This window comes from Haliotis cracherodii, unplaced genomic scaffold, assembly GCF_022045235.1.
Source record: "Haliotis cracherodii isolate W230 unplaced genomic scaffold, xgHalCrac1.p SCAF_22, whole genome shotgun sequence".
Classification (NCBI taxonomy): Eukaryota; Metazoa; Mollusca; class Gastropoda; order Lepetellida; family Haliotidae; genus Haliotis; species Haliotis cracherodii.
The window spans coordinates 743,155-815,243 of NW_027266278.1; the positions used below are offsets into that span (position 1 = coordinate 743,155).

General features: G+C 38.9%; 5 protein-coding genes across 5 annotated transcripts; 3 read left to right on the forward strand and 2 right to left on the reverse strand.

The window, feature by feature from the left end:
- The first annotated feature begins 12,089 nt into the window (after positions 1–12,089).
- LOC139471407 (uncharacterized) lies at positions 12,090–18,155 on the forward strand. Its single transcript, XM_071253774.1, has 3 exons — positions 12,090–12,266; positions 16,559–16,833; positions 17,007–18,155. Exons 1-3 carry the CDS (start codon positions 12,090–12,092, stop codon positions 17,440–17,442), a joined length of 888 nt encoding a protein of 295 aa, XP_071109875.1. The 3' UTR covers positions 17,443–18,155.
- LOC139471197 (uncharacterized) lies at positions 17,874–22,324 on the reverse strand. Its single transcript, XM_071253482.1, has 6 exons — positions 22,098–22,324; positions 21,744–21,818; positions 21,141–21,206; positions 20,588–20,623; positions 20,088–20,277; positions 17,874–19,170 (listed from the first exon to the last, which is right to left on the reverse strand). Exons 1-6 carry the CDS (start codon positions 22,306–22,308, stop codon positions 18,759–18,761), a joined length of 990 nt encoding a protein of 329 aa, XP_071109583.1. The 5' UTR covers positions 22,309–22,324; the 3' UTR covers positions 17,874–18,758.
- Positions 22,325–27,646: 5,322 nt separating this feature from the next.
- LOC139471408 (uncharacterized) lies at positions 27,647–29,660 on the forward strand. Its single transcript, XM_071253775.1, has 2 exons — positions 27,647–28,642; positions 29,121–29,660. Exons 1-2 carry the CDS (start codon positions 27,647–27,649, stop codon positions 29,658–29,660), a joined length of 1,536 nt encoding a protein of 511 aa, XP_071109876.1.
- Positions 29,661–31,570: 1,910 nt separating this feature from the next.
- On the forward strand, positions 31,571–35,869 carry LOC139471245 (bifunctional 3'-5' exonuclease/ATP-dependent helicase WRN-like). The gene is made up of 5 exons (XM_071253542.1): positions 31,571–32,029; positions 32,602–32,816; positions 33,257–33,551; positions 33,947–34,088; positions 34,325–35,869. Exons 1-5 carry the CDS (start codon positions 31,922–31,924, stop codon positions 34,888–34,890), a joined length of 1,326 nt encoding a protein of 441 aa, XP_071109643.1. The 5' UTR covers positions 31,571–31,921; the 3' UTR covers positions 34,891–35,869.
- A 1,054-nt stretch (positions 35,870–36,923) lies between these two features.
- LOC139471409 (uncharacterized) lies at positions 36,924–40,959 on the reverse strand. Its single transcript, XM_071253776.1, has 3 exons — positions 40,834–40,959; positions 40,366–40,513; positions 36,924–39,775 (listed from the first exon to the last, which is right to left on the reverse strand). Exons 1-3 carry the CDS (start codon positions 40,939–40,941, stop codon positions 36,924–36,926), a joined length of 3,108 nt encoding a protein of 1,035 aa, XP_071109877.1. The 5' UTR covers positions 40,942–40,959.
- Positions 40,960–72,089: the final 31,130 nt, after the last annotated feature.

The following is a 72,089-nucleotide window of genomic DNA, read 5'->3' on the forward strand; positions in this document are numbered from 1 at the left end:
TTGAACTTGTATCGATTCTTCAAACAGGACAAAGCACTATCTTCCACAGACAGTTTGGACTAAAGGTTGGACACTGGAGGTGAAGGCAGCCCAGCAAATGTATATGTCTGAAGTTTGATGGGGCGAAGCTAAAATGAGAGCATGGTACGGGACATTTCCGATTCCATTCTCTTCTATTTTTCTCTTCCATTCCGCTGACAACTGCGTACATCATAGAAATTTTCTACGGTGACGAGAAGCAGCCAGGTACAGGCCAAGGGCAAAGGGAGAGAACTTCCTGGTCATCCAATCCAATCGACATCAGCGAGGGAATCGTAAACAACCAATCAGGTTGGTCGGGAAGCTGATTATTTGCCAAAACATCCCAACAAAGGCCTAGGAAAGCCCTTCCACCCCTGGGTCGTTCAAACGGGACCCTGGTGACATCTGACGCGTGTATCTCCCTAACCAAGCTGCAGTAGCCAAGTTGAATAGAAACATGTTCTTCAGTGTGAATGTCACGAAGTCCTAATGGCTCATAATCACTGGAAGTCAAATGTTGCAGGATAACATTGAGGTCTCCGGTATCCGGAAACGTGAGGATTAGTCTGCCAATCTGTAGGAGCCGATGAGTGATTGGAGTTCAGCAACAGTGCATTCATTTTTAGCTAAATGGTAATTACACAATTGTCTTAGACCTTGATTTTTCCTCTACAATTCTAAAATTGATCTGCGACAGTTGATGCATTCTTTGCACATTACTCTCACCATGTCGTGTAGTTTCATATGATATATTTAGGCATAAAAAAGACCGCCATGTCCCGCCATGTGCTGTTAGTTCACCGCCATTTTGAATTGTGTTACAATTATTTGCCTGTCAGAGTAGTCAATTTGTTTACAATTCTCAGCTACGTATGTACAACATATTTATGTGTACTACTAGCTTTGGTGTTACATTGAGTTGTGTATATACAAATTATTGAATACACTTTCCACTCGCTACAACATTTTTGCCGATAGATTAATTAAATTCTATGGCACTCTTGCAGTTCAGCTTCATCAAAAAATCTTTATTTGGGTAACTTGCGCGTTGTACTAATTGTCGTGGAAAAAAATCTGCCAAGCATCCTCATCCATGTTGTCTGGAATGGATGTAAATTTGTGCACCAAACTCTACATGTGTCTTTTGCGTAAATCTCTCTCCAGCAAGTTTTACAACTTATAGGCAGGTCACTCACAAACATATTTTGCAGCAATCCCGTCATGAGACTAGGAAGATGCCACATTCTCTGAATAGCGGGGGACATGGTTCGGTCATTACGACGCCACCATTATCTTCGGCGGGTAATATGTCGGCTGTTACTGTCACTTCTGAAGTGCACGTTTGATGAGATCACAGTACAAATTGGCCTCATATTCAGAGGAGAAGGGCTGGTCATACCTCACAACCTGAGAACTACAATGAAAACCAGGATCCATACTTCTCACCTAGGGATCGAAGGTTGTTTACGGTGTGCAAGAGAGAGTTTGTATTGGCCTCACATCTGATGACATTAAACAGTACATCAGTACTTGGGAGTTGTGCTGCAAATACCAGGCAGACCAGCAGAAGGAGACACTACAGACCACTGAAGTACCAGAACGACCATGGCAAAAAGTGGCATCAGATTTGTTCACACTTAACGATAAGGACTATTTGATAACCGTGGATTACTACAGTAACTTCTGGGAAGTGGACTACCTGTCAGACACCAAGTCTACTACAGTTATCAAGAAGCTAAAGGCACACTTTGCCAGATATGGGATTCCGGACCAGCTGGTCAGTGAGATCGGACCTCAGTTCTACTCTTGGGAGTTTCACAAATTTGTCATTGATTGGGACATAGAGCACTTAACCTCAAGTCCTCACAACAGTCAAGCCAATGGAAAGGCAGAGTCTGCGGTTAAGACGGCAAAGAGACTACTACGGATAGCAAAAGACAGTGGAAACGACCAGTATATGGCAATATTGGACTACAGAAATACACCAACTCAGGGACTCGGCTCTAGTCCTGTGCAACGACTTATGAACAGATGATCAAAGACTCTCCTTCCAACAAGTGAAACAGACGATCAAAGACTCTCCTTCCACCAAGTGAAGCTCTGCTGAAGCCGAGAACAGTGAACGATGAAAGGGAAAGACTTTGTCTGAAACAGCAGAAACAGAAGTCAGCCTATGACAAATCGGCAAAAGATTTAACGCCACTAGAAGAAGGTGATACTGTTAGGATGAAGCCATTCACTATGAATGACAAAGTATGGAAAAGGGGAACAGTGCTAAAGAGACTTGACGAGAGAAGCTATGAGGCAGACACACCTACAGGAATACTCCGACGTAACCGTGTACATTTGAGGAAAACAGCTGAACAACATACTTCGAATCAATCACATGTCAAAGTTGAAAGTGAACAGAGATTCAGAAAACCGTTAATGTCAAGAGAAAAGCTTATGCCATCTAACAGTCCTACCAGCAGCAGGAGTAATGAGAAGACTTCTCCTGTGACTCCACCTGTGACACTGATGAAGACTGACAGACCGACGACTATCATGAAGCAAGCACAGACTACCTCACCTACTACCACCAGAAGTGGCCGTTCAGTGAAGTTGCCCAAACATCTCAGAGACTTTACTGTGTAGAGTATAGTTTGTGCTCGAGTTCAACAATGACATGTTGAAGCCCTCATTAAACAGTCATTCTATTCTGTTAATGTGAGTGAATGTTTACAGACCAGTAAGGTCATGGACACTTACAGTTATAAGGCCTTCATAATTTAATAGCTTTATTATTATGAATGCTACGTAAATGTTAAATGAAAATAATGTAAACTGACTTCAATGCCAGTATAAGTGTGATATTATCTTTGAGTGTGTGCCAAAGTTTCCAATGGACTCACAGACTCTTAGAGAAGAAGGGATGTTGCAATATCCAGTAATGACTGGTCCCTATCACCTCACTGTCTAGTACAATGACTGATCCCCGCACATCTGGGCTTGTAACATGATGGCTACCGAGAGTAAATGGTGAAGTCAACATGTGCGTCTTGTTGTCACTGTAATTAGTGTTTGGATAACATGGGACATTGAAACAAGTACAACAAGAGACAGTGCTTTCCTCAATTCTTATGTTCCGTCTGTAAATCAGATTGAACTTACCCTAAGGTTACAGACAATTTTATATTTCCGCCTTACGTTTAATTGACAAACGTGTCATCTTTAGGGTGTGAGTTATTGAGGTTTTGTCTTGGACATCTGAAGGTATACCCTCCTCCATACCGTCTGATAAAGTGCATTATGGAGTAATGCAGGATAAGTTAAAAGTTTAGTAAATTCTAAATATTTTTTACATTTGTATACTTATCTTGCATTACTACTTCTAAGGACCCACCCATCACAGACTTGCCTCCCCACTTTGGCTTCAGAAACATCAAACCGTTTGCTTTTTTTAAGCTTGGGCGACAGGCAGTAATGTGATAGGTGATAGTCCATCAAGGTCACATGACAGCGGCGATGGTCCATGTAATAAGTGGGATTTGAAAATGAAACAACTTTTTTCTTCACCCAGGACTTTGCGCAGGTCAAGGGTGCGTTCGGGTAAGATCTTTTTCTATTCTCCGAGAACGAAGCACAGGAAGTTTCCACTACCCTTCAGAAGTATGATGAGATAAGCAATTAGAATGGGTAAAATAATATACTTTCAAGAAACAATAGATGTCTGTCGGACCAAACATTTTGACATATTCACAATCTAAAATAATGATACCTTTGTCGCAATAGTCTCCCTGGTATTTCTCTGCACAGCCCTTAGTACAGTGTCCGTCTTTCTGGTTGCAGATATTGTGGATGCAGTTCCTGCTGCATGTGATATTGCAGTGATCTCCATGCCAGCCGGGAATACACCCACCAAGACATCTGCCGGTATCTTTCTCACAGATCCTGGCATTCTTCCCGGGATACACAGCACAACTGAGGGAGCAGTTGCGATCACATCTTTTTCCAAACATTCCCGAGTCACACCCGACTTCAGCTCGAACAGCCCAAACTGGAAATATTATAAACAAATATAATTCAAGAAATGTGCTCTTTCACTTCATGCACCAAGGAACCAGTTACATCCAACCTCTCAGTTTGGTAAAACTTGTTATGACTACTATAATTGGGGCGTCACAACAACATCCCATATAATGATCGTGTCTGCACTTTCTGTTTTTCAAAGGGACATAAGCATGTTGAAGATGAATTCCATGTTCTTATGATTTGTGACCAGTATTCTAGAGCAAGAAGAAACTCTTTTCCCAAGCGTCTCGTTACCCCTCCCTCTATTGAGAATTTTATAAGACTTATGTCAGCTGAAAACGAACAAATTATAAAACGCTTAGGTAAATTTCTCTTCCAAGTCATGAACATTCGAACGGAAATACAGTGTTGAACGGTAAATCATTATTAAATCTACTCAGCATGCAGATATATATACAGTATATTTCTATTGTATTATGGGCCGGTGGCCTGAAGTACCGAATAAATCTGTCTTTCTGTCTGACTATTTCCTACACATCATGGACATTAAACTGACTTCCAATGTTTGTAGCAGAGACGTCTTATATACATAGACATGACCCCCATGATGCAGCTTAATGTAGAAAAGTACTTACCAAATATGGACAGAAGGATGGAAATCATTGTAGCTCTAGGTCTAGTCATCACGAACAAGCTGTCTGAAATGAGTCAGTTATGCAAATCAAAAATGAATGAATGACACTTGTCTGAGTGCTACTCGGGGAAGATTGACCATATTAATTTGTTGAATTAGCTTGATCCTTTACAAGCAAAATATATCATAAGGAATGTTTAACTTCATCACAAAGAAAATGTCTTTCTAAATGGGTACACACTCAAGTAGGTCATGTTCCTACCCATAGTGTAAAGTTGCTGTGCTAATTTACAATCAACGGGCATAACAGTCCTATACAAGCTATCTCAGCAGGCCGCCTCAATTCACGTCGGAGGAATAAAACTATGCCTACAAATTAATGGTATTAACAGAGTCTAAAAGTGCAGCGGAGCGCACAGTGCAGATCATGAAATCAGTTCTTATTAGTGTTAATAAACACTTAATTGAGTATCGGACAACGCCAGTTAAACAGATACTTGCAAACTTCCTTCTCATATTCCGGACAATGCCACAGTGTCACGGGTTAAAGGGGCACTGATCTGAAGCAATTCCCCGGGACTGGTTGTTGCCTTTGTTATTGTTGTTTCCCATGAGTACCCGGATGATATAGCAGAAACCTAGACTAGTTGGCGACCTGTGCTGCGCAATTTGTAAGCGCATTTGTCACTTTTATTGATAGTATAAGGGCTATGGTCACATCTATCAACAAAATGAAACACAGTTTTGGAAAAAAACAAAATGAAATACAGTTTTGGAAATGATAAGGAAATGTAGGTATCTTTGTGGGTAGTATCGGTAATGGTGACGAAGTTTTGATAAGTCACTTGCTTAGTAATTGTGCGATTTTCGTTTACACTATTTTGACTTGCAACACAAAGTAAATATGTCTCCTGAGCATTGCTTATTTTATCTTGTTTGTATTTTTACAGTCAAATGTGCAAAATGTTCACTTAGAAAATTTATTAAACGCCTGAATATTCAGTTAAATATATGTCCATTTGTTTTATTATATATTATTATGACAACAAATTCCAAGCATTTTTATGTTTAACATCATCACCAAGAGACTGAAAATGTTGATATGAAAAGTACATTTCTATATGTTTTGGCTTCTAATCCTACATAATAATCTATTGTGATGTTTTTAGGCCCTTTTGATCGTCTTAATCAATGTTAGTCAATCTGTTAAAGAAATGGATGGACTTTTCAGTCAAAATGACTGAAATATTTACACATTTTATAAATTGCCTGAGAGAATCACATTTTACAAATGGACTGTAATATATGTCAACAAAGCCCAACAAACAGAATCCAAACCAGTGTCTACCGGAAGCCCACCCACACCGACCAGTATATCCACTTCAACTCTTACCACCCTCTTAGACTGGCATCATCTCCACCCTCACCAAACGAGCCATCAACCTTTCCTCTGCTGACCCCAAACCTGAGATCGAACACCTCCGTCAAGTTTTCACCCACCTCAACAATTATCCAGCCAATCTCGTCGACAAAGTCATCTCCCCTGTACTCCATCCCACACCCAGACCTGCGACCCTTAAACCCGAATCAGCGCCCTTCCGCATCGCCCTCTCGTTCATAAGAAAAGCCTCCCACATCATCAGCCGCCTCCTCAAACAGCAAGCCGACATCGACACCCACTTCACCAGCTCCAACTCCCATAACACCCTGCTAAGAGCCAACGGCAGGAACACAACCAAACACCGAGAGGCTAAAGGTGTAGTCTACAAAATTGACTGCAACTGTGGGCAATCTTACGTAGGTGAAACATCCCGCCCCATCAACACCAGAATGAAAGAACATAAAACCTCCACCATTAAATCCGACAGCAATTCAGCCATCTTGGACCATATCAGCAACTGTCATCAAATGGGACAACGTTCAAATCCTCGCCAACAACCTCCATGATTTCACTAAAAGAAAACTAACAGAAGCAGTCCACATTACCCGCCACAAGCCATCAATCAACAGAGATCAAGGCTATTTCATCCCATCCACCTACTATGAACTCATCAAATAATAATCACCTGTTTATTGGCTTCATGCCCCTATTGGCTTCCACCTATGTGTTCTCTGTCCATCATGTCAACACCTACCAATGTTATCCCACTCATGTATGCAATTGTTGTTACTGTTAATCCTCCACCTACTATATATATTCTGTACTATGTGAATCAAGATAAACTTAAAACAGAAAACAAACCCACAAAAGAACCAAACAATAACAATCTAGAAATAAACCAACCCTACACAATGGAGGAGCTCCTCTACGTAATCCAAAACAAGAAAAAGGGCACAGCCCCAGGATTAAACTTCTTACCAAATAATTAAACCCCCCCCCCTAAAACTACTCCAGGCACTACTCAAACTATACAATCTCATCTACCTAAACGGACAGGTTCCTACTCCTGGAAACAGGCCCTAGTCATACCAATCCCTAACCTAATAAACCAGCTAATCAGGCTAACTCATATAGACCAATATCCCTAACTTCAAACTTATGTAAAGTAATGGAATCAATGGCTAAAAATAGATTAAAACGTTACCTAACCCAAAATAACATCATAAACCCAGATCAAAGCGGTTTCACTCCTGGCCGCTCAACCCTAGATAACCTCGCCCAACTAGAGCAAGATATTAAGACAGGACAACTAAATAAACAATATACCACAGGCATCTTCTTAGACTTCTCTAAAGCTTTCGACATGGTATGGCACGATGGGCTAATACAAAAACTTAAAAAAATAGGACTCAAAGGTCAGATAATAAACTACATCCAGGACTTCCTAAACAATCGTAAAAATAACCGTGGCCTATCCCCTAAAGTAAAATTCAAAATTCGCGGATGATGAAGCCCTCTGGATTTGCACTAAAAGCATGAAAATGGCCCAAAATTTACTCCAAAAAGTCTCTTAATAAAATACAACAATGGGCTGACAAATGGGGCTTCTCCCTTAACTCAGAATAAACAACAGGAATAGTATTCAAACATAGAAACATGAAACCCGCCACCCCAATCCTCCAGCTAAACAACCAAACAATCAAATTTCAAAAACAAACCAAATTCTTAGGACTTATTTTCGATGAACATCTCACCTGGGATGCTCAAATCCAAAACCTAACGACTAAATGCAGTAAAGACCTAAACACCCTAAGATGCCTAACTGGCTCTAACTGGGAAGCCTCCAAAGATACCCTCCTTTCTCTCTACATATCACTAATTAGATCAAAACTAGACTACGGCTGCGCCATATACAACACCCTAAACAACTCTCTATCTAAAAAACTTGACTCCATACAATATCAGGCTCTCAAACTAATTACACGCACCCAACATGGCACCTCCTACACTTCACTTCAGGCCTTAACAGGAGAAATGCCACTAAGTCTACGCAGGGAACAGCTAAGCTTAAATTTCTGGGCCCCGTCCCAATCAAACCCTCTCATCAAAAAACTTAATAAACCAAAACATCAGCCCCAAAAACCAAGCTCTAGCTCGTAAACACCCTTTACTAACCCCAATATCCCAAAGAATAACAAACTACCTAAATGAACACCAAATTAAAAATCTTAAACAAAACTGCAATCAATCAAATATCTTCACCCCTAAACTTAAAACACCCAAAATAGACACAACACTAGCTAGCCAAATAAATAAACAAACTGACCCAAACATAGCTAAAACTACCACACTACCATACATACACGAAAATTGGCCAAATTGGTGTCACATTTACACGGACGGATCTTCAGATCCGACCTCCAAACACACAGGTTTCGGAGTCCATACCACACAACCAACTAAAACCACACAATCCTTCCGACTCCCAGACAACCAATCAATATTCATGGCAGAACTAATGGGCATGGCCTCAGCCCTCCATAATCAAGAATCAACAAAACAACAACAAATCCTAATAAATCCTAATACTTACCGACTCCCAAAGTGGACTGCAAGCCCTCCAAAACAAAAATACCAAAAACCGACCTAGATTAATAAATCAAATACTTAAAAGCTCCAACGACCTAACTAAGGCAAGCAAACAAATAACCTTCTTGTGGATACCCGCCCACGTAGGAATATACGGTAATGAAAGCGCCGATGAAGCAGCTTAAGTTTCCCTCAAAATCCCAGAAATAAGCTTAAGCTTACCCATCTCAAAATCAGAAATTAAAAGTGTAAACAAGCAAAAAATCACTCCAAAATGGCATAACCTATACCTAAACTCAAATAGCCAAATCAAAAAAGTACTCAGCAAGCCACTAACCAAACCAAAAATTCTCCATCCATCAAAACAAATCGACAGAGTAATCACTAAACTCCAAACAGGACACACCAACCTAAATAACAACCTAAAAATATTTTATAACACACTACAGATAACTGCCCACACTGCAAACAACTAGAAACCCCAGAACACGCACTCATCCACTGCACACACTACCAAACACATCGAACCGCATTACAAACCACCCTCAATCTAAACAAGGCTCTCACTCTAGAAGCAATACTAAACCCACAAAATAAACTAGAAAACTTCAAGGCCTTAGGCGTATTCTTAATCAAAACGGAAGAAATAAAACGCATCTAAAAACACAATAATCTACCAAAACAAAATCACATAAACAAACAAACACCCACCATACCCAGCTCCCTTAGTTCTCCTCCCCAACCCCATCGGCATCTATTCCAAATCTCAAAATTCACAAATTCTATATAAGCAACCCCTAAAGCCCCCTCTTGGATTGCACAGACCACTTTCGCCCCTTTCGGAAACACTTTAAATGGCCTGGCCGGGCCCGTGTGCGAAATACGCATCAGTCGGAAAGCGCACGTTAAATCTCCAAAGCAAGTAAGTAAGTAAGTCCCCTCATTCAGTCTTGCTTGACAACGGTATAAGGATCTATACCAAACCGTCGATTTTCACAGTATTAAAGAAGTTGTTATCTATAAAATTGTGTCTATCTTGTAAAACTATAACAATCAGGGGTATTTCCAAATGACGACATCCGATGAGCTCCGCCATTCATGTGTCTGTTTGTTTAGGCTGAAGAAATTAATTAACATGCGCCCTTTGTCGAAATCTTTATAGATCACAGTTAACCAATCAGTGTTCAAAAATGAGTATAACAAATATTGCCTCCAAGTTTATTTAGCTGTCCTTGCAGACGGTAGCCCAGTCTCTTGTCACGCTCAGTTGCATTACATATCATTCGGGTACTCACGGGGAAAAAACAATAACAAAGGCAACAACCAGTCAAGGGGAATTGCTTTAGATCAGTGCCCCTTTAAGCACCCACCAAACTTTTCTTAGGGAAGAAAGCTACACACCAGGCTAGATTGGCTGCATCCAGATTTGGACAAGAAAGTTCGACAGAAGCAAGAAAAACAGGGGACACATGATAAAGTCAACAGGACAACACTAACTGTGAGTTCCAGGTTAAAGACGGCCATCATGTAGCTGGAATATTGCTGAGTGTTGAGTTAAACGACAAACAAACAAAAATGAACCACATCTAATCAGAAATTATCGTGAGGGGAGAGAAATGAAGTGGATAAAGGGTCGGCTCGGTACAGAGTGGAAGTTGGTGATACATCCACAGTCACCCACATAGATCAGATGCAGAGATACAGGGGTTAAGGGACTTGGTTAAGTTACCAGAAGTCGCACAGAAGGACGGGCTTCATCGGTTCCCATCTCAGCTGATTCAACACATTCAGGGGAAACACCTGTCAAGAACGCCACAACCCAAGTATGCTTCCAGTGAGTGAGTATGGTTTTACACCACTTTTAGCAATATTCCGGCAATATTACGGTGGGGTAGACCAGAAATGGGCTTCACACATTGTACCCATGTCAGGAATCGAACCCTCTAGGCTACCTGACTGCCCCGTACGCTTCCAATAATTCAGAGATGAGACGTGCTGAGAACTTAGTAGGGAGACATCACAACAAAGATTTTTCATGCACATATTTTGACATAAACTCTTTCAAAACCATAGACCCCAGACATGTAATCACGTCAAAATAGTCTTATTTGTAAGAAACCTTGACCTACCTGAACACACAATGCCATTTAGAAGTGGTCAAATGTAACAAATGTTATATTTGGGATAAAACTTTCTTAGTAGGTACAGTTTCTCGTACTTTTTTGTGTCGAGTCCTGTCGTGACCTAGACTACTGTACCAGTTGTCGGACTTTAATTTTTTGTGGAATCCTCGGTGACTGAGTAGGTAAGATCGCTCACTTTGTGTGCTGGCGATTAGGTGCCTCACTCTGGCTGCGTGGGTTCGAATCCCGGACGGGACTCAACCCACAAAGTACGAGAATCTGTACTATACTAAGAAAGTGTTATCCCAAATATAACATTTGTTATTGATCTACCTGTCATATCATTTCTTTATTAGATCTATCACAGTTCACAATGTCTGAAATACGTATTCAAATTCAATTTATCATTCTTTTATATATAAATCTAGATCTATATTATTCACTATTTCACGCAATGTTATCGAAAATAAAATGCTCGCACACACACTTAGACAAACCGTCCACATCAAACATGGAAAAGTGCAAAATAAAGATGTTTCAACTAAATCTTTACATATATTATAGATCTAGTAAACAAAGTAATAAATAAAATCCACAAAAAGTTATCTTAAACAAATGACTTACCACAGTACAACAATGAAGTGTAAACTTTGGGAGCCGGGAAGCATCTATGTCAATAGACGATCTAGTAAGTGCAAGGTCGTGTAACCCTAAAACGTAAGTCATGTATTAATTTTCTTACAACTAATTTCATATATTTGAATTTACGTATTTTATTCTGAAGATAAAGGCAGTTTAGAACAAACCATTAAGGTTAAATGCATTCTCATTTTTGTATAGTGCTACAACAATAGTTTTTCTGATCTAATAAGACGTTGTATGTAGTGTTTTATAAAAAAGCATAGGTTCTTGTTGGAATTTGTTTTACTAGTATACTCGGACCCCATGTAGACTGGTTCCCGTTCGTTCCTTTGATTGGAAAGTAGACTGGTTCCCGTTCGTTCCTGCGACTGGAAAGCGGAACAAGTGCAGCGACACCAAGCGGAGGATCCGGGAACCAGTCTAATTGGAAAGCGGAACAAGTGCAACCAAGAGCAAGCTCCTCACAGCGATAGTACGTTCCCGGAGCTCTCTATACTATCGCTGCCACCAGTCAAAACTTCACACTGTGTAAGGCGACTACAGCCATGCATGGAGCTAGGGCCTAATCGTGACCTATCGAACTACAGCCAGAAGCGTGTTCAGGAAGGCGGGCGCGAGCGAACAGCGAGACACTTAATGCCTTCCTGAACGGAAGGCGCGTACTCGCTTTCGCGGCACAGCATTCAAAATGGCGTCGCCGGGTATCGGGACTGCTCTACTCGAGTTTGCTTTAGAGGAATTATCAAGGCCGGCGGAGGCAATGGATGCCACTTATTTAGATTACGCCCACACTGCTCTCAGTGTTTTATCAGAAGACAGAAGAGGGATCCAAGCCCCACTTGGCACAGGACGCGTAGAGGCAACCGTACCTCGATACAGCGAACCCCTGTTCAGGGCTCACTTCAGAATGAACAGAACATCCTTTCAGGTTGTAATGTTATTTCCAGTAGTGAATAAAGGCAAAAATTGTCACTGCTAGAATACCGGATAACTTCCGCCATAGGTCTATTAGAAATAAGGAATTTGCACGCGCTCCTTCCTCAGTGACAGTTTACAACTTATTGTACGTGTTGTTTTAACAACCTTGATAAACTATTAGGGGATTTAGGGCGGGACTTTCCCAACACAACGACCTTGAAACAAGTGCATAAGTAAATGTCATTTTTTGTTTCCCGAGTTAATGGAAGAACGATCCAAAAATCAGATGGTTTTGATTAAACATGTTGACGTCCAGTTTTCAGTGTTTATCATGTTTATGAAATATTGCTTAGGTATTGAATTTTGACCTTTAACCAAGCAGACAACATATTTCTGCATATTTGGAGCTTCATCGCCCAATGAAAGAATTTTCAAAATAGTCTAGCTATTAAAAAAGATGTGCTGCTATTTTAGTAGCATTTGAGGAAACGAGGAATCCCATATTCCATGACTATGACGGACCTTATTGGGGTTAGCTCTATAAACCCTATCATAAACATGTCATATTTTTTATCATAAAACATTACAGGTAAATAATAATTTGAACATGATAAACTACTTTAGGCAAATTAAGACTACTGTTTTTTATCATGCCTCCCCAGTTCCAGGGTCTGCAACAGCTCTTATTGGCTTTAGTAGTATTATGGTCCGTCATGGAAAACTGTGTAGATATATCTGGCCCATCTTCCCGAGGCAAGTGTGACTAGTGGATGCTCTTGCCTCAGTAACCTGTATCTAGACTTTTCAACCATACATTATTTGTTTTGGCAAGCAGATGTGATCACACATCTGTTATTTCAAGAAGTGTGAAAGGTTCACACATTTAATTTCCAATTTCATCACAAGTATGATGGGTTCATACTTTGATGTTCACAATAACTAAGTGTATATTGAAATTAGATGTAATGAAGCTTTTGAATGGTATGCATGTAGTTTTTATTTTGTATTGCAATTTACTTTCTTGTGTTAATAAAATTCTTAATCTCATTGTTTCATGTCTTCTAACAACAAATTACTTCACTTGAAATACAAATATTATTTTTTATAATTTTAGTATTTATGTTTTCATGTTACTTTTGCATCTTTACTGAATATAATGATTCATATGTTGCACTTTATATAGTATCAAGAAACTCCTTAAATTTGTTATGTGAGCTCTTCCATAAGTATTCTGAGAAAGAAGATAAATGGGTAGATGAATAAATATCACATAGCATGCAGTTTGGTACCATGTATTAAAAAGTATGTAGATTTTAATATTTTATCTAGACTTTGTTTTCACTATCACTCTCATCTGAAATAAGTATGTTTATGAGATGATAATAATAGTGATTATAATCAAAATATGAATATGTTTCTGCATTTGTGTTGAAATCTAGTGCGGTTAGGATATCTAAAGCATTGTAAGAGAGATTATCTTGCTATCTTGCTGGCATGTCTCTTTAGTTTTATCTGAATCAAATTTTAAATTACGAGCACATATTCGGAATTGAGATTCATATGTGGTCAGGAATTGTAACCTAGCATGAGGAAGATACCGAGATATTTGCAAAACACATTAAATCATTGCCGGAGCTCTGCACTTTCTGATGGCCGGAACAAGACCAGGGAGTATCAGGTTCATCGCCCTTTACAGTGAGTGTCCTTTTAAATTTGCATACATCTATTATTTTAGCAAGTGTGATGGGTTCACACATCTATTATTTCAAGAAGTGTGAAAGGTTCACACATTTAATTTCATCACAAGTATGATGGGTTCATACTTTGATGTTCATAATAACAAAGTGTATATTGAACTTAGATGTAATGAAGCTTTTGAATGGTAGTCTGAAAGAGTATTCTTTAGACATCGGTTCGATTCCGGTCAAAGGCAAACACATCAAGAATCCTTATTCACTGCATGTATTGTTTATTTTGTAATGCAATTTACTTTCTTGTGTTAATATAATTTTTATTCTCATTGTTTCTTGTCTTCTAACAACAAATTACTTTACTTGAAATACAAATATTTTTTTTTTTTATTATTTTAGTATTTATGTTTTCATGTTACTTTTGCATCTTTACTGAAATAATGATTTATATGTTGCACTTTATATAGTATCAAGAAACTCCTTAAATTTGTTATTTGAGCTCTTCCATAAGTATTCTGAGAAAGAAGATAAATGGGTAGATGAATAAATATCACATAGCATGCAGTGTGTCAGCTCCTGTATACCACATGGTGTAGGTGTGTCAGCTCCTGTATACCACGTGGTGTAGGTGTGTCAGCTCCTGTATACCACGTGGTTTAGGTGTGTCAGCTCCTGTATACCACATGGTGTAGGTGTGTCAGCTCCTGTATACCACGTGGTGTAGGTGTGTCAGCTCCTGTATACCACATGGTGTAGGTGTGTCAGCGCCTGTATACCACATGGTGTAGGTGTGTCAGCTCCTGTATACCACATGGTGTAGGTGTGTCAGCGCCTGTATACCACACGGTGTAGGTGTGTCAGCTCCTGTATACCACATGGTGTAGGTGTGTCAGCGCCTGTATACCACATGGTGTAGGTGTGTCAGCGCCTGTATACCACATGGTGTAGCTGTGTCAGCTCCTGTATACCACATGGTGTAGGTGTGTCAGCTCCTGTATACCACATGGTGTAGGTGTGTCAGCTCCTGTATACCACATGGTGTAGGTGTGTCAGCGCCTGTATACCACATGGTGTAGGTGTGTCAGCGCCTGTATACCACATGGTGTAGGTGTGTCAGCTCCTGTATACCACGTGGTGTAGGTGTGTCAGCTCCTGTATACCACATGGTGTAGGTGTGTCAGCTCCTGTATACCACGTGGTGTAGGTGTGTCAGCTCCTGTATACCACATGGTGTAGGTGTGTCAGCGCCTGTATACCACATGGTGTAGGTGTGTCAGCTCCTGTATACCACATGGTGTAGGTGTGTCAGCGCCTGTATACCACATGGTGTAGGTGTGTCAGCTCCTGTATACCACATGGTGAAGTTGCGCAGCGCCTGTATACCACACGGTGTAGGTGTGTCAGCTCCTGTATACCACATGGTGTAGCTGTGTCAGCTCCTGTATACCACATGGTGTAGGTGTGTCAGCTCCTGTATACCACATGGTGTAGGTGTGTCAGCGCCTGTATACCACATGGTGAAGTTGCGCAGCGCCTGTATACCACATGGTGTAGGTGTGTCAGCGCCTGTATACCACATGGTGTAGGTGTGTCAGCTCCTGTATACCACATGGTGTAGGTGTGTCAGCTCCTGTATACCACATGGTGAAGGTGCGCAGCGCCTGTATACCACATGGTGTAGGTGTGTCAGCTCCTGTATACCACATGGTGTAGGTGTGTCAGCTCCTGTATACCACATGGCGAAGGTGCGCAGCGCCTGTATACCACATGGTGTAGGTGTGTCAGCTCCTGTATACCACATGGTGTAGGTGTGTCAGCTCCTGTATACCACATGGTGAAGGTGCGCAGCTCCTGTATACCACATGGTGTAGGTGTGTCAGCTCCTGTATACCACATGGTGTAGGTGTGTCAGCTCCTGTATACCACATGGTGTAGGTGTGTCAGCTCCTGTATACCACATGGTGTAGCTGTGTCAGCGCCTGTATACCACATGGTGTAGGTGTGTCAGCTCCTGTATACCACGTGGTGTAGGTGTGTCAGCGCCTGTATACCACATGGTGTAGCTGTGTCAGCTCCTGTATACCACATGGTGTAGGTGTGTCAGCTCCTGTATACCACATGGTGTAGGTGTGTCAGCGCCTGTATACCACATGGTGTAGGTGTGTCAGCTCCTGTATACCACATGGTGTAGGTGTGTCAGCTCCTGTATACCACATGGTTTAGGTGTGTCAGCGCCTGTATACCACATGGTGTAGGTGTGTCAGCGCCTGTATACCACATGGTGTAGGTGTGTCAGCTCCTGTATACCACATGGTGAAGGTGCGCAGCGCCTGTATACCACATGGTGTAGGTGTGTCAGCTCCTGTATACCACATGGTGAAGGTGCGCAGCTCCTGTATACCACATGGTGAAGGTGCGCAGCGCCTGTATACCAGATAGATTAGCTTTGTAGCATTGTATTTGAAGCACATTCCTACAACTTAAAATATTTTGTTCATGGAAAAATTGCTGAAGACATTTTCATTTTTTCATTTAATATTTATTTCAGGAGTTACTTGAGCTACTTGGGCCACACATGGAAGCAAGGACTATCAGTCTTGAAAGAAGGACACTTGCCTGCATTTGGTATGTGAGCAACACTGAAACATTCAGGAGTGTTGTTGACCGTTTCAACATGAGTAAAGGGTCTTTACATTATTATCTGCACAATTTCTGCAGGACACTAACAGCCAGGCAGTACTGCCAAACCTTATATCCTGGCCAAAAGTTTGTGATTATGCCAGTGTTGCAGACAAATGTTCAAATAGAGCTGGCTTTCCAGGTGTAGTTGGGATGGTCGATGGATCATACATTCCCATCCCTGGACCAAATGCATTCAGGGATTCCTACATCTGTAGGAAAGGATACCCTGCCATGCATTTGCAGGGTGTTTGTGACAGCCAATTGAAATTTATTAATGTTTATTGTGCATATCCGGGGTCTGCCCATGATGCCAGAGTGTTTAAAAACAGTCCTTTGGCTCAAAAACTGGCTGATGATCCCCTACCGAAGGAATATCACCTGCTTGGGGACTCAGCTTATGGCCTCTCAAGTTCACTACTTGTGCCCTTTCGAGACAATGGCCATTTGACAAATGTGGAAAAGCGGTACAACAGTGCACACAGTTCTACACGTGTGGACATTGAACGCTGTTTCGGCCTTTTAAAAGGAAAATTCAGGAAACTTAAGTTCTTAGACATGAGGAATGTAAGGGATATTCCCCTGGTGATTGTAGCTTGTTGTGCTCTTCACAACTTTATTTTGGCGAGAGAATCGTTCTCTGAAATTGAACTTGACATTGAAGAAGCTGCATCAGCTGATGACAGCAATACAGGTCTGAACTGTAAATCAGGCATTGCAAAACGAGAAGAAATTGCTCAGCTCTTAGCTTAACGTAACAGCCCTCACTGTTTTTGCATTGCTCACATCCCTGATCATAGGTTTCTGGCTGCCCAAGGGACGCAATTGAATATACAAGGTTTACAAACAATTAGGCACCTTTCACATTGGAATGTTAACACTTGAAGACCTACGGAAATAACATGTAAACACTGAAAATTTGCTTAACCTATGAAACCGTCTTTGTGACACAGATGGCTGTACATTTTTAATTAAACTGTTTATGAAAAACAACAGTTCAAATCTAACCTACTGAAGTTCACATGGGAAGAATATGACAAACACTTTTCATCCAGAAACTTGGATGATAGTGTGTATAACACATAATATTTGTAAAAAGAAAAAAATGCACCCCTCTATATACATAGAGACGAGCAGTGACACCCGTCATCTTGGTTCTTCTACAAGATTTCGCACTCGGTTCGAATCATAGCACATTATCGCATGAAATTTGAATGTCACTATTGTTTATTTTAGCCAATCAGAAACGTTTGGCGAGTGTAGCACCGTTATTTTCGGCCACCTTTTTCTTGTTTACCTCAGCAGCGAAGCTTATGATTGAAATTTGATTGTTGTTTGAAAATAAATACGAGGTAAGGTGACCACAGATGAACACAATTGTGTTGCCTGAGGTTTGTTTAGCAAGTTCCAATAGGTTGAAATAAGTGATATTCATATTTTATGTGATAATGTGCTATGATTCGAACTGAGTGCGAAATCTTGAAGAAGAACCAAGATGGCAGGTGTCACTATGTATATAGAGGGGTGTGATTTTTTTTCTCATGACAAATATTTTGTGTTATACACGCTATCATCGAGTTCCTGTGACTTTGTCAGATGCTTTGAATTATATCCAGAAACAACAATTGATAACAAAATGTGGAAATTTTAAAAAAAAAAACATTCACAGAATTATTACTACAGAATAGTTTGTACACAAATTATGTACATGTGATTCAACTACCTGTACTTTGTACAAAAATAAACCTGAAGTGTTCGACCACATTTTCCTTCACTTAACAGGAATTAATGCAGCAAAAATGTGAAATGGTACAAATCCATCACAAAAGTACAGCTAAAAAAATGAACCTGAAGTGTTCAAACACATTTTCCTTCCCTTAACAGGAATTAATGCAGCAAAAATGTGAAATGGTGCAAATCCATCACAAAAGTACAGCTACAAGATATATGGTCACATAGAGACAAAGCGATTAGAAGTGTTACAGTTGTCTTCTACTATTTTTTCCACCATAGATGACCTTGACATAACCTACACTGAAAAAAAGTCAGTTTGGCTGTACATTAAATATTTATTGTTTGTATGAATTTTCTCTCAACATGGAGGCTAATGTCTGCAACACTTCTAGTCGCTTTGTCTCTATTTCCAACCGTCTGCTTTCAAGCTCCATTCTTTCCCTGTGCATCCGGTTTAGGTCAGAACGGAATTCTGCCATTTCTGACACTGATGAAGCTGCCCTTCTTTTTCTGTTGGGAGTTGTTGGCGTCAAATTTGGAACGTCTACAGGTGCCTCGGCTGCTCCACAACATTCCCCCTTCTCTTTCACCTCTGTCTGCGCTGGCTCCTCCCTAAAGATACTCCCAGCTTCAACTAGAGGCTGGACAGCAGGATCTCCAGCATACATTTCCTCCATTAGGCTGAAGTATCGCCATGACTGTCTCCCACTGCCTGTCTTCTTCTGGCGGTCCTTGATGGTCTTGTGCCTAAAAGAACATTAGTTAATAATTAGTCAATAATATTTCAATGCGACTTGCTAAACAGAATATATTGATGGAAACAACAGAAACAGGTACCATTTGAAAATGCCTGGATTTACTGGGTCCATATATGATCTTACTATTTACTAATACAACTCACATCGTGAGATAACATTACTTGCCCGTGAAGAGATCACCCGTTTAATAAACATACAGCTGTATTACACATTGTGTAATACCAAAACGCGTGCTTATGTACTCTCGGAACACGTTTCACGAAAAATATTGAAAGCTCTCAACATCCCTTGGCTTATTCAACGACATTGTGTGTGGAGATGATAGATCACTGAGAGGAGCTTAAGCACACTCGATGACCCCAGCAACCTTGTTGCTAGGCTGACGTCACATGGCATTGTTTCGCCGATGGATCTTGCAACTAAATTCCACAAATTACGTCATCGGGTATTGTGACGTTATTGAAAACTTTGAGGTGCAAGGCCCGTTCCACAACACGATCGTATTGTAGCGCGACGACAGTCGTTGGTCTAAGTTAAAGTATGTGAGATGCGAAAGTCTTAGCCCTACGATAATTTTGTGAATTCTAAAGGTAGACCCGTTGTATGGTATGAAATTCATACGTTTCAACTTTTGACGTGTTTGAAGTATTATTCTGTTAAACTCAATTGGACTATGTCGTGGATCATATAGGTGTCAGCCTATTTATACTCAACAGTATAATTCAAAAAACGTTATAAATTGCAAGTAATAAATAAAATACTAAACTCGCTCCCGTGTAAAACCAATTTTATGAAACTCGTGAATAGTTGTATATACAACTATTCACTCGTTTCATAAAATTGGTATTACACGGGAGCTCGTTTAGTATTCTATATTTATCCTAATATTCAACAAAGAGAAAATACCTTGATCTCATACTTCTGAACTTTTTGTCACAGTCTTCTCCTGTGAAGGAATGTCCCTTTCCACGCATTTCTTCTCCCACCCTCCGCCAAGCCTGTTTTGAGGTTATTGTGCTGCTGCTGAAGAGGTCGCAATGCTGCCTCCTCAGCTCTACAAGCAGCAGGACTGCTTCGTGTTTCCAGTGAACTCTCTCTGCAACAAGATGGTATACATACATTTAGTGAAGAAATAAATAACAGTACATGAAATGATGAGGGATCGCGTTGGCATTTGGGTATAATATGAATTTCAACAATGTTTCAGGGTTATACGGAGCATGGCAGTATAACATTTTAGTCTAACCTCTTCAACTGCAGATAAGCTACCAAGCCCCAGGGGCGGGATTTGAAAATACAAACTAAAGTAAACAATAACAACAATACCATGGGTATAAGCTGTTAGTAATATGCAATTTACAAACTTGTTCTTAATCTGCTAAAATATGTCTCAAAAGATAGCAAACCTTGAGAATCTGTAGTTCCACTGGAGAATAAGGATTCTGTAAACAAGTAAATGGTAAATACATGTAAAGAATTATATCACTTCATGATTCCTGACAGACATACTATGCAATAAATATTCAGTAAGGTCTCTATAAAACTCTTAGTATCTCTTTGGCCTTATAGGTACATTGTCATTTGATATTTTCTAAAGACATATTTTTCTGTTTCTGCACTTAGCATTACTGCAGCTGTATGACGGCGGCCAGTAAACCAGACAATTCAATGATTGACATTATGAGCATTGATCCAGGCAATTGGGATACGATGACATGCATCAACTAAGCCTGACCACCCAATCCAGTTGGTCGAGCATAATTGATTTAACGGCAAGCCTTGGTTGCTAAAGAAATATTCTAACCTGGATCTTCACAGGAGATGCCCTATTTAGTGACATCTAAGCATATTTTTATCTTGCTATTATCATGTGATTATTAGTACTTGAATTTTGACCAATGATATTTTCCATTGGTGCCACAATATAAATTTTGAGGTCTAAAAGAATTGAAACCGCACCAGTTTCGTCCAGGTCCATTTCAGTTCGGGCCTCCGATGCAGAGTTTCCAATGAATCTGGAAAGTGCTGAAAGGAAATGAATACAGATACTGGATTGCAATCAATATGTGCATAAACTTCACTATTTAGAAATATGGTTAAGTTTGTTACATAACCTAGATATTATAGTTAACAGAGGATGTCACAATACAGGGGTCACACGAAACAGTACATATCTTGATACAGAAGCAACAACATGATATGTATCTCCATACTGCATATTCAACATTTTATGCAGAAAACCCGGTCATTGGACAGAATAGTCCATGGACTCGCTCATAAAGTTAGACGACAACTAACAAGTGACTATACTATTCTGTATTAGAAAATAATAAGGAAAAAACAAGTATATGTACCGTAATATGACAGGCAGCAAGGATAAACTGGTCGTTCTTGTTACAGGGTCAATTTTCATATGACGAACAAGAGAGTTATGAGAAATTACAACAATAGTTTGTACTTGCTTATGATACTGATGCAAAATCAACATGGACAATCGTTATGGGTTAAATGTGAATCAATACCAAATTAAATGTATCGGGTATCGTATTGTGCATGGTTTACCTCTAGGTTCCATAATTGTGCTGTTGTGTGATGCTGTTGTGGCTGCTGCTGTTGCTGTTGCTGTTGCCGAAGGAACTAAAAATAATTCAACACTTGAAATAGTTCATATGATTGTGGATATCAAAACAGGTGCATAATATTCAACATGTTTTGCCCAAAATTTCTATCTAACTCACGGTAGGGTGGTGACAATTCTAAAACACTTATCTGTACTAATCAGCACGACCATTTAAATGTAAAAGTATTTCCTTTATCAAGTGTATTTGGAAATTTAAATTCATGTAATATCTACCATAATCTTAAATAATTAAAGACTCGATGATGGATCACTTTTAAAGGAAATAACATACAAACCATCAGGTAGTGTTGCTGCCAAGAGTTCCATGAAACGGACTTTTTCCCTGCTAGAAAGGTCCGTAGGCGCTAGATTTGCTAATGTCTGCAGATCTTTATCTGTAAGGTCCTTACTGTATGCTGCCTGACTGTATGCATCAAATTCTGTAGTAGGACTGATGGTGACACCATGGTCCTTGGCTGCCTCCCTAAATGCACCCAGCAGGCCCATGTCCGAAATGACACGGAGTGACCCTGCAGAAGCTGAAGTTATATTCCACATATCATATCAAATACAAGAAATATGCTACTGTTAACATTGGTATATCTTTTCCTATTAAATCTAGTTTGAACTAATACTATATAACATTAAAAAGTAATAATATTTCCATGTCTTGATCAACATAATCATGGAAACATATTCATCGAAATGCAGTTTGACATGCTGTAAGGGCATACTTCAAAATTCATAAGCATTGTAAGAGGTTAGTTTTCAATCCCGATTAAAGTCAGAAAGAGATGGAGCACTTTTGAGACTCAGCGAGAGAGAATTCCACAGAGATGCAGCTAATGGATTGAAAGGCTTTGAACCATATCTTTCTATTTCAATAATAGACAAGAACATCAAGGAGAAGTTGATCAGATGAACTAAGTTGTCTTGTAGGAACATATTGTGAAGTCTGTTGTTGTAGATGTGCAGAAGCAATCCCATTTACTAAACATTGCTAAATGATATGTAAGAGAAAGTTAGTTGTTTATCACTACACTTTGCAATATTAAAGTTATATGACAGCAGTTGTAATTTTTAAGTCTAGCTATGTGTACTAAGCAGTACATGCACAATACAACATACATACAACCACCACAAATAGAATGGGTGTAAATCAAAGCCAACAACCACAGATGCACTAGTCAATCTATTGAGCACAAGAACACACTCTAGTGAATTACTGCTGAGGGGTATAAAGCTAGTAGAGTAGTTAGTACCACTGACACAAGCCATTATTCAAAAGGTGTTTGTTTCTGGAAAATTATCATTTTGGATCGTTAGGCAGGAAATATGAGCAATCATTTAGAAAATATTGTAAACTTCAGTGCTTAAAGAAGTAAAAAGTGGGGTATACTATAATCTGGTATTTATAAATGTACCCACTCCCAAGAAGCAAGCACACAAAAGCAGATAAAGAAAAGGTAATACTACAAGATATTTCTACAAAAATGTATACCTCATTATTACCATGTAAACCTGGAAACAAAAACACACACAATATAATACCTCATATTTAATATTTAACATTCACCAGAAAACAGTAGTCAGTTATATTAATGGGTATCTACTAATTTGGTCTAAATATGAATGATTAAATGTGTAAATGAACAACACATATGGTACGACTTTCGCCAAATACTCTGAAGGGTATGCTAGTAGTTTATGCAATAACAAGAAATTAAACATACAATATTTAATACCTAATATCAGTTGAGAGATTATCTATCCAAAATGATGAGAAAATTGTAATCCAACCTTTCAAAATTATTTGAACCAGTTATACTAAGTACATACTTAGGGTTCTTTTCCCAGATGCATCAACAGGATACATATTTTCCAGTTTGGAAAATAGCGATTCTGCCACTAAGGTCTCTGAAAATATTTGCATACATTAATATGATTAAATGATCAAACAAAACAAAATTTTAAAAACGTGTGAATAATTCAACAATTATTTCAGTAAAAGTGTAAAAATAACATAAATACAAAAATTTAATCTTTATATGCACTTAAATAATTGGTTGTTTAAAAACATGCAATATTAAAATAATTATAATAAAACAAGAATATGACAGTCATTACAAAATAAACAATACATGCAGTGAATAAGGATTCTTGATGTGTTTGCCTTTGACCGGAATCGAACCGATGTCTAAAGAATACTCTTTCAGACTACCATTCAAAAGCTTCATTACATCTAAGTTCAATATACACTTTGTTATTATGAACATCAAAGTATGAACCCATCATACTTGTGATGAAATTAAATGTGTGAACCTTTCACACTTCTTGAAATAATAGATGTGTTAACCCATCACACTTGCTAAAATAATAGATGTATGCAAATTTAAAAGGACACTCACTGTAAAGGGCAATGAACCTGATACTCCCTGGTCTTGTTCCGGCCATCAGAAAGTGCAGAGCTCCTGCAATGTTTTAATGTGTTTTGCAAATATCTCGGTATCTTCCTCATGCTAGGTTACAATTCCTGACCACATATGAATCTCAATTCCGAATATGTGCTCGTAATTTAAAATTTGATTCAGATAAAACTAAAGAGACATGCCAGCAAGATAGCAAGATAATCTCTCTTACAATGCTTTAGATATCCTAACCGCACTAGATTTCAACACAAATGCAGAAACATATTCATATTTTGATTATAATCACTATTATTATCATCTCATAAACATACTTATTTCAGATGTGAGTGATAGTGAAAACAAAGTCTAGATAAAATATTAAAATCTACATACTTTTTAATACATGGTACCAAACTGCATGCTATGTGATATTTATTAATCTATCCATTTATCTTCTTTCTCAGAATACTTATGGAAGAGCTCACATAACAAATTTAAGGAGATTCTTGATACTATATAAAGTGCAACATATAAATCATTATATTCAGTAAAGATGCAAAAGTAACATGAAAACATAAATACTAAAATTATAAAAAATAATATTTGTATTCCAAGTAAAGTAATTTGTTGTTAGAAGACATGAAACAATGAGATTAAGAATTATATTAACACAAGAAAGTAAATTGCATTACAAAATAAAAATACATGCATACCATTCAAAAGCTTCATTACATCTAATTTCAATATACACTTAGTTATTATGAACATCAAAGTATGAACCCATCATACTTGTGATGAAATTAAATGTGTGAACCTTTCACACTATTGAATGAATGAATACACATGTGAACCCATCACACTTCTTGAAATAACAGATGTGTGAACCTTTCACACTTGCTAAAATAAAAAATGCATGGAGCTCTAACAGTGCACTTACTGTACAGGGCGATGAACCTGATACTCATCTGTCTTGTTTCGGCCATTAGAAGGTGCAGATCTCCAGCATTGATTTAATGTGTTTTGCAAATAAAGTTACATTTGTTGCCCACAGATGAATTTCAAAATTTGGATTTGGACAATCTAATGAGACTTATGCCATAAAGCAACATAATCTCTTTCCCAATATAATCTAAAGGACTTTGGTTTAACAGAAAATAGGGAAAGGTATTATTATTCTTATTACTATTATTCAGCATACAAGTATAGATGAAAGTATTTATTTCCATGACAGATCCTGATATCCTAATACTATTAAAGGCTATTTGAGATGTTGCAGACCCCAGTGTGGACAGACTGACATTACACACACCGTCAATGCTATTCCATTGCCTATTCTTTGATTTGCACGTGAGTTGTCTCCTTCAGTGACATGGTTGACAGTAGTTGAATTTATGCGCAATCAATACATGCTCCATAAGTATTAAGTATACATTACATGCATAAGTATAAGAGTGATTATGATTAACACCAAAGTTTTAATTTGCTCTAAGCAGATGCATCTTAACATTCTAAAATAATCTTTCACAATAAAACTTTGACTCATCGCGTTTGCTATAATATTTTTGGATCAGTTCTCTTAATAAGCAAAACAATACACCCACATCTTGGCCACCTCAAATGGTGGGTATTCATGTGGCAGTGTTTACTTTCACATTTGGCATTTAAGCATAAGTTTGAACCGTTCATATAATTAGCTGCGAGCACATACATGAAATAATTATGTCGCAAAAATTTATTGACTTGAGAATATTTTATAAAAACACTGTTCGATTTTGGCTATTTACAGTGTCCATCGATCAATATACTATCTATATAAATATAGGATCTTCAGTATTCGTGCAAAGCCTGAACGACAGAATGGTCGTCACACATACACACTCACACACATAGACTATTTCTATGAGTATAGGTGTAAATTCAAAGCGTGTAGGCCTATATGATCTAATAGAGAAAACACTGAAACTAAAAGCATGTTGCGTTATTGTACATTCTCCCCAGTTTGTCTATTCTGTTCACTCGTCTACTGACACAGTAAAGTCTACAGCAAACAGATACTGTTGCAGCAAATGCTACCTCTACAGAGCGTTTCTGACACTAGAGTAAGCTGTAAAATTGTCCTTACCTTGAGAACATCGCTTGTGTACACCTGGATGGACAAACAGTGTGTACAATTTTGTATTATCTCCGTTTGTTAGGCACAGTTCCATCATTTGCACAATGTTGGACGCCATCTTGAATGACTAGGCGAACTACCTTCCGCGCTTGATCGCGAGTACACGCGTGCGCTCGTGCGGCCAGCCGTGTTCAACAGCGGGCGCTCGCGTAATATCGCGAGCGCCCGCCCTCTAGTCTGTCTTAAGACCCTGATAAAAAATTTATATCAAATACAGCCCATGCAAGTCTATAGTGTTTGGCAAGTCTAGATCACTCCAGTATCTGAAAATGAAGAGAGTCACTGGGCTCCTTTTTATTAGAGCGGGTGGGGCAATACTCGGACAGTGGCAGTACCCGGAAACCCAGCAAATTAACACGTGTACACAATAAACAAAAGTACTGATGCGCATAATTTTCACGCAGGCTTCTTCCTCTTCCTCCCTGACGTCAGAAAAGATTCGTCTGCTACTGGTAACACTCACGATAAAAGCTCGTGTGCATGTTTTCCCACGTGACCATGTCGCCCACGCATTTTGTTGCGTTTTGGCAATGCATTGTAGTTTCTGATCATAAGGTTATAGCTTCCGCACGACTAGTTTCTGGTCTGCTTTTTCTGTTTTTGGCGACTTCTTGTGAATCGACCATGCCAACATGGAAACGTTTGGCGCGAAAATTCTAAAAATAACCTAATTAAGCTGTGTCCGACTACTACCTCGGAGAAATTACGTGGGAAGGCAGTACTCGGACAGTCGACAAATAAAATTTGGAAATACATATCAGAATTTTTTTAAATAAAAATAATTGAAAAAAAGCTATTAAGAAAATGCAAAATGAAAAAATAGGGTTTTTTTCGATCGCCAGTGACATACTTTAAGAGGGTTCTGATTGGGGATGGGGTGGTGTGGTGCACGTGACTTTGTCTTTGGGGGTGTTATTCAGGGGGTTAATACGTACAGTATGTCAGTTGCATGCTTTTAGTGTAAACATTCTGTAACTGCCAATCTCATAAAAAGACGTTATCTCAGTGTCGTTCATCAGTCATATTTTACTTTTGCGATGAAACTGAACGTTTGTTACGTGTCACCCATCAGTACCCTCATTCATTCTAATCTGATAACAGAAGTTATTACGTATCAGTAACATTCCCGTTATTCTTCAGTATATGGATATGATAGTTCCATTGACTAGTTCTAATTATATTGTAGGACCGTCTGTGTAGATTTGCTAAAATGAGCGTTCGAGGAGGAAAGCCTGCCTATTCAATTGAAAACTTAAAGCGGGCTATGGATGCTGTTAACGCCAAGCAGATGTCTGCACGCAAAGCTGCCGTCGCTTTTGGTATACCAAAAAGTACTCTGCATGACAAACTCTCAAATAAAGTACCTCTTGTTTACCGCAAAGGTCCTTCACCCATCTTATCAAAAGACGAGGAAAGACATCTTTCAGATTGGGCTATACACATGTCGAGTATAGGGTACGGCCGGACAAGGGACGAACTGTTAGACACGGTCCAGAAAATAATCAAATTAGATGGTAGGGAGAATCCTTTTACTGATGACAGACCTGGTAGGGATTGGTTTAGGGCTTTCTTAAAACGAAACCCTACAATATCAGTAAGAACACCAACACAACTTTCAAAAGAACGTGCTATGGTATCACAACAAAAAATTGCTGATTGGTTTGATACCTTCACAACCTACATCGCTGACAAAACTGATTCAGACATCTTGCATGACCCATCAAGGCTGTATAATGCTGATGAGTCGGGTTTCCCCATGTGTCCAAAGAGTGGTAGGGTTCTGGCCGAACGAGGATCCCAGACAGTTTATAACTTCTCGGCCTCAGACAAGAGCCAGATAACAGTTCTTGCTTGTGCAAGTGCTTCAGGTGACTACACTCCCCCCATGATCGTCTTTCCCGGCAGCAGGTTCAAATACAACCCCCTAGATGGTTTTAAGGAGGCGGTTCTAGGGCGAACCGAGAATGGCTGGATGGACGCAGAACTATTTGTTTCTTGGCTTAAAACTTGTTTCATTCCCCATGTCGATAAACAGGCAATCAAGAAACCAATAATTCTGTTTCTGGACGGTCATTCAACGCACCTTACCCTTGAAGCGTGCACTGTTTGTGTGGAGAACAACATCGTCCTGTACTGTCTCCCATCACACGCATCACATGTTATACAGCCATTGGACCTGAGCTTGTTCAGTCCACTCAAACATGCATGGCGCCAATCTGTCCGAGATTTTCAGATTTCATCGGCGAATGTGTTAGGAAATGTACCTTTGCCAGTGTATTTAAAACTGCTTGGGTAAGGGCAGCTACAACAGAAAATGCGAAGAGGGGTTTCCTCGAATCAGGGCTGTTTCCGCTCAATCCTGGTAAGGTTACCGATAATCAGAAATTAAAACCCAGCACCATCTTTGAACCATGCAAACCAGTCCTTCAGTCAACCCCTGTAACCCCATCCACAGTCAGAACATTCACATTTGCACCCCCAGCAGACACCCCATCCCAACCTTCCGCTACACTAACATCACCAGAATATGCATCCTCACCAGCCGTACAAACAACTCTGCCATCACCCCATACAGACCCTCATGCACCAGTACAATCACAAACTGCACATAGCACAACACCCCAAACAGACACTTCACACCTCGTCTTACATTCTACATCAGCCACAGCCCACACATCTTCCAGTGACGCATTTGACAAAATTTAGTTCTCCCTAAAGTACGGAGCCGTACCCAAAAGTATAAACCTACAGTGTTACCCAAATCTGCCTCAGGAGAAGACATCAGGGAACTTCTCCTTGAAAAGAAGAGAAAGGCAGAGGAAGAGAAACAGATGAAAGAAAGCAGAAAGCGAATGAGAGAGGAAATAAAGCTTAAACGAGAAGAAGAGAAAGCAGCCCGGAAAGCCCTAAGAGAAAAAGAGCGGGAAGAGAAGCGTGTGCAAAAGAGAAAGCAAGAAGACGAGAAAAAGGCATACAAACTCTTAAAACAAATAGAAAAGAAAAGCAAAGCAACACTAGACAGTGACGAAGATCTCTCTGAATCCGAGATTCCCTACATGGATGACGACGAATACGACGACGACGACGACATCGATTTTTCCGATGATTCCCTCCGGGATTTTTGTCACCTTTGTTTGGGTCGGGATTTGGCGGCAAATGATGACTGGGTGGGATGTCTTAATTGTACCAAATGGTTCCACAAGAATTGCCTGGGATACCAGACATTAACACATCAACAACTCGCCGACCTTCCCTTCACGTGTGACACTTGTAGCTGAGAGGGAAAAAACCCGTTTCCCTGCAATGTGAATGTTATTGTTGGCACAGTTTGCTTTTTTTAAAGAAGTGAAATCAGTGTTCATTTCACATTAAAATGTACAAAAAATGAACATATTTTTCATATTTTAACAGAAAAATGGAATATCCCTTTGACGCCCTTTTCCACGAGATTCATGCATACTCTGGACCACCAGGGTGGGGTATAGACACCAGTGCTGTCAGCTATCACCATAGCACGAAACCCATCGCAATATTTTCGTCAATAACTGGGTAATATTAAACATGAAACTATATTCATTTGATGTACTGGTTTATTTCTATGAGTATAAGTTTCGGGAAATATATGACAACTATGAAGTACCAGGTTAATGATAGACTTTGCACCTAATTAACAACGGAAGATTATTTAGCGAATGTTGCCACTTCTCATATTATATTTTCTTTCTTCATAGGTACCATGTGTATCATGTGAAGCCGTTACCATTTATGGCACTGAAGATGAATCAGGAACCAGACAACATCTATGACGTAAACGCTCTCAAAATTAGTATTCCCGATGAAGCTGACATACATTTTCGTAGTTTAGATCTGGAAGTCCGGCCCCCACCCAATAGACAGGTTTTACGGGACATAGCTGGCCGCGTCGTCGGCAGAGTTCCCTTACAGTTGTCAGGAGTACTCACTCCTTTGATGACGGAAGGTTGCGTTTTAAATGTGACACCGTTCTTTACTGGTAGAATTACTCACAGCGGGCCTGTTAGGGGTGGGGGCCCAAAACTAGACTGTTTTTATTTATTGCGTATCAAGCCACAACGTCGTACTTTATTCAAAATAATAGAAAGACTGAATGAAACAGGATTCGATGGTGACAGCGTTTGGGTTTAGTGAAACCTAATGTCAGTATAAAAACAACACATGTATCTGTGTACAGTGATGCCAAAATGAGAAGATAAGCCAATGAAGTTGTATTTATGTTGCTATTATTTTGATGTTCTCATTGACACAGTAAAAAAAAAACACAATTGTAATTATGTTATATTCGGTTAAGACATTTTTTAAAAATTCTTAAAGTGTCCGGGTACTGCCGCAAGGGTGTCCGACTTCAACCGCAGGCGTCCGATTACTACCGAAGTAGTCGTCGAGTAAATATCATAAGTATTTGCTGAAACAAGCGCACGAACACAACCACTACCGAGTATAATCACCACAGCAGTTACCTCCCTTCACATATACGATGAAAGAAAGTCAATAGGTACTTTGGTTCAACTTGCATGCCGTTAGGAACGTTAAGTGTCCGAGTACTGCCCCACCCGCTCTATATTTTTATTAAGATAACTGAACAACTGTTTTTATGTACGATATGTTCATTTCAGAGACTAGATTTTAGTCTAGCCCGCCCTCCTGAACACGCCTCTGGTTTAGCGCCCTTGCTTGTTATACAGTGATCGCTCGCTATAACGCTACCAATGGGGTCCAAATAATTGGGGGGCGTTATAGACGATGAGCCGTTTAACCGAGGCCGAGGCGCGAGCTCGGAAAATCTCAAATCATCAATATGTTGTTTATCTCACGTCACATCAAAATAGTATATATTTTTATGGACCTAGATCTACCTGTAATATCATTCATTTATTAAATCTGTCACATTTCACAATGTCTGAAATACGTATTCCATTTCAATTTATCATTTTTAATCGATAAATTAAAAAATTATTCACGATTGAAAATAAAATTCTCGGACACACATTTCGACAACGGGTCCACATCAAAGAGCAAAATAAAGACGTTTTAAACAAATCTTTAAATATATTATACAAAGTGATAAATAAAATCAACAAAAATATATCTAAAAGTAATCAAACTTACGATCACTGTATAGACAGAAACATAGTCAAGACAAGATGGCGACTAATGTGTCGTCTGTCAACAGTGACATAGAAATAGCAAATATTTGGGATCGGGTGAACAGGTACCATTCTTGTAAAGTTTTCGAATTAAGGCTAAACAACGTGATGCTATTTTGGCATGTGAATCAAGGGATGTTTTAGGTGTTCTACCGACTGGTTACGGCAAAACTGTTGTAATACAATGCCTACCGTATTTGAACGATTCCGCCAGCACTGTTGTGGTTGTGAATCCACTAAACGCGATTCTCGAAGAGCAACACAATCGCCTCGGAGACCGCAGTGTAATAATTAATCATGAAGATGTTGATTATCTATCTAATGGGTGTTCGGGATCTGCAGAGTCGGAGAAGAAAATGAAGCGAGTAAAGAGTGGCTGTGTTAACTTCATTTTGGGTCACCCAGAGCACCTGTGTAGTGTGGCTGTTAAACGATTTCTAATGTCAGAAGACATATCATCAAAGGTAAGTTAGAAGTCAGCTCAAAACTCAAAGCAGAGATTGTTACGATATATGTCACCTACAGAAATCTAGGTCGATTTCCTGATGCATGTTGTATGTCGTTAGTGTTTTCATATAACCATGGACACATATTTAGGGTCCATTATAACCTGAACATGCTGATTGAACACTTGATGAATTATTGAAACATGATCCAAAACTTGACAATTATGCATAGAATCACATTGAAATAAAGAAAATGTGTTGCATAGCCCATCGAAATGGTCATGATATTGTCTTTGTGAATTCTATGAAAATATTGTTATGATTATTATTGTAACTGTTCATCAAACAAGCTATTGGTAGACATTAAATGTTTCATGTTTTGAAATCAGTGCTATTTAAACCTCCTGAAAGGCCGATACCTTGACGTGGTCAGGAGGCTTAATTTTCTTTGACTTTGATATGGTCGTAAGGGAAGACCAAAATCGCCTTGTTGTTGTTATTTTATTGCACATTTTGTTAAATGTTTTCTATAAATTAACATGTCTTGGTGTACTGTGTCCTATTATCCTCACCCCATGTTCAAATTTCAGATCAGTCACATTATTGTTGATGAGGCGCATTGTGTCATATCATGGGGGAAGCCTAACTTTCGACCAGCCTTTCTCAAAGTAGGGGATTTACGTGCAATCCTCCCACAGGCCCGCATGCTGGCTTTAACAGCTACAGCTACCATTAAAGTTCTGCATGAAATTCAACAGGCTTTGTGCATGGTGAATCCTCTAATTGTAGCTGAAACTCCTGACAGGTGAAGGTGTTTTTTTAAATTAAGTCATTAAGTTGTTACAACACCTTTTGAAACTTTTTTTGTCTTGATTAGACCAGTTTGTGTATGTAATTTACAAGAATGAAGGCTATATACTGGTACAATATTATAAAAATATTTATGTAATGTCGAAGTTGCAAAGTTTGACTGCAGATGTACTGTCTTCCATCCGTTGGTATTATCATACCCTTATTATAGAACAACATGAATCCATATTAACGAGCATAATTCATGGTAAAAGTTGTTTTATTCAATGTTTTAAATTATTATTATTGTAATGGTAATATGATTTGTGTGTTTTTCTGTCTGAAAATCAAATGCAAGTTTTAGGGTCAAGGAATGAAGTTTTTATTTATCTGACATTAACAATTTGAATCTTCCCTTTAGTCAACGTTTTAATGACATTCCGATATAATTTACAGGCCTAACATTTATCTAGAAGTTAAAGTAAGACCTCCATCCCCTGGCAGTGGTCACTCTGTGGAAACTTCATATGAAACAGTGCTAGATCCAGTTCTTCTTACTTCGAGAACTGATGGAATACATTTTGACAGAACCATCATATACCTTCCTCTGAAATGGTGTGGGCACATCCACCATCGGGCCATTACAAGGTCTCTTCTACTTAACCAAGAAAATCAAGAAACTGAGCAAGGATCTGTTGAAGCATCTCTTAAATGCTTCATTGCCCAATATCATGCTCCCCAGACACAGGAGGTAAGTAAAAACAGCACAGGTAGTACTGGTAGTTTGAACCCTGTAGCTATTTACAGATTTACAGTTTGGTCAACAATGGTAACAGTATAAACATTTAACCTCTAAGAAAATACATCAAATCTGATTATTGCTCAGTCTAAAATCTTGAGAACATATTATGATGTAAGATACAAAGAATATTGATTTGCTTCTTATCTTGTTAAACTTTATAACACAAAAACATCAAGAGAATTGGTTATCTGGAAATATCTTCTTAGGTGATGTCTTCAACAGGGGGTAGAGTGAGATGGTGTGAGGAACCCCGACACTCCCATACAAATTTACATGAGATGATATTATCCTTCAGAAACATTTCATTCCACTATATTTACTCACTGTAAATTATATGCTTTCAGATGAAGTCATTAATCACACAGCAGATGAAAAAACCTGATGGTCAAGTTCGATTGCTACTGGCAACTGAAGCTTATGGCATGGGTGCTGATTCCCCAAATGTTCATTCCATTATTCATGTTGGTCCACCTAATACCATTGAGAGTAAGTTCTACAAAGTTTAACTAGCATGATACAATGTTTTGTAGAGAAAAATATTTGCTACAAACAAAATTGGGACATTTAATTGATGGCATAATTATTTTTAATTACTTGGAAAGAAGACAAAACTTTAAACAGTTGAACATAATTGTGTTTTTTGTTCAGTCATTATTTGATGCTGAAAATATCATTTGGAACCAATGGTGTGTTTTAAAAATACATGTTTGTCTAATTTTCAGCATACACACAAGAAATAGGACGGGGTGGTCGAGATGGACTGCAGTCCTCAGCTACCTTATACTTCAACAAGTCTGACATCGCTGCCAACAATGAACACCTGGATGATGCAATGCGACAATATTGCTTATTGAAGTCTTGCCGAAGGGAATATCTCACAAGATACTTTGGCTTTGACCTTGCTAGAGAAAACAAGCATTATTGCTGTGACAACTGTCGCAAATTATGCACTTGTTCAGAATGTCACCAATCAAAGTCAAATTTCAATTCCAGCAAAACAGGAACTAAGCATGTGGGGAAAAAGCCAGTCAGTAAAATAAGAATTCAAGCTGCTAGATCAATGCTTGCCAGTTACTTTGCTGCTGAGAATTCTTTAGTCACAGAAATATGTATCCCCAGTTTATCAACAGGTTTGTCAGATAAACTGATTGGTGTCATCACCAAAGACATTAATACTTACACAGATGTATCCCTTCTTAAGGAGAATTTTCCGGATGTAGACATGACATTTGCAACAAACATATCAGCCATACTTTCCAAAGTTATGTCTCTGGATCTGTCCGACTGAAACAGTAAACTGTATTGTGCTACATCTCTACTTTTGCATCCCTGAGCTGAGAGATAATTAGCCATAAGCCTATGATTAAGGTGCTCCTTCAAACTTCATATTTAGCTCACCTGAACAAAACTCAAAGGGCGTGTAGAACATCTGTAAACATCATCTCTGTTAAGCCAACATGTGTTTTCAAGAGGCTCAATTGTGATTTTGACCTTGATTTGACTTGTGTACTTTGATCATGGTCTTACGCTAATTCTCCCAAAGTTCACTGTGGGCACTGTAGACATCATCTCATCAGAAATCCTCTGATCAGTGCAAATGTAACTTCATGTGCCTCTCGTAAAAGGCGACTATGCTTGTCTTAAGAGGTGACTAACGGGATCAGGTGGTCAGGCTTGCTGACTTGGTTGATGCAGGTCATCTATCCCAATAGTGTGGATCGATCTGGACTCGATCATTTAGACCGTTGTCATGTAACTGGAATATTGCTGAGTGCGGCATTAAACAATAAACAAACAATCCAATTATGTGCTTCTTCTCAATAATGAAGACACCTGAATTTGTCCAAGAGGTTCTAATCCGGCTTCTAAAATGGCCAAAATGCCAGCCATATTTCAAAAACTATCAATGGCCATTACTCAAACATTTTTAGCTCACCCATCCGTTCTATCTGTCACTATACTTCTTAGATATCCTCTGAAAGTATAGGCCTATGAAGCTGAAAATATATATGAATAATCCCATCTATTGTGTATCTAAAATTTCGTCACAGCATTCCAATATTATTAAAAAACACTGCAGACATATATGTATCATATCTGTTTATTGCACAACCATTTGACATGCATCAAGTTTTTGTGGAATAAAACATACTACAATGTACATTTTTTGGCATGTAACGAGTATCTGTCTAGCTTTGACCAGTGACAAATTTAGACACAACCTGTTTTTTTCTGTATTAGGATTTTAACATCTCCTTCAATACTGCAAGGCCTTTGATAATAAAACTTTGCAACAATTATTAAAGCTTTTGAGTCTTATAAAACTTTTAACTTCATACTGAGCTACAGTGCCATGACACAGTATTTCTCCTTGAGTTTGACAAGTCTGATTTTGTCAAGAAATATTCATGATACTGTTAATATTACTGCTAGGTGGTAATAAGATTAATAAACATGCTAAATTTACAATTTATTATGGAAAATGTGACAACTTTTAGATGAGTCTAAGAAGATTTTTCAATTCAACATTACTACCATTCAACATCTGTATATTAGTTTTAACCTTATATTGGTCCGATGATGTGTTTTTGGAAACACTTTGTATACTTCTCTGTACTTTTTGTTGTGATTTCTTATTACAAAAAGTAATGAAATATCAGATGACTGTAAACAGTATATGATATCAAATCCAGCGTTAATCATCAGTACAGATACATTTTAGGTCGATGGACTACATTGTTATGAATGTAATCAGAAGTCATTTCATAAGACATGGAATTATATCATATTGGAACATTGTACATGTTTGCAATCATCATAGTTTATTTTGCATTTAGTCACCCAACAAAGTGAGAATTGACAGCCGTCTAACAGTCAGCCAAGGAAGCAAACAATGGTGCATCGTTCATGTATGATGAATGACATGTCACAGTGTTACTACATTCTTTTTCTTTTTGAACCAGGCCTTCAGTTGGTAGCTGTCAACATTTTTCACCTGTGACTTTGGTATATCAGGAAATTTTATGTAGGCTCGACCCTCTTGATGCTCAAAAGGCATAACTTAGATCATCAATGATGCAGAGCTCAACTTAGATCATCAATGATGCAGAGCTCATCTTCATCTGCACTTGTTCTTTTGTGTGCATTTGCTCTCACAATTGTGCACACAGTTCTATCAAACTGTTCTGCAATGTCATGAATCCCTGACAGGGCGGATGAACGGGACATAATGTTACTTTCTGTCTTGTTTGAGTACATATGCTTTATATGCTTCTTTTCTTATCTCACAAGCCACTCCATCTGTAAGTCTGCTGGGACGTGTTAGTCTGCCTGACCTTTCGTGTTTACAAAACATGATTGTAGGACCTGGCATGCTTCTCTCAGTGGCAGCAGGGAATACTGCTGTATGAGCATTCTCAGGATTTCAAAAGGATACTTGGCAAACAGATTCCTTCTTCTCATTATCATCATCATCATTTTGAATAAAGCCAGTAGTTGATCACGTTCTGGGGTCTCAATCAGCTCAAGAAACAAGTAAAAAATAGTTCCTGTCTCAATGTCATAATGAGCATAGTCATTTACCTTATCAGGCTCATGTTGTTTCAGGGTTTCTGTGTACACACCAACAGGTAGATGAAGCACTGATCCATTACTAAGTTCAATGTCTACAAATTCTGATCCAACACTGAGTGTTTCGATGGGTTCTTCATCATTGCCAGTCCAACATGGAAATATGAATCTGTCGATCGGTTTTCCAAGGGTTTCATATTCCCAGTCTTTTTGTTCCTGTTGGTTGTTAAATCTGGGTGGGATATTGATGGTAGGATAACTATTGTGATCAATCATGCCAAAGAACTGCTTTCCTGCCTCAACAATTAAGGCTCTGGTATATGACAGAATGAAGTCACGATCTGAATCATAAGCCTTCATAACATTGGTGTCAAAAGAATTCCTGAAAGTTCTTTCAACTCCACATTTTAAAGTTCCCAACTCAGCAATACCATCTTCATTCCACAAGACACAAATGATAGGTTTTTCTAGAAAGTTCATCCCAAGATGGAAGAATTCAAAAGTAGTAGGACTCAAATGCTCAAATCTATTTCTCGCATCTTGATTTCCAAGTCGAAGTTTCATTGCTCCTGAGAAGCGCTCTCGTGTTAGCTGATCTCCTCCAATTTGGATCTGTTTTTGATGACATGCCACTTGATTAATATCAGTAATGATATTTTCATATGAATCCAAGATTTTAACAGTGTCCTGGTAATATTGCTCATTATATGGCAGTACTGTCAATGGGACAACTCTGGTTTTGTCACAGAAAAGATGACTCTCAGGCCCAGCTAAGGTTACAGGCACAGAATCTTTCACAAATCCTAAATGAGGTAGATATTTGCTTAGTGTATGTGCCACGATGCTTACTACTCTGTGTCTAAGCAAACAATACTCTGCCTGAGATAGTAAGACATTGTTGATTGTGAGATGAGCAAGAGGTATTTCTGGAATTCCTGGTTTTGACATAAAGTAATGTTCAGATATAAGAGCTGCTGAGGCAAACATATGTACCATGTGTTTGTGCTTCCCATATCTTTCCTGATTGACATCCACACTGAAGTTCAGATTGTCGCCAACTAATCGAATTCTCTTTCCAGAATGAACAGCATCAATGAGGACATCATTGAAATGGCCACCAACCTGCTTAAAAACCTCCAAAGCTCGACAATAGGAAACTGTTACACCAAGCTTGTTCATCTGGTCATACACTTTTTGATCACATATGTTGTCAAGTAGACATGAAGCAATGACCCTTTGAAACCTTGATAGTTCAGGATTTCTTGTAAACAGCATGACTGAATAGATCATAGCAAGACGAGGGAGTATATCTTGTTGGTTCTCTGCTGAGTTTTGCTTAGACTTCGGAAGCATGACACGTTGAAACATAAGAAAAAGTTCAGGAAATTTTAATCTAAATTCATCAACAATGTCTTCAATGACAAATGACTTCAGACTTTCAAAATCTTTCTTCATAAGTACCGATGCATTGTATTTCCTACCAGTCATCAAAAGAGGTGTGCCCTGTACAGAATCAGCAAGCAGATCGATGCAAGCATCTTTCAGTGATGGTGTGTTCATGAAATATCTCGCAATAATTCTTGGGTTCCTTGTGTTAAGGAGAAGCTTGAGTTTGACCAGATGAGTCAAAGATACTCTTGCAGGATCATTTCTTGATGGGTTGGAAAGAAATTCTGCCAGTTGACTCATTTTTTTCTGCCTTTTAATCTTTTTCTTTGATAAGAATTGGGTCCTCTTTTGATTTGAGTAGTTATGCTCAAGCATAATTGAACAACAATCAACTGGTGAGGCTGGTTCAACGACTGTAAGAGGTTGCGAGTAGTTATGTTCGGGCACTGATGGAAAAGCGGCAGTTGACGATATATCAGAGACATGGCAGGTCTGCGAGCTTATAACAGGTGAGGCTGGTTCACTGACTGTAACTGGTTGCGAGTAGTTATGTGTGGCATCAGTTGACGGTATATCAGAGACATGGCAGGTCTGCGTGCGTATAACAGGTGAGGCTGGTTCACTGACTGTAACTGGTTGCGAGTAGTTATGTATGGCATCAGTTGACGGTATATCAGAGACATGGCAGGTCTGCAAGCGTATAACAGGTGAGGCTGGTTCACTGACTGTAACTGGTTGCGAGTAGTTATGTGTGGCATCAGTTGATGGTATATCAGAGACATGGCAGGTCTGTGAGCGTATAACAGGTGAGGCTGGTTCACTGACTGTAACTGGTTGCGAGTAGTTATGTGTGGCATCAGTTGACGGTATATCAGAGACATGGCTGGTCTGCGAGCGTATAACAGGTGAGGCTGGTTCACTGACTGTAACTGGTTGCGAGTAGTTATGTGTGGCATCAGTTGACGGTATATCAGAGACATGGCAGGTCTGTGAGCGTATAACAGGTGAGGCTGGTTCACTGACTGATACATTTGATAACATAGATCTTAATAAGGAATGCGAATGAGTGGTATAAAGGGCCTGACTGCTACATGCCCAGGTCACTTCAATCAAAGGCCCAAAAGTTGCATCAGTCTGTACACCCATTTCTCTGGTCTTTTTAAATGGTGGATTCAATCTGCATTTTCGGGTGAACGCATTCATGCATGACGAAGCTGTGGAAAAAGTGAAGAATAACAGTTATTACAGTTCATAGAGGACATCACACAAATTTTATATGTTAAAAATACATAAAAATATGCTTATCATGTTAGACAATTACCAGAGAGATAAGTCAAGTATGATATATTTGTTGTTTATTGTCAGCAATTGACTGATTGACTGAAATTTCCAGCTATATCACCATGATCACAGTGTTCTGAATATACTAGAGTCCAGGATATCATTGTTAATACCGGTATACTGTTTTTAGTACATAAAATATTTATATAGCGAGAATAACATGCACCCAAAGACAACAAAAAGTCATCATATGTCCAGCTACATCATAGACAGACACAATTATGTTTCTCAGCACCTGGTAAAATTAGCAGAAAACCACACCAACAAAGAATCTGACCACCTGACTGCATCTCACATCATGCAACAGAGTGTTTGTGATCAATTCTAAACTGGGTATATACTGATCATTTAGTCAAGTACATACTCACTTTGCAATGGAGAAAACTTCACAATACTGGTGTCTATATTATTCCTCTTTCCAAAACTTGAGCATACTTATGGCTTAAGATAATGATGTATTTACCTGTCCTGTTAAGTTGAAAGGCAGTATTCATTTGATCGGCACAGTCCTTCCAGTCTTTGTATTTGATATTTTCCACACCCCTGCTCTCCACAAAGTGTGTCAAAAATTTCTCCTCATCTCTAGTCCATCTCCCATTATGGCATGGTTCCTGCAAAATAATATATATTCTTTTTTTCAAATATTCTAAATTTAGGCAAATGGTGCAACATCAGTATGTTTCATACTGAATTTGTGTCAACAGCTTCAAACAAAACTTATCATAAATAATGTCTCATATAAAACTTGTCAGGATGGGCAATACTGTTTGCTTTGTCTTAATCTATACCACCTAAACTTTGTATCAATGATTATGTTATGGGTTCTGTGATTATTTGGTTAATAATTCATTTAAATACGTTCTTGTGTTAAGGCTAAAAAATAGACACTCAATAACTCAATAAGTCAGATTCAAACAAAAGCATTCTTTACCTGAGAAAATATATGATGTTTCTTTTTCTTTCTTTTGGGTGTTATCCCAGTTGGATGCAATTGTCGCACACCCTTCCTGCATGTCCTTTTTGGGGTACGGTCAGTCATGACTTCATTCTTATGCAAGTTCCTACAAACAAACATGTATGTGTTTGCAGTTTGAATACAACTAATGATTACATGGTAATGAATGATTTACAAAACCAAAAGGACACTGTCCGTCACAATCTGGAATGAGTGACTGAAATAATGCTAGGATGATGGAGCCGATACCCCTCAGTCTGGCTTCGGCTATCGGAGTGTGCAGCTCCAGCAAGTTTTTTAATACTTCAGGATTTAGCTTAACAATGAAATTTGGATACAATATATATAAAAAGCACAGTTCAAACGATTCCTGTTGCCACGATAAAGTATTTGCAGCTAAATATTTAGGCGACATTTTTTTTATTTGTTGGTTTACGGATGCGCCGCTCTTTCAAAGTCCAAATGTTAAAAAAAAATAAAAATGAAAATTACCCTTTTTTTTATTACCGCCGATCTTTTCGACAAAAAGTTCAAACAAAAAAAGATTTCTTTTCCTCGTCGAGCTTAAAGCCCCATCTGCGGTAGTAACTACCGCACTCTAGTGGGCGGAGCTTATACAAGTGATCTGACAGGTCAATATGACGTCATCATAAACACATAGATTTCATTGGTTAATGCGTAAACGGGTGACGTCATGTAAACACCCACCCACGTGGGCCGTTTGACAACAAGGACGTAAGTTTTAATGGTAATATAAATATCTAACAAACGATTCCAAGACTTTTCAACAAACGCGTTCATCTTTGGTTTCAAAACCTACCTGCCATGTCGTCTTCACATCTTCATAAAATGATACCGTGTGAATGTCCACGATTTATCCAACACACAAATTATAGTTCTAGATTTCTAGACTACAACGAAATATGTTTGTCGTAATGCATATGAGCAGTGTAAATGAACAAGAAACATACTATGTGTTGGGGCACCAATCGTTATCCTGTGGTGTACGGTATATCTGCAGTTTATAAATAGCATTTCTCACAATATATACGGCAATCGGTGATTTCAACAATGTTTTTCTTCGTTGTGTTCGTCTTGCCTCATCTGGATGACAACGATCGTGTAAAAAACCCTGGTCAAAAATTTTTCAATTGATCAAAGTAGTTTCTTGTCGTTTTTTCATTGCCCAGTAGCAATGTATTTTGACAAAGTCTCACTTGTCCGATGAAGCTCTTCGTGCCGAAGTAACTCGATCCGTGAAACTTGGCGGGTCCGAGTGACCCAGATCCCTTTTGATTGGCATGCCAAGTGTCATTTGCATACGGCCATCTATATTGTTTGTATGTGTTTCTCCCCTCAAGCCTCAACTAATCAGAGAGCGGGCGGACGAAATAAAATATATGACTTATCAAAAAATGTCTTTCAATAATTGTGTAAGTAATTTTATGACATTTTAAAAAAACACTTGATACTAGAATCAAGTCTATGAATTAATTTATGATGTAGATCGATTCGCTTTGCGTCGGAAACGAATTTTTAATAAACAACGGAACAAAGATAAAGTTGACCTGGTTTTATGACGGTGCAGTTGTAGATGTAGAAGTATTTCTTTTATTAGATCGGTGGGCAATTTTCCACTGCCGCAGCAAAATTGAGACACGAAGACATTATATTATTTCACGTCAGTATGGGGATAAAATTATTCAAATACGGACAGCCTCACAGACTTCGAAACGATGTTCAGATAAATATTTGTTCACATTAGTTCTGTCATGTGCGTGAAAATGGGTTTCATCATTACTTTCATCAAACTTACATTCAGGTCGCTTGCTACTTTGGCAGTCGTGTTTTGTCTCGAAGCTCAAAGCAACAATGTTTCTCTCAGATACATTTTTCTCTCCATTCATGACGAATATCTGGGCAGTTGAATTCAACAATGTAATACACACGGCCTCATTCACGGCGTCATCGCAAAGATTTCTTCCAAATACCCACCATGTGATCAGGGTTACGACCTTGGGATAAATTAATAAATCATTTTGCATTTTTAGAAAATATTATTTTTTTCGTGAATATTATAATTAAAAAATATCCCCTAGATGGTACTTTTTCATTGCACTGGGTATTTCTTTTATTACTTTCTAAAACTTTTTATTTTCGCATTTCTGACCACGCGATCTCCTAGCAACCACGCCCCATGAGCGCATCGAGTTGCTGCTTACAACTGTGAAGATCTTTGCAATTTCGCTTGTCTTCAATATGAGCAACAGAAGATTTTCATGTGAAGCCTACTTTGACGAAGAATTGTTCGAGATAATCAGGCAGCCTTATGTCAATTCGATTATGACATTGGTGACTTTATCGTGGAGAAAGTTCCAATTCAAGTTGACATCATTCCGATTCACAACACGAATCGACAAGATGGCGCCTCTCTTCCCGCCCTTGCAAGGGCAACAGAAACTTTGATAAATTCAGTGACGATTCTTGGGATTAGTGAATCAGTGTCACAGCTAGATTTCATTGTGGAACCAGATGAAGCCGAATATGTATGTTCGCCCTTCTTTTGTCAACCATGCGCGACACGGCACAGGCAATCGAAGTTAAGGAATGGTGCGGCCACCATGTTGCAGAAATTCGTCGATTCGAGCACATTGCTTCTGGACGAAGTGTTTGGAGAGATCGTAGATACTTGGACTTGAAGAAACGGAATTAAACGTTGCAGCAGATCAGAGACCATATAATATTATATGGTCTCTGAGCAGATGAAGGATTGGTGTGGACAAAACGGGAAAGGGATCCCAGATTGTATTTTAAAACTTGTGCGCTAAGTGTATCCAAATACCCCGAACAAAAATACATGGGACAAGTGTGGATCTAATGATCAAACTCAGTTTTGTGTGTGAAAATTCTGTGAAAGTGAAGGAAGTTCATAATTAAAGTTGTCTTGGAATATGTGTATTGGAGTTTTCGTTTATCGTAAGTACAATATTATCTGGATACGCCTTCTATAGGTCAAATCATGAAATATATTTCGTTACTCATTTACCAGTTGCTTATGTGCATTGTTATTTTGATACACGTGACATATTCATCTATTGTAGTCAAGCTGAGGAATATTGGCGTAACTTCTGGCGCTTCAAGTTAGGCCCCTTCCTAAACATTAGTTGAAAAATCTGTAATAATTTACGTTTTATGAATATAAACTGATTATTGTGTGGCATAAATCTAACTGTTGAATGCAAATGACCAAAACTAAACAAGTATCTGTAATTTTCGGATAGAACTGAAAGAATCGCGTCGTCAATTTCGTATTTAAGTATCTTTACTGTTACATTAACCGAAACTGATGTTCTGCCGTAAAAATATACAACACAATACACTTTGACCACAAATGCATTAAATGTGTCACATGTACACATGACCATGTGCTTTGCTATTTATAGCGCTAACGTAATTAAGCTCCGCCCACTGTGATTGATGCAGACGCCAAACACGATCGATTCGATTTTTTATGATAAAACTACAGAAAATTTATTTACTTATATCTTGATATGGAGCCATTTTTTGTATCCATGGTTTGTTATTCAATTTGATACGAAGTTTGACGGTCAATGGTGATCTGGTTCCCGTATGGTTTTCAAAAAACCTCTCCGGACACTCGGTTGTGTTTACATTGTCAGTTATTGTTCAAAACTGAAACACCGCCACCTTGCGGGCTATTTATAGTCAGGGTGGGGCTTTAAAGCAAAGGGAAGTCACTCTGATATTTCTTGCTGGGATCATTCTTTATACCATCAAAGCTTGTCAACGCGAAGCGCAGTGGTGACCAGTTTAACTATTTCAACACTGTTGGCCGTTCAAAGCCACAAGTCACACCGCATGGTAAACCGTCCAAGCCACGTCAAAATAGTTTATAATTATATTAACCTACTTGTCATATCATTCATTTATTAAATCTATCACATTTCACAATGTCTGAAATACCTATTCCATTTGATTTTATCATTTTTTTATCTATAGATTAAAAATATATTCACTTGACACTATTTCCCGCAATGTTATTGAAAATAAAGTTCTCGGACACACTTCGACAACGGGTCCTCACGGGCTGAAACGTCTTTAATAACAAAGTAATAAAATCATCAAAAATGTATCTATAAAAGTTGCCAAACTGACATCTTAGTTATTATTTCCAACTTTTCGTGCGATCGCATATCGTAAGTCAAATGACATCTCGGCTTTCGTCGCCTGGATTTCTCGGCTCGAACACGATATCTTAATGCCAAAATATATGCATAAGAAATCTTTGTCACAGCTCGTAACCTAGCTCTATGCATCCATAAAGTTCCATATTTTTAATATAGATCGCGATTTCATGCTAAAACGTTCAGAATAACATGATTTAACACAAACCTTTCGCCAAAGACTGAAAATTATCTTTGCTGTAATTTGATTAGCTGCCTTAGGTCACGTGCTTAAATTTGACTAATCACGAACCTTGTAGCAGATTTTGTCGGTGAAACAATATAAGTTTTTTAATGTCTACTGACATGGCAGGACGTATGTGTTATTCATACGAAGCTTTGAAAACCGAGGTATTTCCTCATGTTAGTGAGCGGACAGCCACTATCATCGGGAAATGGGTGATGACAGATATTATTTGTAATTCTTTTTAAAGTAATGTTCAACGTAAACAAATGAAAATTAAAAAGAAATAGGTAAGTGGATTTTATGAATTCTTATATTTGCCGAAAAAATCCTTAGATTTGCGCTAAATTTGGACGTTATGAATGTTTTAGCTTACATTATTATTTATTTAAAACGAACTTTATTTAGTTGTTCATGAATTATTTAAATAATAAAATACACATAACTTTCATATTTATAAACAATAGGATTAATTAGACCTTTCAAATAGTGTATGGCCAAACATGTAGTAGCAAAGATGTTAATTTCAGCAGATAATTCATTGATAAATGTTGGTTTCATTTATCACACAACAGTCTCTGGGAACTTGGTGTCACAGCAGTAATCTTCTGGTTGGCTGGTGTTGAAAGAGTTAAACGTTGCCCATGCATTTGCTGCCAAAATAGCAGCGTCTTTCATGCATTTCCACCCATGACATGAATATTGTTATGTTGCCATCCCTGCACAAGCTGAGTACAAGGGATATAATAAAATGTTCTTGAAAAATTGAGTTATTTTACTTTTATTACGCCAGGATATTTTTTTTTCATACCTTTTTTACCATAACTTTTTAGGACAAAATTCAGGTTTTTTAATTGGCCTGCCTCACTTTTGAAATGAGTTTGAAATCCGTAAACCAAGAAATAAAAAAAGTGTCGCCTTACTGTTCCTTTGATTTAGGTATTTGGGGTTTGGTCATTCATATTATGTTTTCTTAATACATTGTACCAATATTCAATCTGTGGATACTCCAGACAGGAAAATAGGTCTCGAGCAGTCGAGCAAATGATTAAATATTAATCAATAAAAATAAATATTACTATGTCTATATTTGCACGAAATTAGTAAAAAAATACATTGACATCCAATAGCCATTATGTGGGTACCAATACTCACCTTATTACTGCGAAGACTACAATATTTCAAGGCTGTCAAGCCTTGCCCAATGTGTTTTGTCAGCCACCATCTTGTTTGAGCAGAAGATGTTTTATGGTGGGCGATAACGGTCCATTAATTCCTTGGAAAGCAGAGCAACAGCAGCAAGACCAAGCAGAGGACCCAGGAAACAGTCTATGGCCTTACGTGACCCCAGCTGTTAATCTGGAGACAACAGATGTCATTACAGTTACTGTACATGTAGTATATTCACAAAGGCATTCAACAAGATATTATTACATCATATGTACCTGCATAGGGCTTGTTGCATGTTGAAATAGTGCAACCTATTCATTTGACTCTTTATATATTGTATTGCATTGGTTAACATGATCATCAGATGGACACATTTTAGAAGTCAGATAAAATGATTAAATATTGATAAATAAAAATAAATATTACTTTAAAGAAATTTCCAAATAATTTAAAAAAAATAGTCTAGCCTGACGTATAAATATGGGCAGATCTTTAATGTATTTTCAATTAAATATGAAGCATTTGATCATTTATTCATTGTCCTGATTTTTTTCATCTGTTGACCATGTTTATATTGTTAATTCTTTGAGGGAATCAGCAGATTAGGGACCAACCATTTGATATTCTGGTGGGAGGGCTGGGATTTTATAAAATAAATTGTCCCTGAAATATGCTTGAAAAAACTATTCATGCCTCTAACTGTTGAAAAAAGAAATTGCCTGCTACAAAGAATACATAAATACAAGAGGCACATAAAAACATGCCTTGTCTCATAGTTAGAATATCTGGTATTTCAGCTGTAGCTGATAATATATTTTGTCTCCAAACAAAATCCCAGACCCAGACCTCCATCCCCTACCCCAACCCCCACCAAAATCAAATGGTCCCTCAGTATGCTCAGGAATTTAAAAATATACCCACGAAATTAGGGTACATGACCATTATCTGACCATATACATAGCCCAGTTCAAATGATTCCCGTTTCGTAACTATTGTCACGATAAAGTATTTGCAGCTAAATATTTAATCGTGCTTTCATTGCCTTTAATTTTTTTATGCGGGAATCATGAAAGCTATTGACAAAATATTTCTAGATTTTATTTCGGTCAAAATTCAGTTTTATGTGTTATCATTGACATTTTGGCCGTGTCATGTTGTAGCCTAGAAATGACAATTTTGTACTACCAGACACAGTGACAAGCATATGAATTATGAATATAAGTGCATATGTAATAGTTCATGCAACTGATAGTTGACAACACGGCAGTTTCATACAGAATTTCTCAGAAACTTAAATTTTCTTGCGTAAGAACTTAATGATAATCTGTTCAAAAGGTAAATTAATAAGAGATTCATCGTCCTCCATTTAAAACAAAAACACTGCCGTGTCAAAGCACGAAATTAGTCAAAGAATACATTGACATCCAATAGCCGTTATGTTGGTACCAATACTCACCTCCATTACTGGGAAAACTACAATTTTCCAGAGCTCACCAGCTTCGCCCAATGCATTTTGAGAGCCGCCATCTTGTTGTAGCAGACGATGTTTCATGGTGGGCGATACCGGTGGTCCTTTGATTGGAAAGCGGAACAAGTGCAGCGACACCAAGTGCAGCGACACCAAGCGGAGGATCCGGGAACCAGTCTACTGTTTCTGCAACCCTAAAATAGTCATATACTAATTTCTTTACAACTAATTTCATATATTTGAATTTACGTATTTTATTCTGAAGATAAAGGCAGTTTAGAACGAACCATTAACGTTAAATGCGTTCTCATTTTTGTATAGTGCTACAACAATAGTTTTTTTCTGATCTAATAAGACCTTGTATGTAGAGTTTTATAAAAAGCATAGGTTCATGTTGGAATTTGTTTTACTAGTACTACTAAGGAATATTTAAGGGAGCTAACTCTATTGACCTTTTTCATATTTCGGTACTTCCGGTTTGAAAGCGAGGCTTGGAGAGCATCGCTGCTTATGCAGGTAGTGTCAACACACAGGAAGTAATGGCTCACGTTCCCATTCTGTACGAGCGATCGGAGAAAAGCAGTTTCTTCGGAATTGTCTTTTTTCAATTTTCCTAAAGACAAGCATCTCAGGAGGAAATGGATCGCAGCCATACGTCGAGATGTGAGCAACTCCTTCTAGTCCGGTAATTAAAGGTTTATTTTTCATGAAGGTTCAACAAAATTGACGGAAAATGTTTTTTAACACATTTTACTGCCTTGATAGGTCTACTTTAAAAAAAAAAATAGTTTACCAAAATTTGACTTGGGGAAACACCCAAAATAGGTCAAATCCAAGATGGCCGCCATCAATACAAACGAAAATCGAAAAAGTAAAAAAAAAAGAATCAATCAAAATCTAAACATGGATGATGACTCTATTTATAATCAACTTCATAAGATTAAGACAGGGGAATATATATTTAACAATTTTAAAGTGAAATCTTACACAGAAATAAATTACAGCTGCCCGAAATGTGAAAAAAATGCAATTGTTCCATATCGGACTACAAAATACTTAACATGGGCTTATAAAGAGGGAATAACCCTGCAATACTACAGTTTACAAGTCAAACTTACTATCAATTTAAATGTCTAAAGTTCAAGACAGTCTTTATATTCACACTCATATTCTGGACATGAAGAGACGATTATTCAGTAATGTCAGAGAAGTCATGACTTGGTCCATTTGAAAATGTCATCCCTTTGCATTGTCCACATGCTGAGGTACATTGTAGACAATTTTTTTCTGCATGAGCATGTGTTTTCATCAGACTTTCCAGTGCAATTGTATTTGATTATTTTCAACAGAAATTTAGGAGTGACAGCTTGGTGCCTTGTGATTGGTTTCAATATAGTGCCCTTGTTGCTCTTGTGAAAGTTGGGTACAATGTGTGAAGCCCATTTCTGGTGTCCCCATTGCTGGAATATTGCTAAAAGCGGCGTAAAACCAAACTCACTCACTCACTCACTCGCTTGTGAAACGTCCAGCCCCATTCTGTCGCATCCATATTGTTGCCTAGCCAGGTCTGCACTTGGAGTCAGACTCGTTGGCTGGGCAATCTGGCAGCATCTGATGTCGGTGGAAGGTGTCGAAGAGGTAGGTAATTTGAGCTTGATACATACCTTCTCAGTGAATTTTGTCACACGTTCAGAATTCAAATTTCAAGCCAGGCATGCAGCCGCAGAGGATTGCAAGTGCCTGATTACCAGCTTGCTCGATTTCTGCATGGTTTCCACCTGTCACCATTAAAAACCTTTGAATATTCCTGAGACCATCCCTATGCCATATGGCCTCGATGTTGAGTCGGTCCCTGACAATGCATGTACAAAGAGCAAAGAATGGCTGAGATTAGGATCAAGGATCATCTGTAGGATGAAGATGTCAGTGATCTTTGTACTTGTCTGAAGAAAGATGGCTTCATGGTATCGGGTCTGAAGTGATATTGCAACAGGATGAGAAGGTCGGTGTCATTCCCTACCACTACCACAGGCTGTGTTTGAGCCAATGTACAGGCAGACATTGAAATGTCATAGTCAGCATCTCTGGATGAGTGTTTAATCTGAAAACCCACCTTTTTCGATTTTTGACCCCAACAGAGTGATGATTTTCTGTTTGTTTCTTTCATTTGCCAAAAGGGCTTTTTCTTCATTTTCAGAATCTCACTTCCAGTTCTTCTCTGATGGGTCTCATCCTTGGTAAAAAAACACCACAATAACCATCAAACACGATCGATAAGAGCATTGCAGAAATGGTTCCTCAAGAAATGAGCCTGCACAGCTTGTGACACAGATTTGCCGGACAACATCTGATCTGTACTACCCTCTGAATATACTTGAGTGATGATCTCCTTTAACCCAGATCCAGCCATCAGATTCCCAACTGTACCCACAAAACTCATCTAAGTATGGAATCCCCCCAAGACCAGGGCTATTTGATGCAAGGGGCTCTCAGCTGGCCGTGATTCGATGATCATGTATGCAATTCACCAAAGTTGCTGGTCGATTGTAATAACCGGCGTGATTCCATGTCGTCTGGCATATTTGGAAATATACTCCAGCATTGATCTGACACAGGATTTGTCACTTAGTGTCACGTTGATAATCGACAAGAATATCTCAGAGCTCTTCCTGGGGTATGGAATGTCAGAATGGAGCAACTGCATGCAACCGGAACACAGTGGTCAACACACACAGAAGTGGCGCACTCCACAAATTATCTAGTTTGCTATTCTTTTCATCAAGACAGAAGTCACCAATTGGTGAATAGATAATGTTCGCCAGCACTGCCTTTGGATTTCTTTGTGAGAATGGTTTGACACTGTTGATTTTTTTAACATCATCCAAGTCCACCTTAACTCTTCGTACCCTCCGTCTCACCATCTCGCCCATGGCATGGATTGAGCCAGTCCCATCAAACCTTTTGCTGGCATGATCTATATAACCAGCCTGGTATTGCACGAATGTATCTGCAATGTCTCTGATTAGGTGAACACCATGAGTGGTCACCGAGAATTTTCTAAATTTACAAGGAGCTGAAACCGAGTTGGCTTATCATATCCACTAAATTACGATGACCATATATGTGTTACAGTGTGATACTTTGTCAAACTTGTCGAGGAGGCAGAAATGATAGGGAAATTTCGAATGCATTATTGCCTGACCCAATGATGCAGCTCAGCTCTTGATGATAGCTTGAAGGAGGATGCGTAATGCCACCTTTGCAACATTTTCATATGCCGTAAGAGATGCAATGTTAGGTTGTTGCCTGATTAGTTATGAATACCTTGTTCCCATAGTGATTCATGAGTTCCCTTTTCAGCTGAGATGTAGTGTGTAGTTGATCATCACTCAGTGCACTCATTGACTTCATAATGTGATGCAAATTGTCCAAAGGAATCGTTTTATCATCATTCTCTTCCAAGTAATAAATGGCAATCTCAAATGCTGTCATCTAGGACATACACTTCAGTCGACCAAGTCTCCGTTTCTTTGGTGGAGCCTCCCCATGTTCAATATAAGCTGCAGGTATACTTGTCCCTCTCCGAAAATTCTTATCACAAGCATGGTGATGGATAGCTTCTTCAGCTGGTAGATTGTATATGGGCACAATACTTGACTGTACCATCTTGGTCCAATCATCGTGCCTGTTGCAGACATATGTTCAGTAACTGAAGAGCCATCGCACGGCTGAAGTACACTTCTATATGGATGTTTGTACAAGTACCACATAGAAAACAGTGAGTTTTAAAATTTAAGGCTTAAACATATGATCAAAAGGTTTCAGCTACTTTGATTGCCTTTGGATTTTTATGCATACTTCGACACTGTCTGTGTACCAACAGGCTACAGTTGTATATGATGTCTGGTGCATCGAATTTACAGCAGCATTTTGCTGTCAACTTCACATAATCCTGGGGTTTGTCCAGGTTAACTGGTTCCATACATAGCAAACAAGTCGCCATCTGTGATCTACATAGGTCACCTTCAGTTGAGAATAGTCACCTGCGAATAGTAACAGTTGATAGAAATATGGTTGACATGTGTCCAGATACAAATGTTGCTTTTCCGATTATAGCAATGATTTTTGTGCTAAATGTCTTGATTATATCTTCTGAATTAACTTAAGTTTCTGAGAAGGTAATACCATTTGAGAAAAATAACTGCTTCCCGGAGTTTGGATTATCTCCCTTGATTTTCCTTTAAACAAATGTTGATGTTAATTTTAAGGCTCTGTTTCAAATTTTATAATTATATTTGTTCATATTTTCATCAGTTATCCTCTCTAGAGCCAATCAACTATATATTATACAAGTTTTAATTTTAGCTATAAAAGAAAAATAGCTTATACATACCTTTATGTTCTTGAGGTCTATCTTTAAAACATTGTATGCTCGGCCGCCATTTTGAAGAAGGGAATACTTTGGGTTTTTTCAATTATATTTGTTTCTAACTTGATTATTTATGTGAAGTCAATAAACTGTATGATTTTATATGCAAAACGTCAACATTATAATAAATCGGTTCATGTTCTGCAAGAATTACTGATATTAACAAATTTATGTACTTTTTCTTCATTTTGAAGCATTACATTGTATTTTAAATTTCTATGTGAATTTTCCTTTCAAAATTGTAAAATATACATTCCTTTGCATTTATTCTGGCAAGCTAATATAGATAGACTCATCATATATGGGTTTTTTGTTATTGGTTCCACGTTTATGACTATTATTACTTTTGTTGGCGGCCATCTTGGATTTGACCTATTTTCGGATGGTTCCCCATGTCGATTTTGGTAAACTATTTTTTTTTTTAATGTATAGGTGCCAAGGCACCAAAATCCAGCAATAAACCTTTTCCGTCAATTTTGTTGAACCTGGACCTTTTAATTACTGGACTATTCCAGGTAAGCAGCCTGTCTGTAGTGGTACATGTTTCGAATCACGAAAAATGTTTATCGTCAGTTCACAAGAAGTCTGACTAATTTGTTGCATACAATGATACCACAAAATTATATTTCACTAAAAAATGACAAGAACATCGTGTTCTAGGTAAAATAATAATTGTTTACATGTAATTTCAAAATTTACTTCCATATTTCGAGCCATTCGTCACCGATGAGCTCTTGACAACTTCATCACACGATGAGTGAATGGGTTGACATAAACAGACGGCAAACCTAATGTTATGTAAAAAATGTATTATTTATTTAAATGTTGATAATCTGGGGAAAGATTTACTTGAATGCAATGCCAGTAAGTAACACTGACACAATAGTCGACCTTATACTTGAGAAAAAGTTATGTAATAAATATTTGTGGTTTGGGCCCTAGGCCTATAAATCTATATTGACTAAGCATGTCTGTCTCTATGGCTGCCTGAAAAAAAATGTAAATATTATTTTGATTAAGGATACTACCAGTTAATGAAATGTTATGGTTATGGTCCTTTTGTTTATTTTCAGCAATCCTTGTGTAAAAGCTGGACAAAGTCGTTCTCTGGGTCCATGTATTATATTAATACTGAAGATGGTAGACCTAAACAATAATATACAAACTTTTAATATACTTGGTAACATCATGTATGGCCTTTCATAGATGATAATGCTGTATCGTATCTGCATATTATACATGTATATAATAATCATATATGCTGAAAGTATCAGTTATCATACATTCATATTTCATCATCGTAATACACACAGTGTAGCTCTTTTCAATGAACACAATGCATAAAAGTACAATGTAAACATCTGCATGGTAGAAAGTATCTTTTACATACAATGTCAAATGTACCAATAGCACTCACAGTAACTTCCAGTAAAATAACAGATCCAGTGGGTCTGAACACCTTTATAACAGTTTATATACTAAATAATCTAACTAATTACAAAGTAACTAACATAAAGAAAGTATCGACAAACAAATGACAATGTACCCGTTGAGGTTTATAGACTTACCCCGAACTACCTCTGTTACATCTGTAAACGACTGGAATGGGCTTCCAGGCCTAGTAGGACGTAACTACAATACAATATGCAAAACTGACAATTCCATTCAGTTACAGTCTTAGTAATTAACAACTTATCAATGCCTAATTCTATAAACCACTCTGAGATTCGAGCCTTATTTAAGTCCCTCGCTTGCACGTGGCATTGAAACGTAAACAAAACGGAACAAAGGAAAAACAATGGAGTAGAAGTGTATAATTACAGTACAAGGGAAATTCGCGTCTCATGCAGTACAGCATGACCAACGGGAGATAACTGCTTATGGGATAGATAGCTGTAACAGTAGTCACTACAACTAAAACCCGTAGTTAATTTGTTAATCTCATAACACAATTTAAATATTATGCACTTCTTTGTGCTCACACAACCATTGAGAAAAGAAATGTTGACTAGGTTACAATGCTACTACTACTACGCTGATGAAAATATGTGTAAGCAATGAAACAGCCTCTCCACGGCGTTCCTATACTGACTATAGTACAGTGGCTGCTACAAGATGGTAATTCGATACTTAACACAGTTTCTACAAAATTAAACTTTGCCACTAAAACCATCACAGACAAATGTACTTCTATAGCATCAAACAACGATATATCAGCTAAAGGGGTGTACTTACTCATTGATAAGATGGCTAATCAGAGCTGGTCCAAAACAATGTGCTCTGTGTTGAAACAACGTGCTCGGCTGGCTGGCTAAAACAATGGAATTGGCCTGAGCGCGAGATGGAGTGATAAGCAGAGCATTTTGGGATATCCCACAGTAATTAACTAAGGCCAGATACGTATTTTTGAACTTGTAGGAAATAAACAAATCTTTAAAGGATATGGTTACATTAATGTGACATATAAAATAACTTCTTAATCAGGAATGTTTACAAACATTTCCGAGCACAGTCGGAAACTGCCGAAGATAATGTAAGCAAAAGTGTGTGTCTGATAGCTACTTTACACTCCCCTGCTTCCTAGTTGACTCCTGGCAACTAGACGCTTAACAAAACTAACTACATTTCTACCATGATATACACAAGATGGTCCCGAGAAAAGGTATTTCGTCAAAGACATTGTGGTACTCATCTATCAGTATCAAGACCAGATGTCTTATGACAACATGATACACTGCTAGGACATTGTGAATCTCAAACTAACATACAAAATAATGTTCCTTTAAAAATATACATAGAAAAATATATTTGGATATAACAGTAATAATGTGCACCACAATTGAAATACTGTTTTGGTAAATACTGTTTGTCAACTGAAATTTCATCTCAGATGTCCTTTGTCACTTCTGGACGGAGTTTGATAGCAGTTGAACCAGAAGTAACTGGGTCCTTGTGATGTCGGCGATCACAGATGGATCCAACTGCATCGTCGTGTGATTGGTCGCTTCTTGTTGGAGAACTGATCTCGGGAAATTAAGGGGGTTAGGGTGTTTTCCAGCTGTGCTCCTGGTGGACCTACGTGGTGGTGTTGTCTCCAACTCAGAAGGTTCTGCCACTAGCTCCCCTGCTTTGGGTGAAGTTGTGCTCTTCTCCTCCCCTGCTTCATATGAAGCAGTATCCTCGGACTCATCTTGAGGTCCCACTGGTGTGTCTTCTTCACTAAGAATTTCCACAACTGATGCTTCATCCAGACCCACAGATTCTGCAGTATCTGTGTCCTGTGGCACTTTTCCGCCCTTGGGCGTGCCCCAGGTATCTCAGCTTTTCCTTGAAGAGTTGGGACTTTTCTGGGCGAACTTTGAGATTGTATGATGCCAGTCGGGTCAAAACCCTGTCGAAAAATACTTAGCACCCTTCAAAACATCTAATGCTTCTTCAATCCTGGGCAGAGGATACGCATCTTTGCATTTAAAGCACGGTGGTCACAGCAAATCCTCAGCTTTCCATTACTCTTGCGGACCAGAACCACTGGTGATGCATACGGACTTGAAGATTCCCTTATGATGCCAGTATCTAGTGCTTTTGCGATATATTCCCGGACTTCTTGCCATTGCTGGGGTGGGATCCGTCTATGAGGGGCCTTGACTGGGACTTCATCCAGGGTTATGATCTTTTGCTGAACTGCATTACAAAATCCGATGTCATCATCACATGAGCTAAAAGTTTTGTGGTGTTGGAAAATAACTTCAGCCAACTTTTCATGACACTGGTCACTGATGTTCTTTCCAAGATCCATCTTTTCAATGAGATTTCTGGATATTTCCTTTGCGACATGGTCCTCCTTGACATCCCTGACTTGAATTTCATTGTTGCTGATGTTGACAATTTCGAACTGTGGCTCCAAAGAAGCATGCTTCAGTGTGGCAATTGGGGTTCTTGGCTTGAGATACAAGTCACTGTTGCTGAAGTTTGTGACTTGTACTGGGATGCAACCTGAGCTTGATACTTTAACAAATGATGGGCCGATTGCTAAACCTTTCTGCAATGGAAATGAGTCCGCATCAAGTTCCTCCACAATAGCTGTACAAGACTCTTTAATCTGCCGACAGCTCCCCTCAATGATGTGGATGGATTGTGCTGGGATTAGTACAGGTGCTCTGCCCGCTACCCTGACTCTACCTATATCATTTTTCTTTCTCTCTGCACAGACTTCTTCGTAGAGGGCCAAAATGGTCTGCCAGTCTTTAGGGAAGTTTTCTGTAGGAGTGCTTAATTTCATATCCCTGAAGACATTGGAACCCAAAACTCCTGGAACTTCTTGCTTTCTTAATCTTGTACTTTCATCCTTTGGGTCCCTAACTACCAAAAATCCTAAGTTTGTGAATTCAAGGCCAAAAACTTGTAAAGAGAACTCCACATAGCCCAGGATGAGGATGTCCAGTCCATTAGCCGCCTTCACATGAATGTAGCTTGAAACATCCCTCAAATCCTCTAGCTGAAAGTGTTTCTGAAAAAAGGATTCCGTGATTGTTGACACTTGTGCTCCAGTATCAACCAAGCATTTTGTTTCAATGTTATTCAGTGTTACAATGACTTCTGGACATTTCCCCACCGCTCTAAATAAGAATGATCCTTTGTCGTCCTCGCCTGCTGTGAGACTCTCCACTGGAGACTCTAGGCATTTCCCTGTGGTTTTTGCTCCTTGTTGTTGTACCACCAGCGTGGGCATTCCCTCTTGAAGTGATCCGGAGATCTGCAGATCCAACAACATCGATCATTTTGTGCTTGTACTTGTTGCTTTGGCTGGTACCCTTTCATCGGCCTTATTGACTGGTTTACGTCAAGAGCTTTAAGTAGGCTGTCAATTTGCTTTTGCTGCTGGTCAATCATGGCTTGCCGTTTCTGGATCGTGGTCTCCTCTATTCTCGTGGCAGCAGCTTCTTGGGAGTGGACAGACTTTGGCTTCTTTGGTTGTCCCAGCCAACTGACAGCCCTGTCCCTAAAGTCGAAGAAGGACAAACTTGGGATCTTCATGTTTAATCTTCTTAGTTCCCTCTTTAGTCCTTCTTCGTTAACAGTCTCTGCAAAGCGCCCCTTTAGTATGTCTGTTCTTCTTACTTTGAGTGTTGGGTCCAACTCAACCATGCGATCGAACAGTTCAACCATATTGAGGGAACAGGTGACAATGTCATCATCCCCTTGATGCAGGGAATAAAACTTCTGTTGGAGAATGGGAAGTTGGTCACCATCTCCAAATACCCTGAGCAGGATTTTCAGGATTTCCTCAGGGTTATCCTTCAGGTCATCTCCCCGACCAAGAATCTCCTGTCTGGCCTTTCCCGCCAAGTTATCCACAATATGTGCTCCAAGCTCTTGCTTGGTCATTTTCCTGGCGTCAGCATGGCTTCTGACATCTGCAATCCAGTCTGAGACAGACGGATCGCCTAATTTCTCTGGCCGTCCCCTGAATCTGTCCAGACGTCTGCCTGAAACCATCATGACAGGTTTTGGAGCTTCCTTTTCCTGATTCTGAATCCAGGCATCTTGGTCCTTTAACCTTGCTCGAAGCTGCTCCAGCTCGTTAGCCAATTCAGTCACTTTCTCCTCGGGAGTCTTGGGATTTTCAGTGTCTCCCGGCATGCTGAAATCCTTTGAAAATGCTAAGGTAAACAAGGCAATGTAAGTTTTCTTATTACAACATGTTAAGGGGCAACCTAACGTAACATGAGATTACTGTTCAAGTAAAGTTCACCATCAACACCAGTGGGAAATATCACAGTTACAGTCACTGAACATCAGACACTTGAAACGCTGTTCCTGGACTTGAACAGCTCTTCTGGGATGCATTCACAGACTGTGCTTCAAACCGATCGAACCAATCTGGCAGCTGGGGGTCCACCTTGAGTCTTCATCCCACTTCTGACACCATGTAAAAGCTGGACAAACTCGTTCTCTGGGTCCATGTATTTTATTAATACTGAAGATGGTAGACCTAAACAATAATATACAAACTTTTAATATACTTGGTAACATCATGTATGGCCTTTCATAGATGATAATGCTGTATCGTATCTGCATATTACACATGTATATAATAATCATATATGCTGAAAGTATCAGTTATCATACATTCATATTTCGTCATCGTAATACACACAGTGTAGCTCTTTTCAATGAACACAATGCATAAAAGTACAATGTAAACATCTGCATGGTAGAAAGTATCTTTTACATACAATGTCAAATGTACCAATAGCACTCACAGTAACTTCCAGTAAAATAACAGATCCAGTGGGTCTGAACACCTTTATAACAGTTTATATACTAAATAATCTAACTAATTACAAAGTAACTAACATAAAGAAAGTATCGACAAACAAATGACAATGTACCCGTTGAGGTTTATAGACTTACCCCGAACTACCTCTGTTACATCTGTAAACGACTGGAATGGGCTTCCAGGCCTAGTAGGACGTAACTACAATACAATATGCAAAACTGACAATTCCATTCAGTTACAGTCTTAGTAATTAACAACTTATCAATGCCTAATTCTATAAACCACTCTGAGATTCGAGCCTTATTTAAGTCCCTCGCTTGCACGTGGCATTGAAACGTAAACAAAACGGAACAAAGGAAAAACAATGGAGTAGAAGTGTATAATTACAGTACAAGGGAAATTCGCGTCTCATGCAGTACAGCATGACCAACGGGAGATAACTGCTTATGGGATAGATAGCTGTAACAGTAGTCACTACAACTAAAACCCGTAGTTAATTTGTTAATCTCATAACACAATTTAAATATTATGCACTTCTTTGTGCTCACACAACCATTGAGAAAAGAAATGTTGACTAGGTTACAATGCTACTACTACTACGCTGATGAAAATATGTGTAAGCAATGAAACAGCCTCTCCACGGCGTTCCTATACTGACTATAGTACAGTGGCTGCTACAAGATGGTAATTCGATACTTAACACAGTTTCTACAAAATTAAACTTTGCCACTAAAACCATCACAGACAAATGTACTTCTATAGCATCAAACAACAATATATCAGCTAAAGGGGTGTACTTACTCATTGATAAGATGGCTAATCAGAGCTGGTCCAAAACAATGTGCTCTGTGTTGAAACAACGTGCTCGGCTGGCTGGCTAAAACAATGGAATTGGCCTGAGCGCGAGATGGAGTGATAAGCAGAGCATTTTGGGATATCCCACAGTAATTAACTAAGGCCAGATACGTATTTTTGAACTTGTAGGAAATAAACAAATCTTTAAAGGATATGGTTACATTAATGTGACATATAAAATAACTTCTTAATCAGGAATGTTTACAAACATTTCCGAGCACAGTCGGAAACTGCCGAAGATAATGTAAGCAAAAGTGTGTGTCTGATAGCTACTTTACACTCCCCTGCTTCCTAGTTGACTCCTGGCAACTAGACGCTTAACAAAACTAACTACTTTTCTACCATGATATACACAAGATGGTCCCGAGAAAAGGTATTTCGTCAAAGACATTGTGGTACTCATCTATCAGTATCAAGACCAGATGTCTTATGACAACATGATACACTGCTAGGACATTGTGAATCTCAAACTAACATACAAAATAATGTTCCTTTAAAAATATACATAGAAAAATATATTTGGATATAACAGTAATAATGTGCACCACAATTGAAATACTGTTTTGGTAAATGTAGCCATTATATGTGCATATGTGTCCCAGATAACATAATGACACAGGCTAGGGTGTGAGGTCTGATTATTTATTCTGTCGTGATAAACCGACACCCTGGAACAATGAATACAATAATAAACATACAATTATATCTAGTACATTAAAACCGAAGCAGATTAAATAATAATCTACTACACTTATAAGCTATACATGATATATCATTTATAACATTTCACAATTATAAGCTTAGACGTGTAAGTTTAATGGATTTACACATTTAATATACATATGGTACAATAAATATTATATTATGTTACAATGCAAGCAATATATAAGTATACATATATATATACCCGGTGAATCCCACTGGGGTGTATTTGGGTGGTCACAATCCCTTGTAAATAGATTAAATCCCTCGTGAAAACCTTTATATAAGTATATCCTTTCTTCCAGTCCAGTGCACAGTGAAGTAGTAATGCCAAGTGCAGGGTGAAAACAAAGGGGTTTGAAAGTGGGACACAGAGATTTAAAACTAGCCAATCCAGAGGACGCCTGGGCTTACACTCTGATTGACCACCAAGCAGTTGACTGACCCACTAAGTAAAACATGACATTAGAATAGGGCTTTAATGATAATACTTGACTTACAACTATTTAAGTACGCAGCCTGAAATGAGAAATACAATAAATAATTCTTGATTACTGCAATATCTGAAATATACAAAATACCATTATTGACAACATACATAGTAAATTAAAAGCTAATTAATAAAACATGATTAATATATACAGAACTACTATCTACCACACACTTCCCCCCCTGGGACTAAATGATGTCCTCATCATTTGCCTGAGATAAGGTGAAGTAGAGTGTCTTGAACTTGTCCAGGATCACTCATCAGAATACCACTGAGCATCAATGAAGTGAGGTACTCTGCTCTGGACTTCCAATCAGGTTTTGGTACAGCTGCTGACATCACATATTCACCACTGGTCATCCACTGTGGTTTAGTCCTGGAACGACTGGATGTCCTGGGACATGGTACTGGTGGTGTGACCAATCTCTCTTGAGGTACGCTAACATCTTGTGCTATCCCTGGTTCTGAAGGTAAATTTAGAACTTCAGATGTTTCGTCCTCCTGTGATGTCTGTGCTGTGTCAGATGTATCATTGTTGGAACTATCCACCGCTGAAGATGCACCCACATCCTGCTCCAAATCTAGAGCAACTTCCCGTGACTGGTCCTCTGCATCTTCATCATCCACAGCAGTACTATCTATATCTGCCTCTACCTCAGCTGGCCTATCAACTACATCTGCAGCTGAAACTGATGGTTCGGATGAAGAGATGGGGACAAGTACAAAGTCATCATCTTCACTCTCTGCGGTGGTGTTTTGATCATTATCAGTTGATGTTGTCTCTTTCATAGTAGGTTGCAGACGTGGGCTAGACCTCCTTTTCCGTGGTTTGGGTACAGGAATAGATGTTTCTGGTCTAGGAAGAGAACCAATGGGCAGTAACAGATTCCTATGAAGAGTCTTCTTCCTGCCCCCTCCGTTTTCCTTTTCAACAACATACACTGGTATAGAAGGGTTTGGTTGGCTTGTGACAATGTAAATGTCATCTTCCCACTTGTCAGCTAGTTTGTGACGACCGTCAAAAGCTACTTCTTTAACAAGGACATGGTCACCCACATCTAATACAGCTGCTCTTGCACTCTGATCGTAGTAGGACTTCTGCTGGGATTGAGACTGTTTTGCTTGTCTAGTAGCTATCTCATAGGCATTACGCAGCTTTTCCTGAAAGGTCTTGGTATACTTGAGAATTGATCTCGTGGTGACAGGTTCTATGTCTAGTCCGAAGGCCAGATCTATAGGAAGTCTGGGATGACGACCGAACATGAGATAGAAAGGAGAGTGTCCAGTAGATTCATGTCGTGTGCAGTTGTACGCATGCACTAGTGGTGCAACATGGGTCTTCCAATCCTTCTTGGCTTCAGGTTCAAGTGTTCCAAGCATATTGCACAATGTCCTATTAAACCTCTCGCACATTCCATTACCCATGGGATGATAAGGTGTTGTGGAGGACTTGTCTATCTTTAGAAGCTGACAGAGCTCAGTCATCACCTTGCCCACAAAGTTAGCTCCCTTGTCCGAATGAATCCTTTTGGGCAAACCATAATGGACTACAAAGTTGTTGAAGAACAGCTCTGCTGTGGTTCTTGCTGAAGTGTTCTTTGATGGATATGCCTGTGCATAACGAGTAAAATGATCTGTTATCACAAGAACATATTGCTGACCACCTGTAGAGGGTTCCAATGTCAAAAAATCCATGCACACTAGTTCAAGTGGCTGAGATGTTGCGCTACTAACCAGAGGTGCACGAACTGAGGTGGAGGACTTGCGCTTCATGCATCTGCCACAAGATTGTATGTGAATCTCAACATCCTTGGTCATACCAGGCCAGTAGAACCTTTCCTTGAGGAGAGAAACTGTCCTGTCTCTGCCTGGGTGTCCTATATTTTCGTGAAGACTTCGTAAAGCTGCTGCTCGACACCGTGAAGGGAGAACAAGTCGCTTCTGTTCAGTTCCATGCTGTTGAACAACACGGTAGAGAACATCCTTCTGGATTTTGAAGTGGTCGTAGTTCTTCAACAATATTGTCATCTCTGAGTTCCCTATATATGACCTTCTGTCAGGCTTGATCCTGTTCTCCAGTCCCTCAATGATGGTTGCAAGACAAGGGTCACTGGCATTTATGTTACAGTGATCTTCGTCTACATTGATTTCCTTCCCTCCTGTTACATCTGTGGACATACAGAGACTTTCTACCAAGCTGTTTACATTGATCATTCCACAGATAGCACGAACTGAATCTGCTGTGATTTGATCAACTTCAATATTGGCTTCTTCAGTGGGCAGCCGAGATAGAGTGTCTGCATCCACGTTCTCTTTTCCTGGTCTATATCTGATGCTAAAGTTGTAGCTTGCCAAGGCTGCCAACCAGCGATGACCCGTAGCATCAAGTCGAGCTGTAGTTAGTACGTATGTGAGCGGATTATTATCTGTCACTACAGTAAAGTCATTACCATACAGGTAGTCGTGGAACTTATCAGAGATAGCCCACTTCAGACACAAGAACTCTAATTTATGTGCTGAGTAGTTTCTCTCTGAACGGTTCAAACTCCTACTGGCGTAAGCAATGACCTTTAGGTGACCTTCTTGTTCCTGGTACAGTACTGCACCGAGACCTTGGGTACTGGCATCAGTATGAAGTTCAAAAGGCTTCAGGAAATCAACGTAACCAAGCACTGGCGGTGCTTTATCCTCAACTCATTGAAAGCTCGATCCTGCAAAACACCCCATGTCCATTCCTGTTTGGTCAGCTTCTGAGCTCTTGACTTCTTGGAAGCAGTCTTTGGCAGTAGTTCAGATAAAGGCTTTGAAATCTTTGAAAAGTCCTTGACAAATTTTCGATAATAGCCTGCAAACCCCAGGAATTGTCGAACTTGTTCTGGTGTAGTTGGCGTAGGCCATTGACGAATCTTGTCAATCTTCTCAGGATCTGCTTCAATGCCATCAGCTGAAACAATGTACCTGACGTATTTGACCTTTCTCTTGAAAAACTTGCATTTCTTGGGAGCTAGCTTAAGTCCACATTCCTGCAGCCGCTGGAACACAAGCTTAAGCCTCTCGACATGCTCCTCATATGTCCTGGAGAAAATGATCAAGTCATCAATATAGGTCAGACATATATTCAAGTGCAGACCTTCTAAGCACTTCTCCATCAGTCGTTGATAAGTAGCTGGAGCATTGGATAAGCCGAAGGGCATCCGGTTATACTCAAAAAAACTAAAGGACCTACTGTAAATGCGGTTCTTTGCTTATGATCTTCCTCCACCTCTACCTGATGGTAGCCGCTCTTCATGTCAAGGACAGGAAAGTAAGTCATACCACCTAAACAGTCAAGCATTTCTTCGATTCTGGGGAGTGCATAGGAATCTTTGATGGTTCGGCGGTTCAGTTGCCTGAAGTCTATACACATCCTGAGTTTTCCATTTTTCTTCTTAGCAAGGACTACACTGGATGCCCATGGGCTGTGTGAGTGTCTTATTACACCTGCAGATAGCAACTCCTGTAAATGACTTCTAACTTCATCAAGCATAGCTGGTGGAATACGACGATGTCTCTGCTTAAAGGGCGTGTGGTCATAGAGCTCAATCCGATGCCGAACTTGTGTTGAGTGACCCAAGTCATCATCTGCCTTGGAAAAGATGTCCTTGAATTTGAGTATGGTGTCTAATCCTTCCTCAATCTGATCACGTGTTAGGCCCTCCTTATCCATCTCTATCTGATCAATCAATGTGTCAGAGTCTACGGGACGACCAGGTGGTAGATCTTGAATTGTGACCGGTTGCAGCTCACATAAAATAGCCCGAGTCGGAATGACGACAGCCTTGGTAGTGACATTTGAGATGTGCACTTCAATGGTATCCTGTCCTTGAGGGTTGTATTGGATGATAGTTGGGGCAATGTCAAGATCATGTGGTACTGCAGAACTGATGGTTGGTTGTAGCAATGCACATACCTGAGGATATGCTAACCCTCTGCTCAGTTGGCCCTTGATGACTGTGGTGCTATTACTAGGGATTACAACACTTTTATGTTCTGCATTCCTAACCAAAGCAAGTTTCCCATGGTTTCTCTCCAATTCCTGTTCATGTAATACAATACTTCTGAATGCTAAGTACCAGGGGGTATGCAAATTGGCCTTCTGTAAAAACCTATCTCCATTTTGGTTTCGGCAGGTTTCAAGAAAATGTGATATCTCATTTGTGCCCAGTAAAACTGGCACCTTTGCATTGTATCTGGTGTCAGATACCACAAGAAACAGACAAGATACAGAGTCCTCATTAACACCACCTCCAGGAGTCCTAACTGTAACCTCGATAATTCCCTGATATTGGAGTTGCTCACCACCACCACATTCAATATCAAGCAACTTATCCAAAGACACTAATGGGATATGAGAAAGATGATTCTCATAAAAAGATTGAGAAAGTATTGATACAGTGGCTCCAGTATCAAGAAGGGCGCACACTGGAATGTCCTCAATGTAAACTTCAACTTCATTAGAAGTTCCTACTAATCCTTGAGGCAGTTGCCTGTGTGTGGGGCGTTGAGAATTGCCTAATGGTAGCCCCTCCCCACAGGCCCGGGCAAGTTTAAAGGGCGCCTCTGATGATCCAATAAGACACGACAACCATAGGCTAAATGGCCTGGATATCCACATCTGTAGCAAATAGGTGTGTTTCCTTGAGGTTGTGTGTTATTCCACTGTGACGTGATACGTCCACCTGTCGGCTGAGACTGCTGTGGGCTGGGGGGCTGATACAGTGGTGCAGCCGCACCCTGTGGGGCATCCCCTGACTGTGCACCCCTCCAAGTAACCTTTTGTCCACACTCTCTACGTCTGGGATCTCTGCCTCTTCCCCTCCATGAACCACTCTGGTGTTGTCTGTCCTCATAGCTTGGTGGATTGGGATGTATAAATGACTGACACTGATATACCTGAGCAGACATCTGTGTCTGTTGTTCTTTCATCTCTGAAATTTCTGCTTTCAATTCTTTCATCATGTCCTTTAGTTCCGAAAGGTCTCTTTCTTTGGCAGTCTCAGTTGTCGAGGCCATCTTCACAGTTGCAGACTTGGGCCTGATCTTGGGTGTGTCTCGTTTCCCATGGTTCAGATCAAACTCAAGTTCACGGAGGCATAGTCTTAATTCATCAAAATTGGATATAGCATCGTATTTGTATCCAGCTAGACTCTTAAGCGATGAGTGTAGACCATCCCAAAGTCTTGACCTTAGCATATCATCCAGTTCTTCTTGTGAGATGTGCTTTAGTTCAGTAAGCTGGAACAATAACCTCTCCAACCTAGAACTCCAGGTTGCCACGTCCTCGTCATCATGCTGACTGGTACTGTAAAACTCTGATAACAAGGAGGAACAACTCCGTAATGTTCCAAAAGCACTCTTAAATTGGGACAACAACTCTGCAATAGATGCCTTATGACCTAATTTCATGGAAACCAAAGCTGCTTCTCCTTTAAGTGATTTGCGAAGGGCTTGCAATATTACCTCAGGGCTGTATGTCCTACTCTCCATGAGGCAATCCACCTCATATCTCCAAAGATCATACTCTGTATCTTTCCCATGTTCTCCACTGAAGAATGGTAATCTGGGGAAATGCTGGTAAGACACTGATGTCCGATGGCTTTGACTTGTTTGCGGCTGTGAGGTATCAGACGAGTCTTCCATCTTTATAGCAATACCTTCCTCTTGAGACATTCCATGTATCCAATGCTTTAAATCCTCTGGAGTATCATCTTTAGGTGTCATTCCCATCTTTCTAAACAGTTTCACCATGTTACCCAACTCCTCCTTACTGAGTTCCATATTGGACAGAGTGGATATAATCGCGGACAAATGTTCTAAGAAGAGTTTATATTAACAAGAGTCACTAAGACGAAAAAACTAAAGTGCAATATGGCGCCAGCGCTGTTGTCACCTTTGTGACTAAGTATGTATGTGACGATGAAAGAAGCAAATTGACAAGAATGTGATTATAGCTAAAAAGAAGGCATTATGAGCTGAAAACGAAATGAAGGGCAGTAAAGCAGACTTGATATAACCAAGCGAAGCAGCAAAGTCATCTGAGTTGATCACCTGGAAAAGAATATGAACATGTCTAACTACCAATTAATACTAAAGTATGGGATAGGTGGGTTCAATCACATAAAATGAGTGAGTGAGATCAAAGCAAACTAACCTGGCTTGACGACACTAATGACAATATAAGTGGGACACGACCAGAACCACCTGTTATACCATCTTGGTGCATAGATGTGTGCAAGGTGCCGTGAGTGCAGGGTGTTGATAAATATATGTTGTGAGTCAGTCACAGAGTCATTCTGGGTTTATGGATAACCTGTTTTGGTTTGGTTAATGCATAATGCCTAAGATGAATGCCTACACACTTTATTAACTAAGCAAGTATTTAAATCTTATCTAAGCATTATGTAAACACAAAGCACACTACTCATACACATCACAATGAAATACCATGCATCACTAATGCATGTGTATCCGGGTACATGTAGTCAACACTAATAAATAAAGAAATACAGTTTACAGTGACCTTCAGGGTAAGACTCAACAAACGGACACACCTAACTGAGTCAGTAATGGCACCATGGTTGAATATACAAAAGAAAAAAAATGTGTTGCAACACAGGAATAACACTGCAGTGTACAATCAGTAACAAAGTATGACAGGGAACACCATTTGAATTTTCAAAGAAATATAAGATGCATCTTCTGTAGAGTATAACACAATTATGACTGTGTGCTGACAATAGAACAAATGCGCATTTGATGAGACAGAACTAAAGCAATTGCTTCCTGGCTAGCTTTGGAAACGAGTCCATGATTGCGTGAATCTTGGTACAAGTTGATAACATTCTGCACCCAAATAGTTCATAATTACCACGTATTCACATGGGTATGCAGTCCATTACTGGATCACTGGGATGGTCACTGGATCACGGGAATTGTCACTCCACCCAACATCAGTCGTCAACAGATCCTCACTGGGGGCTCCATTGTTGTAGCCATTATATGTGCATATGTGTCCCAGATAACATAATGACACAGGCTAGGGTGTGAGGTCTGATTATTTGTTCTGTCGTGATAAACCGACACCCTGGAACAATGAATACAATAATAAACATACAATTATATCTAGTACATTAAAACCGAAGCAGATTAAATAATAATCTACTACACTTATAAGCTATACATGATATATCATTTATAACATTTCACAATTATAAGCTTAGACGCGTAAGTTTAATGGATTTACACATTTAATATAAATATGGTACAATAAATATTATATTATGTTACAATGCAAGCAATATATAAGTATACATATATATATACCCGGTGAATCCCACTGAGGTGTATTTGGGTGGTCACAATCCCTTGTAAATAGATTAAATCCCTCGTGAAAACCTTTATATAAGTATATCCTTTCTTCCAGTCCAGTGCACAGTGAAGTAGTAATGCCAAGTGCAGGGTGAAAACAAAGGGGTTTGAAAGTGGGACACAGAGATTTAAAACTAGCCAATCCAGAGGACGCCTGGGCTTACACTCTGATTGACCACCAAGCAGTTGACTGACCCACTAAGTAAAACATGACATTAGAATAGGGCTTTAATGATAATACTTGACTTACAACTATTTAAGTACGCAGCCTGAAATGAGAAATACAATGAATAATTCTTGATTACTGCAATATCTGAAATATACAAAATACCATTATTGACAACATACATAGTAAATTAAAAGCTAATTAATAAAACATGATTAATATATATAGAACTACTATCTACCACAGAAAGTATCTTTTACATACAATGTCAAATGTACCAATAGCACTCACAGTAACTTCCAGTAAAATAACAGATCCAGTGGGTCTGAACACCTTTATAACAGTTTATATACTAAATAATCTAACTAATTACAAAGTAACTAACATAAAGAAAGTATCGACAAACAAATGACAATGTACCCGTTGAGGTTTATAGACTTACCCCGAACTACCTCTGTTACATCTGTAAACGACTGGAATGGGCTTCCAGGCCTAGTAGGACGTAACTACAATACAATATGCAAAACTGACAATTCCACTCAAATACAGGCTTAGTAATTAACAACTTATCAATGCCTAATTCTATAAACCACTCTGAGATTCGAGCCTTATTTAAGTCCCTCGCTTGCACGTGGCATTGAAACGTAAACAAAACGGAACAAAGGAAAAACAATGGAGTAGAAGTGTATAATTACAGTACAAGGGAAATTCGCGTCTCATGCAGTACAGCATGACCAACGGGAGATAACTGCTTATGGGATAGATAGCTGTAACAGTAGTCACTACAACTAAAACCCGTAGTTAATTTGTTAATCTCATAACACAATTTAAATATTATGCACTTCTTTGTGCTCACACAACCATTGAGAAAAGAAATGTTGACTAGGTTACAATTCTACTACTACTACGCTGGTGAAAATATGTGTAAGCAATGAAACAGCCTCTCCACGGCGTTCCTATACTGACTATAGTACAGTGGCTGCTACAAGATGGTAATTCGATACTTAACACAGTTTCTACAAAATTAAACTTTGCCACTAAAACCATCATAGACAAATGAACTTCTATAGCATCAAACAACGATATATCAGCTAAAGGGGTGTACTTACTCATTGATAAGATAGCTAATCAGAGCTGGTCCAAAACAATGTGCTCTGTGTTGAAACAACGTGCTCGGCTGGCTGGCTAAAACAATGGAATTGGCCTGAGCGCGAGATGGAGTGATAAGCAGAGCATTTTGGGATATCCCACAGTAATTAACTAAGGCCAGATACGTATTTTTGAACTTGTAGGAAATAAACAAATCTTTAAAGGATATGGTTACATTAATGTGACATATAAAATAACTTCTTAATCAGGAATGTTTACAAACATTTCCGAGCACAGTCGGAAACTGCCGAAGATAATGTAAGCAAAAGTGCGTGTCTGATAGCTACTTTACACTCCCCTGCTTCCTAGTTGACTCCTGGCAACTAGACGCTTAACAAAACTAACTACTTTTCTACCATGATATACACAAGATGGTCCCGAGAAAAGGTATTTCGTCAAAGACATTGTGGTACTCATCTATCAGTATCAAGACCAGTTGTCTTATGACAACATGATACACTGCTAGGACATTGTGAATCTCAAACTAACATACAAAATAATGTTCTTTTAAAAATATACATAGAAAAATATATTTGGATATAACAGTAATAATGTGCACCACAATTGAAATACTGTTTTGGTAAATACTGTTTGTCAACTGAAATTTCATCTCAGATGTCCTTTGTCACTTCTGGACGGAGTTTGATAGCAGTTGAACCAGAAGTAACTGGGTCCTTGTGATGTCGGCGATCACAGATGGATCCAACTGCATCGTCGTGTTATTGGTCGCTTCTTGTTGGAGAACTGATCTCGGGAAATTAAGGGGGTTAGGGTGTTTTCCAGCTGTGCTCTTGGTCGCAGATTGGTCGCAATATTACTTTTGTATGCTCTAACCACTTCAAGCAATGTGAAATTAAAAAAGGTCTGGGAGGGCACAAAAAAGAGGCTTGTTCCAGGAGCTGTTCCATGTATTTTTAGATGGAACAGAGCCACCAAGAGTAGACCAACCAACAAGGTCCAGGACAGAAGGTATTGATTTGACTATCTCTTATTATCATATCAATTATTACATATAATATACAGTTCACTAAAATAGTTGTAATCATAATTTGTCATGACATTAATATTTTATTTAATCATTCATTTCTATTCCAGTGCATGTACTGTACAGTGTGTGACACTGTCAATGTATTATGATTATAATAATGGCAGTATTGCTCCCAGATCTGGCGGGTAGCCAGGTGCGCGGAAGCTATGTCCAATTTTTTAAAAGTACTGATTTAACTTCGAAATTTTACTGCATCCGCCATCTTTGTTTATTTGACTTGACTATTGTCATTGACTTATTACATTTCTTTGTGTGAGTGTTGTCCAAAATGCACCCAATTGCTTAAAATGCAATCAAAAGTATAAAATATTTATGTGAACCCCCCAAAAGTTTTCCTCTTTTTGAGGGAAAACCTGCACACATCCCTGATAATATATTTTATGGTACCACAATTACTATTCTAGGATATGCTTTATTTACGAGGGAATATGAAATGTTCCGTGACTTACACTTTTCAGGTTGGATAGCATGGACAGTTGTACCAACAATGCCTACACCAGCTGACACTGCAGATCTGGCTTCGACTACGGCCAGTGACCCGACCCAAACATCTACTCCCCACCCAACAGCAGATCATGATTACCATGAGAAACAACATGCCACAACTGAAGAAAAATTAGCTTCTGCACATGCAGAGATAAAACGCTTACAAAATTGTGTAAATGTTCAGTCTGCAAAATTATTTTCTATAAGACGTTTCGCTACCAGTCCTGTGGACATCAATTTTTATACAGGTTTTGCTGATTTCAATGAGCTAGATCATTTTTTTCAGTGTCTCTATCCTACTGCTTCAAAGATGCAAACCTGGACACAGTTTCAGAGAGGCACTGATGTTGACAAACTACACTGTGGATTTCCATATTCTTTGTCATTGTTTTACCAGTTATTTGTGTTTCTCATTAGAATAAGACAAGGTTACCCTGAAACACACTTGGCACATCTGTTTAATGTCAGTGTTTCAACTAATTGTAGAATAACTATTACATGGGCCAATTATCTGTATTTTTGGCTAGGATGTGTATGCATTTGGCCCTCTAGAGAAATGATAAATGAAAGAATGCCACCAGAATTTAAATGTTCTTATCCTACAACACGGGTTATTGTTGACTGTACTGAATTGAAATGTCAAACGCCAACCTCTAGGGTTGTCAATTCAGAAATGTTTTCGCATTGTAAAACCCACACCACTATGAAAGCATTGATTGGTATTGCTACCCATGGGCCAATTACTTTTATCAGTTCCCTTTATGAAGGATGTATTTCTGATAAGGAAATAACCAAACAGAGTGGTCTCTTGTCATTGTTAGAGGTAGGCGATGGAGTTATGACTGACAAAGGGTTTTTGATCGATGATCTTCTTCACTCTACTGGTGCTCACTTGATTATCCCCCCCTTCCTCTCAAAATCAAATAATTATCAGTCTACTAGAAAGGATGTAGAAATCACACAGGAAATATCCAGACTACGTATACATGTGTGAATGAATTCCATATTTTTGATGGCATAATTCCATTAACCATTGTAGGATCTGTAAATCAAATTTGGACTGTTTGCTGTCTATTATCAAATTTCAGGGGTTCTCTTTTTTATGTGATGCAAAGAGAAAACTTATGAAACATAACGTGGCTAATGCTCCTGTA

What these genes read in the sequence shown, in the direction of transcription:
- LOC139471197 (XM_071253482.1), bottom strand. Translation starts at nt 22,308, where the DNA reads ATGGGCCTGCTGGGTGCATTTAGGGAGGCAGCCAAGGACCATGGTGTC. An exon ending in TGGAACTACAGATTCTCAAG is followed by an intron (nt 20,278 to 20,587) that starts GTTTGCTATCTT and finishes ATCTTGTTGCAG; the next exon opens with AGAGAGTTCACTGGAAACAC. An exon ending in TTCAGAAGTATGAGATCAAG is followed by an intron (nt 19,171 to 20,087) that starts GTATTTTCTCTT and finishes ATGTTCTTTTAG; the next exon opens with GCACAAGACCATCAAGGACC.
- LOC139471408 (XM_071253775.1), top strand. Translation starts at nt 27,647, where the DNA reads ATGGATGCTGTTAACGCCAAGCAGATGTCTGCACGCAAAGCTGCCGTC. An exon ending in CGGCGAATGTGTTAGGAAAT is followed by an intron (nt 28,643 to 29,120) that starts GTACCTTTGCCA and finishes CGTACCCAAAAG; the next exon opens with TATAAACCTACAGTGTTACC.
- LOC139471407 (XM_071253774.1), top strand. Translation starts at nt 12,090, where the DNA reads ATGGCGTCGCCGGGTATCGGGACTGCTCTACTCGAGTTTGCTTTAGAG. An exon ending in CAGGACGCGTAGAGGCAACC is followed by an intron (nt 12,267 to 16,558) that starts GTACCTCGATAC and finishes TATTTATTTCAG; the next exon opens with GAGTTACTTGAGCTACTTGG. An exon ending in ATAGAGCTGGCTTTCCAGGT is followed by an intron (nt 16,834 to 17,006) that starts GTAGTTGGGATG and finishes CCATGATGCCAG; the next exon opens with AGTGTTTAAAAACAGTCCTT.
- LOC139471245 (XM_071253542.1), top strand. Translation starts at nt 31,922, where the DNA reads ATGAAGCGAGTAAAGAGTGGCTGTGTTAACTTCATTTTGGGTCACCCA. An exon ending in GTAGCTGAAACTCCTGACAG is followed by an intron (nt 32,817 to 33,256) that starts GTGAAGGTGTTT and finishes TATAATTTACAG; the next exon opens with GCCTAACATTTATCTAGAAG. An exon ending in ATGCTCCCCAGACACAGGAG is followed by an intron (nt 33,552 to 33,946) that starts GTAAGTAAAAAC and finishes ATATGCTTTCAG; the next exon opens with ATGAAGTCATTAATCACACA.
- LOC139471409 (XM_071253776.1), bottom strand. Translation starts at nt 40,941, where the DNA reads ATGACTGACCGTACCCCAAAAAGGACATGCAGGAAGGGTGTGCGACAA. An exon ending in AACATCATATATTTTCTCAG is followed by an intron (nt 40,514 to 40,833) that starts GTAAAGAATGCT and finishes ATTATTTTGCAG; the next exon opens with GAACCATGCCATAATGGGAG. An exon ending in CTTTCAACTTAACAGGACAG is followed by an intron (nt 39,776 to 40,365) that starts GTAAATACATCA and finishes CTTTTTCCACAG; the next exon opens with CTTCGTCATGCATGAATGCG.